The sequence below is a fragment of the Teleopsis dalmanni genome, chromosome X, assembly GCF_002237135.1.
Source record: "Teleopsis dalmanni isolate 2A chromosome X, ASM223713v2, whole genome shotgun sequence".
NCBI classification, from domain to species: Eukaryota; Metazoa; Arthropoda; class Insecta; order Diptera; family Diopsidae; genus Teleopsis; species Teleopsis dalmanni.
In genome coordinates this window covers 40,097,562-40,169,650 of record NC_051848.1, presented here as the reverse complement: position 1 = coordinate 40,169,650, position 72,089 = coordinate 40,097,562, and the positions used below count along the sequence as shown (strand labels likewise).

Here is a 72,089-nt window from a genome sequence, read left to right as displayed (position 1 = left end):
AAAGGCTTTGTACCACTCATAAACTTGAGTTTTCGATAAAACTGATTTCCCATAAGCCTTTTGTAGCATTCGCAACGATTCTGCACACGAAATTTCGTTCGAAACACAAAATTTGATGCAAACTCTTTGTTCAATATTTTTTTCCATTGTTTTTTTCGCAACGCACTACTGAGGTGAACTGGTTTCAACAGCTGCCGTAAACGAACTGTCTGACAGATCGCGCTCATTTTTGGCATAGTAATTGTCCTTAATTGCTGCCAAACTACATAAACTTAAAATATCGAAAAATATACAGCGCGCGAATTTTAAATGAGAATTTCCGAAAACTTTTCGGTCTTAATGTACATTACCTTAATTCAGTAGTTGAATGGAGTTTACTATATTCAGACTACGACTGGTACTATTAAATAAAAGAATATGAAACAGGGATATGAACAATATCCTTTCGATTTAGCTTGGAATACATTACCTTGATGCAGCAATCGGATGGAGTTAACTATATTCAGACTACGACTGTTACTATTAAATAAAAGAATATGAACTAGAGATACAATATCCTTTCGCTTTAGCTTGGAATACATCACCATGACGCAGCAGTCGGATGGAGTTTACTATATTAAGGCTACGACTGCTCCTATTAAATACAGAATATGAAACAGGGATATGAATAATAATGTGGAAATCTGTTTTAAGAATATTTTTTTTAAGTTAACTGCAAACAGAGACGAGGCCTACCCACCTTCCGCCTTTTTTTTCACTTTAATATACGTTTTGAATATTGTGATTATACTACTTCTGTGCCGCACAGTCAATGAAATAGTTTTTGGGAACAAAGTTTGTCAGTTAACTAATAGGCCTATATGAGGTCACAACATTTTCTAGTCCATTTTGTTTAGTTATAAGAATTAATTGTAAACCGTTGTGAATAAACTAATAAACTTATATGAGGTCACATCATTGTCTCTTTTATTTGACTTAGGCATAAGAATTAAATATTTAATAAACACAACTGACAATTATTCAAGTGACCCAAGTCGGGGGAGCTTAGCCTACTTCAGCAAGGATAATAACCACCCTAGGGTATGTTGTTAAAATGTAAAATGAAGGCCTGAAATTTTGAGGACTTTTAACTCATTAAACTTTGCGATTTAAACTCTTATACTCATTCCATATACATTTCACAAAAGTACGGGTACACTCCACTACAATGAAGTAAACTTTGGAAAACTTTTATGTCCTTCCCATTTTGTTCCTTATCGTAATTTTTTCTAATTCACCTAACTTCTACACATTTATGGAGATAAGTGAATCCCCGCTCTATATTTATTAGTGAAATCTGCAGCATTGGCAAGGCTTGTAGCCAAATTTTTATGCGAATTTCTGCTGATATAATATTTCATAGCTCTTTTTACACGAGTTGTCGGAGTTGATTAGAGCCGGAGTATGTGCATATAATGCTTCGTGGATTGTATTTAAAATTTCGTGTGAATTGTTAACATAACTTTACGACTAATAAAAATGGCATTAAGTTAAAATGTGTCAAGAGATACGCCAACAAATTCCATTGCCCAAATTTTATTTCATGTTTTTTGTGTTTTTTTTTTTTTAATAAAGGATTTCAGTGGCACACGCACAAAAGTACAATGTTTGTCAGTCTAAACGTAGCCGAAGTTCCGGCTTGTAACAACAGCACAGGTAGCTATCACCCACTGTCTGTCTGTCCATCAGTCGATCCGTAAGTGTTGATTTTGCCCGACGTAAGTTCACGTTGCGTGAAGTTCCACGCAGCATGGAAGCGTGTGCTCCATGTTAGGAGGACATGAAGCAGTGTTGATAGGAGCCATTTTAGCTGCGTTTAGTGGAGGAGAGTAATTTCATTAGGAGAGGTGATGAAATCAAAAACGCTGACAGCATTTCTGTTCCTAAGCTTTTATTGTCAGTTGTATGCCACATGCTGCACTCTGCGTGCTGTCAAATGTTGCAAGCGTACGCAATATATCGCAGCTAGCAGTTTCTGTAAATATCTGCTATCTGCCTGTCTGTCTCTCTGTCTGTCTGTCTCTGTCTGTCTGTCTGTCTGTCTGTCTGTCTTTTTGTCGGTTTGGTTGTCTATCTGTCTGTATTTTTGTCTAAGTTGTTTAAATTCAAAACATTTTTATATGTGATTACATTTTTCGCCAAAAGCTGATAGAAGTTGCTTGGCATCTGGCACTGATTTTTCAGCGGATTGGGTGCTTCGCTTATGGGAGTCTTGTGGGAGTCCTGTGCATTTAAGTGGCAGGAGTAATTTTGTGCGTTTGTTATGCGTATGCCCCCAAGAGAGCTGTTAACTTATTTCGTCCCTGTTACCGTCCCTGTTACTGCCGTTGGATTTTATGCTGTTTTTGCACTTTTAATGTGTTACCGCTTCGTTCTTTTTTTTTTTTAATTTTGCGATAAGGCAACTTTTGGGTTAACATGCGTGATAAGGCACAATAAATATAAAACATAAATACCCAGAGAAAATTTTTAACGAAACACTTGGTATTATGAACCGATTTAAGGGAATTTGATAAATTGAAAATGAAAACATAATATCCAAAAAAAAATGTTAAATAAAAAAGTTATGTTGAAAATTGAGAGATACGACAACAACAATGCCAGCCAAATGAGTCCTTTGGGAAGTCAATTAGTCTCAATGCTGTGCCGATTTATTAATTGAAGCGTAAATAACTTTACATTAAGGAAATTGAAAATAAATTTAATACTAATCCCAATGCGAACTTACTCAAATTTCGGAAGACTCATCATTGACGAAAACAAAAGACATATTTGGGAAAACAGCTTCAGTCTTTCACACCTCTATGATCAGGAAGAGTTAGAAGTTATAAAGAGTTAGAAGTGCAATAAAAATTATACTGAGATGTAATGCTTAGTAAGTACAAACTATGTAAATTCGAATGGCAAACAAACCTAAAATCATTTTACCCGCGTAAGTTTGGGTATTAACCACAACCACTACGAGTTCGACCTCAACTGGTCAGCACAGCCTAAGCTACGGGCCGCTAACACCCGTAGTACCAGATTTATGCCTCTGGTCGAGTGTCACAAGTGTCGGCGTGACACTGGGATTTTAGTCGCCTCTTACGACAGGCATACCTACTGCGGGAATATTCTAATCCCTTCACAGCAGGAAGAGACATATGAGGCAATGTTATTACCCCTAATGTTGGCAGAAAAGGAAGAGGTAATGGTATTACCCCGTTCAGTATATAATCTGATTTCTTCAGATTTATTCACCTGCTATTATTTTCTGTTTCAGAACCTAAAGAATTGGTTGTTCTGTAAAGAAGTTAGGTAATATGAAGAGGTCTTCACTGAAACAAAAGCCTATTACCTTGAATACCTTGAGGAAATCAAGAATTTCTTTTATAAGTCAGGAATAAAAAAATTGAAAAACACAAGACTTGATTTATCAATCTAAAAGAAGATTGTTTTCAAAAAATAACATGTTATTATATCTCAAAAAAATAGCTCTTATATAGAAAATCAAACAGATATGAATACAATGTCAGTTATTTCGTTCGTTGATAAGTTGAAATGTTATCAGAAATTATATAAATGTTAACTTGCAATTGTTACAAAACCATGACAGAAGCCATACAAATGAGAAAATCTAATTTCAATAATTCCTCCATGTTTACCAATTAAAAAACTAAATACATTGAGCAGGATTGACCCGAATAGAAGAACACCGGCATGGATGGCAGCAACATAAAATGTCATCCACAAAAATACAGCACTAGGGGCTGTTGGCTTATTTAACCAAATGAAAATTTTGCCATGAAAAAGAAAAACAACACGTTCAACTAAAAACATGCCCGACGTCCTGACCATGGCCGACTTAGTACTCGCATGAAAATTTAAAATTTATAAATGCAATGGCACCCACTTCACCACAGAAATTCATACTCCGGTTATGTTCACATTTAAGGATATGTTTATGCAGGTGACCATTTTACATTGGTGCTTGGGAAAATTTTATCAAATTCTAATTATGCAAATAGAGCAAAAAGCAATTAAGTAACATGTCCTGTTGTATCACAAATTGGAATCAGAGACGTAGTGCCAGACACGAGCAACCAGAGAGAGCGAGCCGTGCTAGAAAGCAACCAATGTGGTGATTCTCCCACATCCAAAAAAGTACGGATTTTTTTTTGGATGTGTTCCGATATAAAATTTGAAATAAATTTAAAATTTAGCGCAGATATGCAGAAGCATACGAAAGTGAGTTAGTGAGTTAGTGAGAATTGCGCGAATTGCATGTACCGAAAAGTCAATTATTTCGGTGTCATAACTCACAAACTAACGCAACTATTTCCGAGTTATTTTTCGAACGCGTGGCAACATTCTTTCGGAAAATGGCAATTTTAATATTTGTGAATACATTTAATATAGCGAAATGAAATCGTTGAAATTAAATGATTAGTATTTATTGTTCCAATAGCTTCTCATCTCTAGATGAATTTGGTCATTTTATTTTCAAAGCATTTAATTAAAATTAATTTAATTAAATTTCAAATTTAAATACCTTATAGTATGAAATCTTAAATGACTACCCGCTGATGTATATATTGCACACAATATATTGTACATAAAATAAAAGAAAAAGAGAGTCCGCTATATTTGTCAGTATGTTTGCAACAAGATTGATATAAGCTTCTTAAAGTATATAAACAAAAATAAATTTATTTATTTTTAAAATAAATATTAATATTTTTAAAATGAAAATTTAATATAATTTAAAAATTTTATATTTTTTCAAAAAAATATTTTTTTTATAATTAATAAATATTATTATAAAAAAAATCATTAGTTTTAAAAATATATTTATATTTTATAAAATTTATTTTAAAAAATTAATTTTTTCCTATATATATAATAATATATTAAATTATTATATTTTTATAAATAATTTATTTATATATTATTATAAATTTCATAATTTAAAATATATATTTCTAATAAGTTTGACTAACTTTAAATAATAATAATTTGAGTTCAAATGATCTATCTCGGAAATATTTGCCCAACTTCTGGCTGTAGTAATCTTACTGCATAACACTCTATTTGGTATTAATAGGACACCTGTCTGGAGATGACGGGATCACTAAACATTAAAAATATGACATTTCATTTAAAAATGGCAGGCAACGCAAAGACGCCCGATGACAATGAGTAAAACATCATTTTTAAACCGAATAATCACAGTAGGATGAAAAATCGATTAAATAAGGAAATATATAATGTAAGAATTCATAATCAAAGGCCAGCAAACAAGATTATAATAATTGGTTGGTAGGATTGAAAAAGGATTGTTTATTATGAGCTTCTTCAACCTAATGTAGTGATAAACTTGATTCTCCACTACTCACAACTCGACCTATTAAATAAAACAATCAAGAAAAAGTAACCAGAAATGATCAACAGAAAGAAAAGAATCTATATAATTGTGATTATAAACTTTTTTTAACTACAGTGTTATCTACAGTGATATCTTTTTTGTGTGAAATTATTTTTTATATATTCAAATCACCAAAAATTTGTGGAAATAATCAAAATAACAGAATCCATACACTCTAGTATTTTGATCAATTCCTAAACAATAGCTTTCTTCAGCGCATCTACATTGGCATATTTTTTAGTCCTCACCTTGCTCTCCAAAATGGTCCAGATAGAATAGTTCAACGGATTTGCATTTGGTGGAACGTGATTGTATAACCATTCTTGATTCACACAAGACGTTGCTTTATGAGACGGTGCCGAGTCTTGTTGGAACGTCCATGGTCTACGACCGAAATGTTTACATGCTCAAGGCTCAAAAGCAACTTTCAAAACATTTTCCCGATAATAAGTCACATTGATTTTGACGCCATGCTTGATGAGAATACTTGAGAGCATTCATTGGCGGTCACAGGTACCCACACCATTACTTGAGATGAAAAATTGGTTCGGGTGGTCATTCGTTGTCTGACTAGTTGTGATTTATCAGCCAAATATAACACAATCACACTATTAGGTGTGAATTTCATTGAATAACTCATCAATAACTTTTGTTCTATAAAACTTAGACGCAAATGCTTGTGATGGCTTGTAAACAATATAAACAGATGTCCTTCGTATAAATATCATGTAGTTAGTAATATCAGTTTGTTATATATACCTGTGTCTAGATGGCAACACTTCAATCGCCTAACCCGGTGCCAAATTCATTGCTTTTTACTACCTTCTGCTCAAAAAGTACACGGATTTTGTAAATGAAACACACAAATTTAAATTTTATTCCTAATGTATTTTATCTCCTTCAAAATATGCTCCTTATGAAACGATACACATATGCCAACGCTTAATCCAATCTTCCATACACTTTTCGTAGGCCCGTGCAGGTATGGCTTTTAGTTCCTTCAGCGAATTCTATTTTACCGATTCAATCGACTTCGGGAACAGAAAAAAGTCGCACAGCACCAGATCTGGCGAATATGGTGCCTGAGCTATGACAGTGGTGCCGTGTTTGGTCAAAAAATCGCGTACAACAAGAATTTTCCATAGTAAAAATCGCTAAATGCACTTGAGGTAGTCTCACATTAACAGCTGCTGTAAACAAACTAATTGACAGATGGCGCTCAAATTTGTACGATATGTCAAGAAAGGGTGTACCAACATAATAAAAAAAAATGTTTGAAAAAGGTTTATTACTTAAGGAGTAGTTAACGAACAACAAAATCCGGGTACTTTTTGAGCAGTGTTTCATCCAAGTGAAAGTGTTTTCTATACTCGTAAATAATTGTAAAAGTATTTCACATCACTTAGCGTAAGAATCATTTTTTTGAAATTCAATTCCAAATAAATTTTTGTGGAAACTCTCCGAGTGACTGTGTGCTGCACAGTGGAATTTTTAATTATTAACATTCATTAATTTGTATGCAATACCGCTTAAGAGGACACAAAGAGTAATTCGATGGATGCATATAGGCATGTGCAAGGATGCGTTCACAAATGTGCATGTTGCATGCGCACATTTTTGGCCAAAAACTCGTTCGCTTGTGCATAAATCTGGGCAAAATGTGACAAATGCCGAATGACAGAACGCTAGAACGCAGAATTCCAATGCAGCGGTTTTGTCAGAATTCACATAAAAAATTTTGCTTCAACCAAAACTCAAATAGAAAAAGAAAAAGAAAAAAACAACAAAACCATTAAATAGAAAAAACATGAATGATATCAACAACGTATTGCCAATATCAACCAACAGTTGCTGAGAGCGAGCTAATGACAACGTTCAAACCAGCGACATTCGTTCGCATGCTGCAACCGCTGCCTCAAAGCTGAATTTGTTGCTGTTTCCATTTCCATCTCAATTTTTTTTTGTTTTTTTTAATATTTCTTACTACAAATCAAATGTAAGCAGGGTACGCCATATATTTCACATTACATCTGTCAGGCGGTTGTAGGAAGGATATCTGCGGAAACCTTCTACATATATCAGAAATGGCGATGCAGTGAAGCAACAATGGGAAAATTACCAACATTGTTGAAAATTCAAAAATAATTTCCAATTGAAAATCGAATCAGCGTTGACAACGACATCGCAACAGCATTTTCAGTACAGCAACAGCAACAGCAACAACAACAGCAATAGCAACAACGGGAGCAACAGCAACAAGAACTTTGATGGCATTAAAAACGCAAAGTTACAAGCTCCAATGTGGCTAAAAATATCTGAGCTGGGTTAACCCGTCGCACATATTGTTGGCTCATGTTAACAGGCAGTTTGCATAACTCTTGCAACTTGTATAGGCAATGCATTATAGATGCACATACCCAATAGTTGTTATTGGGGAATGGTAGTGTCAGCTGCCGTATGCAAATTGAAGCAAATAAAAATAAGTTTTTACACTTCCAGTTATGAGTAGTAGTACTGTATGGCAATATATAGAGTACTCGTAAAGGAACTGTTTCAATTTCCAAAAAAAATTACATGCTGTACTCTATTATGTGTATAATTAGTCTATCGACTAATTAGTCTATTAGTCGATCATTAGTCTATATCTATTAGTCTATATCATTAGTCTAGATCTATTGTGCACACTAATCGGATGAGAGTGTTTCTTTTAGAGCCTATATTTTCTTCCAAGTGTTTATTCAGTGCCGAGCATTCCCCTAGCACATAGCTTACGGTTTCTCTCTCTCTCTCTCTTCCCTACAATATCTGCAGTACGAGTTGGTTTGGATTCATAACTTTCTTAGGTGATTATACAATCTGCAATGACCGGGGTTAGTATTCCAATAATAATGCATAAATTATTCTTTATTAATTATGTGCAATCCTTGAGGCGTCTTACATTGTAAGTCCCTATAAGCATTTTAGATTGTGATAGTCTTAGTCGGCAAATGATGTTTTTAATATCAAAATTCCTCAAAATAATTCCGCTATTTATTTATCAGTCAGAAACTACTTCCGACTTCGACTTATAACTTGTATTTTAATACATATAGTACACATTATGGGTATTTCTTGTTCAGCGCAGGTGTTTTCTGTCATAGATTGCAGTTAAATATAAATCTATATATAAAATTTAAATCAAAGCAATGGTATACTGAAACTCAATAATACGAGTACTAATGTAGCAAAGTAACCCCGAGCATTATTTTAATAAGACAATTTATTGAATTATTTTAATGAATATAAAAAAGTAATTACTTTCTTAACTAGTCTACTTTCAATCACTGACAGACCAAAAGCGGGAATTCACGCCCTGAACACATGATAAATCCGATGAACATTGATAAACGCGAGTGTTCTGTCAACGCTAATGCTAGAAATATTGCTGAATGTGTTAAAGAAAAGGGCACTCAAAAGCTTAAACCTAGTTCTGGACAAGCCTGGACATAGATAGAACAGTTGTACTGGTGTCTATATTTATTATATTCGCCAGTCATATAAACACTAATTAAGTTCGACGACCATATACAAATAAAATAGTTGAGTAATAGTAATGAGCAGAATCTATTTACGACGAGTAATAGTAACGTATTCAGATAATAATTTCGGCTTTTTTTAAAATCAATAAACGGGATCAATTGTTATAGGATCAAATATGTGAGAGCCACAGTACCACAAAATCCATTAAATCCTGTACTCATAAGCTCACTTTAAATAGCTCAAGACATATATATACAAAAAATACCTTAGCTCCATATATTAGACATATTACATGTAGCTATGATAATTATCAATATATAAGAGTACTTTTATTAATATTTAATTGGTATATACGGAAAAGAACAGCAGCTTTCAGATAGGATTATCATAGTATATTGCTCCTAGAACTATTGGCCCATCCTATAACATTAAAACTTGAAACTAATCTTTCAGATTACTTTATAGAATTTATTTTGACTTATATTAGTCTATTTTTGTTTTTTTTTTTTGTCAGAACTTATATTTGGCATTAAAACAAGAATATAGTTAAACTATAAGCAATGGATTAGTTGCAGTTTATACTTAATTGAGCTACAGGGTTAAGGGCTTTTAAATTATTAAATTTAAAAATTTTTCTAAGTTTTATAAACGTTATCTGAGATTTCTTTGTATTATTCCTATACAGACAATCAACTTTTTACATATTTCTTCCATAAGCCCCCAGATTCATTAAAATTCTCAAATTCTCAACGTACAACCCTGTTGCTTTCTAAAACAAAACTGAATCAGATACTCGTATTTCTTTGCAAAATGGATTAAAACATCCCTCACCATATTTTGTTCGAACCGATTACAATGAATTTATTCGAATGTCTTCAGTCTTCACTACTTTTCATTAGTTGACTCTTTTCTAAAAGGAAGGTTGCATTCACTGTACTAAGTAGATTTTTAAAATTATATCTCGTAGCTACGATATACGATTTGTCAACCACTTAGATCGGTTTTAAAACTTGAAATCTTAAGACCGGATGTATGGTAACAATATACGCATTTGCACTACTTAGACGCTGTTGCATTAAAGTGCAGAGAATACAACTTAAAATAAAACGACCTGTTCCTGAAGGAAGATTGACAGTATTTGGTTCAGACAAAAAAAGAACCAATAAGTACAACTACTTGGGATGCCAGCTTAATGAGCAATGGTATAATAGTAAATAATACGTGTCCGAATTGAAAAAGCAAGGTCTTCTCTTTATCACGGTGAAAAACTTGCTGTGTACCCAGGAGCTGTCATTACCGTTCAGAATAAGAATACTGCAATGCTGTATATACTCTATACTCCTCTACGGGACAGAGGCCTGAACGCTGTTTGTTGCATCGATGAATAAACTTGAAATGTGGTGCTATTGATGTATGCTGAAGCTGGACAGAAAAAATTACAAATACAGTGGTACTTTGGCGTGTCAACAAAGAGACAGAAATATTAGAGACAGTAAAACCCCGTAAGTTGGAGTTTTTTGGTCATATTCTGAGGCATCCAGAAAAGTATGGACTACTGAAATTAATCATTGAAGGCAGACGTGGCCCTGGGAGACGAAAGCTATCATGGCTGAAGAATTTACGTCAATGGATCAATAAAAGGACAAGATCACTTTTTCGAGAGGCTGTAAATAAAGTCAAAATAGCAATCACATTAGCCAACGTTCGAAGCGGACAAGGCACCTAGAAGAAGAAGACTACTTAGACGGATGACTGAGGCAGACGCCTTAACAAAAACCAACCAAGCAACCAACCAGCTAAAAATCCTACATAAAATCAGAGACTAATAAGTTAAACTTATTATAAAAATTCTTAAAACTTTACTATAATAGATATAAGATAAAAACGAACTATTGCATCGTATAATATTAAAAATATAATAAATTTCATTGAGAAAAGGTTAGCCCAATACTTTTTGCATGCAGTGTACTTGTATTTATGAGATATGGTCACAGAATAAGAAAGAAGCAGTTTATTGGATGCCTGAAATATGGTTATATAAAGTTGAAGGCTAACAAAATGCGTTGATGTTTCCCTATTGCTGTGTTAAGCCAGCTCAAGCTGAGGCTTACTACCATCATACATGCCTTCCTACACGCCTGCCTACATGCTTGCGTGCCTGCTTGTCCGCATGTAAATCAACGCAACATACATCTATATAAATCGCTGATGGGCTGACATGCCAAATTGACAGTTCGGTGAAATGGATCAAGCAAATTGTCAACAATTTTTAAGCGTCAGCAATCGTTGTTGCTCTTCCGTATTGTTGTTGCCATTGATGATGCAGCCTTCGGTGATGCGACAGTAAAATTTTCAATGTAAAGGCGTTTATAATGAAATTTCGATATTCCATCATGTGAACACCGATTTAATGACAATTTTTAATCTTAAATTTATATATAAAATATTTTTTTTTTATACGATTACCGTTAAGTTATGTAAACGATTTTAAATATTAATGAAAAATATAATGTGGTCTTATTTGAAAATTTATAAAAAGGAAACCAAACAGTTAATATTTTTTACCCAATATATGCAAGCATATATTTGAAAAAAAAATTATAATAGTCTTATATTCTTATAACTCATACTTAGTTAGCCAGAAAAAAACACTTAATTGGACGGTTTACGGTTCAATATATAGACGGTTCAATATAGGTTCAATATTAAAATTTACATAAACATAACCTCTAAACGATTTGGGACGCTTCCTGACCTCATCATCTGCGCAACTTTTATATTATAAGAGAAGTTCGAAAAAAGAATTTCAGCTACATTGGTAGTGAAAAGTCAAAAGACGTTCCATTTGTGAAAGACTGGCCTATTTACATGTACTTACACATACGCAAATATTTACTTACAAAAATATTGGTCACTCTATATTCCTATATATCTCTGTCTATACATGTCTTTAACAAATGATAACTAACCATGCCCAGATATAATTTTTCTTCAGAAGGAGTGGCTCTTTGATGTGCAACTAATATATATAAATTTTTTTGCAGTAGGTGGAAAGCATCAACAGCCATAGTGACGGACTATAATCTTCTAAAACCACCTCTTAGAAATGAATGAAGCAGATTTCCACCCCAATGTAAAAACTTCATACCAACAATTAGTAGATAGGGATATGAGCGAGAGGCTTTATACCTAGTACACTAGGTTTATCTAAGTCAAAAAGCAAGGACATAGCGTTAGTCGTTGGAGAGTAGGTTAAGGGAATGAGGTTTTTGTGCAAGCACAGTAGGTGAACTAATGTTAGACTCTGTGACTCTGGACATGGACTTCCTTTTAAATAGTATTACTTTAAATTTTATAGTATAAGGACAGAACACTTCGAATGAATCTAACATAAATCATAGCATATAAATAATTTCCAATTCTAGTCTTTTTAGGTTTAGACTGCAAAAGAATGAACAATGTTGCATTCAAATTGGAAATGGCTTCTGCTTACGGCAACCTTACACCATCGTTAATAACAATAAAATATTGGAATGCTGAATTTAAACGTGGTCGTACAAGTGCTTTGGACATCCAGGTCATCGAAAAGAGGTCACAACTACAAAAGTCATTGAAAAAATTCACGACATTGTGTTGAATGATCCAAAAAATAAATTGCATGAGATAGCAAAGATGACAAACATACCATATAAACGTGTATTGAATATTGAAACATAAATGTTTGGGTATGAAAAAGCTTTCGGTAAGATGGGTATGGGTGCCACGTTTGCTCACAATTGATCAAAAACGATAACAACTTCGTCATTCAAAACATTGCTTGCAAATGTTTCTAGCTGATTGTGAGCGTCAGTTGTCGAGTACTGACAATTGATGAAAAATGGATTACAACAAACCTGAGAGAAAACAACAAGCCCAGGATAGAGGGTAGAGCCCGGGGGTAGTGCTCCCAAACGACAAGGAATAACAATAACATCAGACTACTATTGCAACAAGAAAGAAACATAATTGTCAATGTACGTCAATGTAAAAACCAAGCCAAATTGCTTCCTCACCCAATGTATTATCCAGATTTGACTTCCAGTGACTATTTCCTGTTTCCAAACTTGAAAAAATGGCTCCAGGGAAAGAAATTTGCATCAAATGATAAGTCGAATGAGAAACTGAGGTTTACTTTGGAGAACTTAATATAAAGTGTGTTATTTAAAAGGACACAGACTCGGTGTGTCAAGCCAAAAGGGGACTACTACATTGAAGCATAAAATATAATTATCAAAAAACAATGCGTTTTCATTACTTGGATCAGGTATTTATCAATCCATCTAGTATCTCTTGCTCGTTTACTTTCAAAATCAAACCAAAAGCTCTTGGCTAACAAATTATTTATTAAGTCGCCAACTTATTTTATATACTTACATTCAATAAATTGTATGATTTACTATACTTATTGGTACCTATAACATTGAGAGACCAGGATTGTATGAACCTATCAAACGAAAAACTTACAAACATCACAGGAATTCTAACAGGGCACTGTAGACTAAAACAGCACCTTACAAGACATGGTATACTTACGGATGCAAACTGTAGATTCTGTGAAGAGAAAGAGGAATCGGCCACACATGTGCTATTAGAATACACTGCGCTAATGCACATACGGAGTTGGATCCTGAGAGTGTATGTACTTACAGAAGAGGCAATAAAACTTTGTAAGGTAGGTTCTATACTACTTTTTATTGACGCACTAAGGCTCAGAGACCTACTTTAAACTCAGAAACAGGCACAATAGACCCGAGGGTCGCAGTACCACATCAATAATAATAATGAATACTGTACATAAATTTATGAGTAATAAGTGCATTAATATATTTTGAATGAGTGAATGCTTAAGCCTAAAAACGCGTGTTAAGAGTGTGTTGAATATCTTAAACGAATAATTGAACAAATCCTGAATGAAGTGACTTGTATACTCCATAACTTGCCTGATTAAAATGGATAATAGTCACTTCAGTTAACCATACTTCAGTGGAAAGCCTCATTAGCATTTCATATTATTTACGATTAAGTTTAATATTAATTTTTGATTTAATAATTTTCTCATATTTACACACTTCCTCACACTTCCACGTCCCAGCTCCCATCACGGGAGAACTAAATAACCCTGATTTAATTTATGTTCACCATAGTTTTTTATCAGTTCTGCATACTTCAACTTTAACATTTGCACATCCGTTGCAGTGCGTGGGTTGTAGGTTGATTTCTGAATACCCGATAATTTTGCATTGCGCCTTATTCAATAAATTAAAATGATTTACGATAGATGCAGAATGCGTTATATCAAATCAATTAAACAAAGAATCGCACCACTCAAAACAACAATTGTTGAAAGTTCTGCATACATTCATGCGATTATTTATTTAAAATTTTTATAACATTTTTTCATAATTCCGGATGATTTATGCTTCCTGCGGGCTATTTATTTCATAATCTCCTCTTTTTTTTCTAATGAAGACTTCAGCCATGAAAATTGAAAGCTCACTTCTACTAATACACATGACACATCAGTATATATCAGTATGTATCAGTATATATCAGTATGTATCAGTATATATCAGTATGTATCAGTATATATCAGTACGTATCAGTATGTATCAGTATCTATGCATATACGGCTTTGCGTTGGTGTTTTATATTAAAATTTGTTGATTTTTATATATTTTATTACAGTTTCAATTGCAATACTAATTAATTAAATTTATGCTAATAGAATTAATTTAAAATGCATTCCACCCAATTGTATGCAGCGCAGCCATTGCATTGCGGCAAAACCAGTAATTGCCAAACATTTGGTCAAATTATCTCTATTAATGCCAATAATGCAGCCATTGTTATTAATTTGGGCTTCATTTGGAGACGCAAATATTCCAGCGAAACACCACACAATTCTGGTAATTAGCAATAAATGAGCTAGCATTCCATACACGCATTCATGTTTATTTTATTTTTTACTATCCAATTTATTTTCATAAATTAATTAGAGCGAAAGTATTTGCGAAAATTTATCGATAAATAAAGTATCGATAAAAACAAAATGGAAGGATTTCAACAGGCACGTAGTCATGTGGGATTTCAAGGGTATAAAGTTCAGCTAAATGTATAATTACAGTAAAAATCTTCTCTAGGTGGCAGCGTAAAATCTTTCAATCCACTAAAACCACCTCTTACGAATGAATAGAGAAGATTTCCGCAGCAATGTGAAAACCTCATTTCGATAATCAAGGGAGATAAATGAGAGCAAATAAGCTTAATACCTAGTGGTCCAGGTTTATCTAAACTAGAAAGCAAGGACATAATTTAGATTGGGTGATTATGAAGTGATTGGGATTATAGCTTGAGCCCGAGAGTGAGATTAGCGATAAACTTTGTGACCAGGGTTACGAAATCCACGATTATAAAGGGGGCTGACTTAGAGATTTCGGTCCCACTCATATAAGTAAAGAGACAGGTACTGAGAAAGTTTAAAGCACAAGACTTGAACAAGATCTTCGAGAAGAGTATTGGGAATGGCGACGTCAGGGGAATGGACGTGGTTTGTTTGATTCTAAATCTTAACATCAATAAAATTAAAATCATCAAACTAAATAAATTGACTATATAACAGAATTACTTTAAAAAATAGATCAAAAACTGCACATATTAAAATTAAATAATTAAATATTAAATTAATTTTTAACGTCCGCTTTGATAAAAAAAAGAGGTTTTTGAACCATAGTAAATTGCAACAACAAAATTTTATTTGAAATTTTTTTTGTCGAATATGACGAAAAGCAACTATTTATAAGTTAGAAGTGTTCGAACAGTAACCTAAAAACAACAACAAAAATTTTAATTAATTTATTGAAATTTGGTTGACCATACAACGCTGTTTCGATTACTGCCAAGTTGTTGTTATTGTTGTTGTAACCCACCGGGATTTAAAAGTATATAATATGTAAGAATTATAAGAGGAATACATGGTTTGGGATGTGAATATGGATGGAGGAAAAAAGGAGAGAGGAGAAATCAAACGATGTATGGATTTGCAATTGAAATCAATCCAAGTCCAGACAAAGAAACCTAACCACTTCAAGAGTGTGAGTCGAAAGATCAATTGGAGTAAGATTGGCGTGCGAAGAATATAGTAGGGGTCGTTAGAAGAATTAAATCACTTTCCATGTCTTTAAAACGAGATCGAGCTTATATAAGTTAATACCCGCATATTCCTAATCCAGCTCTGTACTTAGTTTCATTAACGGAGTAAACATGCGATATTATTCGAACGCATGGGTGCTACCAAACGGAACATCATTTTGTTTGTCTGAGAAGCCCCGTTTGGGTTCAGTAGCTTCAAACTCCACAAAAGTGTGCTCGTTCCCTTCTACTTGGGCTATAAAACGAATCAGACGTTCGAGTCTGTATTTCTGTCCGAGTTTAGTTCAAACACGTGGAACCACATTTAAAATATTAAATGTAAAATTAAACTAAATTAAATAAAAATTATTAATAAAGAAAAATACAACAAAATCAAAACAATCATTAACTTATATAAAATATTATTATTTTTAATTAATTGAATTTTTGGCTGAACATACAGCTGTTGTCATATACTCAACATCAGTAGTCTTGGAATTATTTTTTATATTTAATTATTCGTAAATAAATTTTTGAGACGGCAAGTACTAAGGATTGAACACGTGCCCTGCCAGATTTAAAACTCAGAGTCAGTGTTCATTAGCCAACTGATCCAAAGCCATACACTTCACTTGCTGTGTTATATTAGAACGAAATCATGAACCGGCTGTAGAATAATTGAATTAATTAATTATATTTTTATTTTTAGTTGTTTATTTTCAATAATACTCTTTTGTCGAGGTATTACTTATTTTATAATATTATTACTCATTCTTTATGTATAGAACCCAAACTAGGTTCGGGTTATGTTAGGACTAACAGATTTAAAATTGTAAAAATACATTTAAATTGTAATAAATATCAAGTTTTTATAATATATTATATTTAAAAAAAAAAATTATTACTTAATCTAAGTGTTAAGCTGTTTAAGTGTTTAATTTATTTATATTTTTATAAATTTTTTTTAAACTTAAATTATTTACTCTTCATGTACGTATGTATATGAATATGATGGGTAATTAGTTCTTAACTAAAGTTACTCTCTCAGTGCCATTAATTAAGCATAAATTATGTAAATTTTTGTCATACATTTTAATAAATATTGTCAGATATTCCATTTTAATTTATATGAAAAAACAGCATTATTGTGTATTTGCCCAGATTGCACTAATTGTTTCCGTTTCCGTAATATTTATTTTGAAAATTCTCTATGCGTAGTTTTAATTTTAATTAAAAAGAAAGTAAATCACTAGAAAAATACAATATTAAGCATTATTGTAAATTTAATGTAATGTAATGAAATGTAAATAAATACCAGTATATTTTTCACGCAGGAATAATATTAATTTCGCACAATATGAAATTTCAGAAGTGCCAAAACTTGAAAACCCATTTAATTTTCTACTCTACAGCCGTGGCTATCGTGACTTCGGTCACAGAGTCTACCACTAGCCCATCCTCGTGTCCGCACCCTTGCTTTCTGGCTTAGATAAACATAGTCCGTGATGTATTAAGTCTCTTGCTCATATCTCTCTCTACTAATTACTTGAATAAAGTTTCCACATTACTGTGGATATCTTCTCCGTTCATTCCTAAGAGATGGGTTTAGTAGGTTCAAGTCTCACACTGTGGATTTCGACGCTTTCTTCTTACTGCACTAAAAAATTAAAAAATTTCATTTAATTAAAAAAAAGCATTTAGACATTTAAACGAAAAAAAATTATAATGACAAACTATTCTCATACTTCATTTTATATATGGGTAACAAAACGCTTTAGTGAATAAGAAATATAAGAGCTGCCTAATGTTTGAGAAGCACAAATACATATACTGGAACTTAATCATTTTGGTCGAACACTTGGATCATTTAGATAAAGCATTTGGATCATTTGGATAAAGCATTTGGATCATTTAGATAAAGCATTTGGATCATTTAGATAAAGCATGTGGATCATTTAGATCGAACAACTACAAACTATTTGCGCTTCATATAAAATATCGTTTTGCGTTATGACTGATTGGAATGATGTAAACGTGATAAGTGTAGATAACGTAAACAGCACAACGCAGAGTAAGTGAGAGAAGTATGATATAGAACATACAACAAAAAGCAATATAAAAACCCAAACAACATAAGTTTAATCTGATCACATAAACTAATTACTCAGCTATTACTTATATCAGCTGATAATTAGTATTTCTGTCATGTTTATGTCGAAAACCAAAAAGTATTTGATGCTTAAGTTTTTCCTTCATCCTACTTTAGTACGAATAATCGTTTTCTTTAAGGCAGAATGGGTTGACTGTTTACCTACTGAACAACTAATTCATCCTTTATATAAATACTCATATCACCCAATGCTTATACACCATAATATGTTTTAACATATTTCTATAGCTTGCTTTGCTCGATCCTTAAGCTCAACGGCAACTATTTTGAAAGTTCAAAAAACAGAAGTTTTCTCAGTCAAACTTCATTTTACTAACAGATTATATCATAATCTCTTTGAAAAGCTCAAATTTAGTGACAGTTTTATAAACTTGGCTAAATCCTTAACATTACAGGATGACAGCTCAGTCAAATCGGTGAGAAAAGGGTTTACGAAAGTTTTGGATCTTCTTCTAGCTTAAAAGGAGTACTGACACATGAGATGGACCACGGTCTCCTACTCATCCTCGCGAAAACTCTACATCATTATAGAGTAGACCCTGTCTCATAGCATGCCCGTCGGCACAGATACTTCTTTATGGTACTGAATAAGTTCCGGTTTGATGAACCTAGTTCATTAGGTAGTAAGTCTATCTACTTTCTCTCGCCCCCGACTACTGGTATAAAGTTTCCACATTACTGTGGAAATCTTCTACGTTTATTCCTAAGAGATGGTTTTAGTGGGTCAAAAAAAAACAAAAAGTGCGTACTTTTATAATATTTATTAAAATATATATATATACAATACAATACAATAAGTGTATATATTTATTATTATTTTATTTTCATATTTTTTATTTATTTTTTTGCAATATTTTTTTTAAGGCAAACAAATAATTCAAACATAATGACTTGAATTTTTATATTTCTTTCTGGGTCAAAGGCTCTTTAACTTATTGTCCTTATATATATAGATATATTTTCATAGATATAAGTATATGTTTATGTATATGTATATATACATAGTAATACTTTAAATGTGAAAGCAATTCAATCCATAAAATTATAAATATTTTCCGCTTGTTTATTGCATGTAAATTAGCTCAACGAACGTTTATCAGCAACAGAGTAGCCATTCATCGATGAAAATGATAAAAAATACTTTAATAAATGATTGAGGAAATTTATTATTTATGAGTAGTAAGCCCTCTTTTAAAAGGTCATCGCTATAAATATTCATACCCAAATGTTTATTATATTTAATATAATTATGCACAGCTATTGACACAACTCAACACATTGTCAACACATTTGTTTCGATTGGTTGACACATATTCTTCCATATATCAAAAGATTTTTAAATTAAAAATATAAATTTAAAATAAATTATTAAATATTTTAGTTAATATGTAAACAAGTTGCACATTAAATTAAATTTTCCCTAAAATCAATAAATAAGTTTTCGACTGGTTTATTCACTCTTCATCCCACAGAAATTTTTAATAACTTGGTTGGACTAGATTAGGCTGCATAGTTGGACTAGATTAGGCTGCATAGTCGTACCCGCTCATTGTTCTCCTTAGACCCCTTCAATAACAAATGGTACTTAATCTTAACAGCCAATTCTCACTCAGTCTGGAGCTCAAAGTTCTCATACACAAATGCGTTATTAAAGTTAACACCCAATTCTGCAGCAGTATCACTGATATATACCAAAGTAATAAAAGTCAAGTAAAAATAGGAGTGGTATACACTTAGTAATATCCGAATAATGTACTCCTAGAGCAAGACAACATTATCACAAACGACTGCTACCGAATGTAATATAATTGTTTAAAGCCAGGTCTAATGTTCAAACGGGGGATATGGGAAAATAAACAGTATTAAATAATTCATATACTAATTTTTAAAAATGTATTAAGTTTGAAACCTATATAATTTAGGAGAAAACAATCAAATAACATGACAATATCAGAACACATATGCTACAAGGTTAAAAATTATTTCAACTTAAAGATTTAAGAGATATTGTTTGAATAGATCACCACTTGATTAATATGCTAAACGAGCAACTGTTCAATAACTTAGAGAAAATAAAGAAATAGATATTTCTAGAAATGATACAATCTTTGGATGTGAAACCCATATCCTGGATGAATGATTTTTAAAAGTAGCTATTGTTGTGTAACTTAAACACATATCCATTATTATTATTTGACCATTATAACTCGTCATCGGGTTTCGATCTGTTGCAGCACTCCTCTCTAGACGTTTCTGTTACAAGCGCGGTTGGTGCTCCCTCAACTTGATCTCTTCACCGGAGACACAAACTTCTCTTACGTTTTCATAGTGCAACAAACGCTTCATACACCTTTTTCCTTGAAATATCAACATACTTTCACACGACATGAACAAATCAACGAAGTCGCTCGTTGCCATTATGCAATAGTTCTATGACATAGTCTATCGGTTCTTTTGAATGGGATAATCATAGCAAATTCATAGAATACTAAAGATCGCACATAAAATATCTTTTCCAAGCGTAGACAATCCAGCTTCATCGTTTTGTGGTAGGGTTTATTACAAATATAATACTTATTTATAATACTTCTTTATAATAGTTATTTATAATAGTTCTTTATAATACTTCTTTATAATACTTCTTATAATACTTCTTTATAATACTTCTGTATAATACTTCTTTATAATACTTCTTAATAATACGTCTTATAATACTTCTTTATAATACTTCTTCATAATACTTCTTTCTCTCTTAATTCTTCTTCATAATACTTCTTTATAATACTTCTTTATAATACTTCTTTATAATACTTCTTTATAATACTTCTTTATAATACTTCTTCATAATACTTCCTATAATACTTCTTTATAATACTTCTTAATAATACGTGTTATAATACTTCTTTATAATACTTCTTTATAATACTTCTTTATAATACTTCTTTGTAATACTTCTTTATAATACTTCTTTATAATACTTCTTTATAATACTTCTTATAATACTTCTTTATAACACTTCTTTATAACACTTCTTTATAATACTTCTTTATAATACTTCTTTATATTATAATACACTTCTTTATAATACTTCTTTCTCTCTTAATTCTTCTTTATAAAACTTCTTTATAATACTTCTTAATAATACTTCTTAATAATACTTCTTTATAATACTTCTTATAATACTTCTTTATAATACTTCTTCTTTGTATAGTATTTAATAATTTATAGGTCTTAATAGTACTAAGAAATAACATTGAGGTATATTCAACTTTCAAGATTTTCTAGATTTTCAAGATTTTCTAGATTAACACTCAATTTCTATGCAACTAAATAAACTTATAATTTTAGACAGTACTCTCATAAACTTTTTTTCCTATAAGATTATCGTTTAATCTACTCAAAGATTTAGAAAGAATAATAAACTTCGTTATATGCAAGCTCCCTACAATATACACTTCAATCAAAATTCCAATATGCGTGTAAGTATAGTATAGGTCAATACTACTCTGAAGGAACAAACTCTGTCAGCTTTTCTCGAAGTGCTTCAAAGAAGATACAGAATTAATCATAATGAGTCAAAACAATCTTAATTGTTGAGTAAGTAATGTGGACATGGACATTAATTTATCATGCTCTATGGAATGCACAACCTTTTTAGAAATCGCTTATATATTTTATATATATATAATCAATAGCTACCGCCTGATTATTGGATTGACTCTTATTCCTAAGACAACTAATTTTGTTGTCGCAAAAAGTTGAATCCATTTTTACATAAATATTCATTTTGTTTAAGTTTCATTTATATGATTATACCTTCAATGAGTTTAAATATTTAATAAAATTATGTCAGTCAAATCCATAAGTTAGCCACGCACTAGCTGCTCTTAAAGCGATTCATGGTCTGTAGCACAAATGGAACACGTAAGTTTCAAGACTCCGACGCGGAAATTGTTGGTTTAGAGTCGCGGTATAAAGTGCATATAAAGTGTAAAACCATAGGTTGAATATGCAGTAAGGTATTTCAATATTTGGTTTATAAATGTTGCTGCTTTGACTGGTCCGTTTTGGGGCCACTGTACCAACACCAAGCACAAGTAAGCAATAGTATGGAGTACACGTTAAATAAAAAAAAAAGGAATTCTCTTTGACAAGAGCACAGATTGAACACAGATTTCTAGATTAATGTATATAATTTTTTTAATATATCATAAATAAACTAATATCGAAATCCAATATATACGGGGTTCATCAAAGCAGATGACTGTTCCAATTCCGAATATCATAAGTTATCATCCCCGTCTTAATAAAGAACTGTGAAAATAGCCAGCATCGAGTTTTTTAAATATATAATGCAAGTTGTTAAATAAAAGTATAATAAGTTTCATCTGAAAAATGACATAATGAAATATATTTTTTAATTAAATTAATTTGATTTAAGAATCAACGATATGTAGGCATCTGTAGGCAATCTGCTCATGTTCTGATAAAAGGAAATCACAAAATTCTCATTAAGATATCCCATAGAGATATCCCATAGAGATATCGGTCTTTTGGTAGGTTTACTTACAGGTCACTGTATACTAGGGAACCATGCTAAAATATTAAGTCTCCCTTTCAATCAAACCTGACGCAGCTGTAGGGAAGACGATGAGAGTGTTTCTCATCTACTATGTTTTTGCCCAGCTCATACACGGCTGTGAGTCAACACTTTAGAAGCCTGACACTAAACAGCATTTTAGGCTTCCCCAAAGATTCTAGGTGGTTTTGAATTCTGACTTTTTCCTACACATACGGTAACATAATGGGCCAATAGGCCTAAGTGGATCTACCAGGGATCGTCCGTATAACCTAACCTAATCTAAGTATATTTTTTGGAATGACTTTTACATTTTTACATTACAGTTAAAAATATTCCAAATATTTAAACTTGTAGAACCTTTATATGTCTTCTTTATAATTTCAAAATATTTATTAACATTAATAAATAAAAACTTTGATTCTTGCACTTTACTTCCAATAACCCAAAAATCTGTGATATCCTCTATAACGAATCTTCATTTGTTCTTTTACAAATATTTTTCATAATAAAAAAATTCAGTCAAAATAAATTGAAAGAGATATACCAGTTTTTTGGATGTAAGATATTTCTAAACCTTTGAAGCCTATGGGTTTAAAGAAAAAGTTCCTTTCAACATTTCTAAACAAAATTTCCGGGAGGTAAATTGTTGAACATGTGATAATATATTATATGAAACCCCACCTAGTAAGGGAAATCATACCTTTTAAGATTCTATTTAAAGAATTTCTCCAAATTATTTAGTTCCAAGCGGGAGATGCCATAGTAAAATATTTATATTTAGCTTCCAAAAAAAAAAACTAAAATAAAAAAAAAATAAGGCGAATCTAGTCCGAAAGGCGGAAAAAATTTGATCTTGAATGCTATATGGGTAACCAGCTTCACCCACGGACAGACGGTACTTGTTTTTATTGCAATATATGATAGAAAGTAGGTGCTTATATACAGTACCGATATATCTGTTAACATGAATGGATCAATCTTACTACATCAGAACCTATTATATATGAAGATCTTATACATTATTCAATATCTTCTTTAATTCCACTATAATTGAGGAACCTTATATATAGTAGTTTTCAAAAAGGTATTTCCAGCAGTAGTTGGAAGAAAAAGGCGTAGAGGTGTTTCCGGTGGAGTGATCAAGTTGTGGGAGTTGTGAGAGCATTCAGACTTGAAGTACGAGACTGGAGAATGCGCGACTGTATAGGCAGAGGCGCCTAGAGAAACATGCAGTGTCAGGCAGAAACCCGGTAACGTGTTGTTATGGCCAAATAAGTTGTTTATATATGCCAAAATTGCACACAATGTTACATTAGGACGAATGACATCCTTAGGGATCTCAAGATAGATCCGATTAAAAAATACATAAAGAACAGAGCCCTGAAATTATTTGCGAAAACTGACAGACTTACCAACATCGCGTTATCGAATCTCAGAATGGTTACATGCTCCTCGTGGAGGTATGCAGATCTGAGGTCAATTATTGCTTAGTCTGAGTAAAGCGAGGTTTTGAAGATACCTCGAGTTAATAAAGAGTAAAAGTGCTCAAGTGCACTTGCTCAATTAGCTTCAACATAAATGAAATTACAATAAGCAAAGACGATTGAAGTTAAGGTACCACATATATTACCAATAAGAAATTTAGTTGACCGAAATATCATCAGAGAAACGCTGTTAATGATAATTCATCAACAATGAAAACAGAAAGAAATCTCACTTTTTTTGAAGCGAAGTTTTACTGGCGATAAAAAAAATCAAATAAATACTATAAAATCCTACGTTAGCGATCATAATCCAAAGCTATTAATCCTTTCTAAACGACTTCAAATCCTGGATTGACGAAAAACAAAATTATGTTGAGTGTTAGGTAGGATAGGAAGAGAACTATCTATTATGAGCTGCTCTAACCTACAATTGGATCCAGTACAACGATTCATTTGATCATATACTACTCATAACTTAACCGCTTGAAGGAAACAATCAAGAAAAACCGACCAGAATTGGACAATAGAAAAGAAACCGTATTCCAACATGACAATACCAGGCCATATATCTTTGATGTCTCGAAACAAATTGACGGAACTTTATTGGGAAGTTTTTATGCATTCACCTTATAGTTTAAACCTTGCATCATCTGACTACCATTTGTAGGAGCAAACCACCGAAATGTGGCAACAAGGATGGAACAATAGCACTCAAGGATAATGAACAGCTCGATTGATACCAAATATATGGTAATCACCTGACTCACCAAACCGAAATCAGAAATAAATATCCATTTCCTGCACCGCATGGGAAAGGCGAATCTGCACAATTCCTACAATTTCTTATCTACAATTTTATTTTTATAATTGTTTCACATTTAGAGAACAGATAATAACCTAGATTAGTGCAATAAATCTCGAAAATATAATGGCAAAGATGAGAGCAAACCCAGTGAACTGGCGTAAGATAGAGTCATAAGTGATTCAAATCCTCAAAGCGAAAAAATTAGACCTAGAAAGGAGAATCAGAAACTAGGCTAATAAATAGTGCAGAGACTAAGAAAATGCAGTGAGAAATTGGACCTCTGAACGCAGATCGATCATCAGAAGAGCATGGCTTGAAATGTCAACATAAAAGACACCCTTCTCGAAGTAATACAAAAGCAATCCCGATGGAAAAAAGCCTCTCCGCAGAGAGTGTGTTTTAGTCCGTATACTACATATTAATATCGAGCACACTATTACGACGATGGTCTTTCTAACGATGCATAAAGCATTTCATCTCTTCACCACAAAAAAAAAATATAGGTGAGAATAGGAAGGTGATATATAACCAAATAATTCGTCCGTCACTTCTATATGGATGCGTAGCGTTTAGCAAAACCACAAGCACTACTATTCGTCAGCTAGAAATTGCACAAAGCCAGAGAGACTTTTTAAGGTACCACGATACATTAGCACGAATGACATCCTCAGGGACCTCAAGATTGATCCGATTGACAGATTGACAGACTTACCTTCGACATCGCGTTATCGAATATATATTACATATATTATTAATAAATTATATTAATAATATAAATTTAATGTTAATATTGCAATATAATTTGGTCGTAGACAAATAATCCAATAATCCAACGTCAAAATTTAATTAATTTGAGAAAATTTGTTAATTTTTTTAATTAAATTTCTTTAAAAAAAAAATTAATATTTTTAATTATGAATTTTTAATTCAAATAAATTCTTTTTAAATATTTTTGCAGTTTGACACAAAAACTTAAAACAATTATTTTCTAAAACAATATAATTTCAAAACATTACCTTACTTTTAATTAAATATAATAATAATATTGCAATATAATTTTATTTATTTTAATTATTTTAAGAATCAAATATCAAAATTTTTTTACTATTTATTATTGTTTTTATGTTTATTTCAAAAAATTAATATATTAAATCATGAAATTTCTATTTAAATAAATTTATTTATTTTTTTTTTAAATATATTTTAGCAATTTTACACAAAATCGTAAAAAAAATGTTTTAGTCTAGACAACCACCTTTTTTTGGCGCCATCACATTTTGTTTTTATTTCTTGCCATTGGCAAATAATTATTATTTAAAATTGTTATAATTTATATAATAAATAAATGCGTGCACATATCAGCTAACAAAATAATCACATAAATTATTTAAAAAGAAATATTTAGTAAATATTAAAACTTACTTTATATCATAATCCATCTGCTAAACTTTTTCCTTTTAAGCATTAATAGATTTTCTTCATTATTAAAGTTTTTTTTTAACTTATTAGACTTTCACACTTCGATGTATGCATTTGTTTTACTTTTATTTACATTTGATAATGATTTTTATAATTTTTATATTAAATAATTTAAACGCCAATCACCGCAGCAAAAGAAATAATGAAGAATGGCGCAAGAATTGTGGTTAAAAGAAATGTAAGCAAATTGCCAACCTCAAAATTTATACCAATTTTCACTTATTATACCAAATGCACATTGAACCAATGCTTTTAAAACTGTAATAGAGGTTGTTCACATTTAACTTTTTAAACTTCGAAATTATTGAGAAAAAATCAATAATATTTTAATTATTTAACTAATTACTTAATAATTGCTTATTTTATAAATAATTTGCTGAATATATCAATTTATATATTTACTTTCTATGTTAATACAAATACAAATGCAAACTAATTTACTCTAAATATACACAAAAGAATATTTATAAGAGCTATATATAACTTTTTTCTATCTAAAATTCTTAAAAATATTTTAAAATTAAAATTAAAAAACTTTTTAGCTAACATAAAACTTAACATAAAAACAGAATTTCAACTGTTTATATTTAGTGAAAGAGCAATAAAGCAACAATAAAGGTTTTACTTTCTATATCTATGTAACTACCTACATATATAGATTATAGCCTAGAGTTTATGGACTTTATAGCCTAGATTGGATAAAAATAAAACGAAAAGCCTTTTGGACTTCAGCAAACCTATAGTTCGTGTACTCATTGAAGTACTAACTGGGCACTGTGCCATTGTGTCTATGCTTCAACGCTGACGAGTTCCAACAAGTGTATTATGCAGAAGTTGCCAAGATGAGGAAGAGGTGGAATCCATCAACCACTTCCTATGTCTCTTTCCAGGGCTGCAGACAAGTCAACTTTAGAATCTTTATATCTTTTAATGTATATATATATATATAATATATATATATATATATATTATATATTATATATATATTATATATTATATATATATATATAATATATTATAATATATATATATATATATATATATATTCTTAAATCTATATTCTTTATATATGAGGAATATCTAAATTCTTCAGAGCTTTTGATTTACCGTTGTGTCCCACTGTGGTGGACTAGATGTTTTGCTTTCACACTTTAGTTATAGTATATTCTTACGCACCCTGCGTATTTCATATCATTTTATTAAAAATTCGCGGAAATTTCTGATATTGAATTTTATTTAGTTTAGACTTAAACCAAATTTTTGCGTGCCATCTGCAGTTAAATTTAATAAAGGTAGTTGAGTGACAATGACGCATGTATAGAAAGTATTAAAATAATCAATTTTGTTATTTTATTTAAAATATTAATTCTAAAATATTATTTTTATACGTTTTTATTTATATTTCTTTAATTTTAGGGTATTTGAATTAAAATATAAGTATATTTAAAAATATTTATTTTTATTATATAAAATATATATAAGTATTGATAAAGAAGCGGACAGACAATTTGCAAAACGTTGAGCAATAAAATTTATTACAAAAATAAATGCTTTTTATATTTATAAATATAAAAATAAAAATATATTTGATCAAAATACATATTAAAAAATAAATTTATACGGAAATATATTTATATATTACTATTTTAACTATATGTAATAATTTTTTTATCAATAAGCGTTTGAATAAAATATATATATAAATAAATATGTACGGAAATATGCTTATATTTCACTATTTTAAATATATATAATGTATATATATATACTCGCACACGACCTAAGTAAGTTACTGTTTGTAGTTGGGTTTTTACATCACGCTAGATGGTGTTGCGCTGGTTAATGTTACAGTAGTAACTATACTATATATACATATGTATATTGTCAAATAAACTGCACAATGCTTTTTATGAAAAGCATATGTTTTAGTTTTACTTCTTTATTTCTTAATTAAAACAACAATAATAATACAGTTACAGAAACGTTAAGTGTTTCTTTTTGCTTTTTAATTTCTTCTGCTATCGGCAGTTTGCCTTTTGCCAACAGATGGCCATGCGAACGCAACAAATTATAAATGACACTCACATAATGTGTTCGCCACAAGCCTTTGAATAAATTATATGTATATATAAATAAATCTATGTAAAAATTTACGTACTGTAGGCATTTAATAAAATATTTATTTGAATAAATCTATACGTAAATATGTTTATGTTTTACAATTTTAAATGTCAATAATAATTTTCATATCAATAAATCTTAGAAATAATTTTTATTTTAAATTTATAATATATAATACAACATACATAATATATTATAACATATATTATATATATAATATATAATAATATGTTTATTATGTGAACAATTTCATACTAATACGGCTTTGCAATAAAAGTTTTTTTTTTTTATTAAAAAATGTATTTATTTAACACTTGATTTCTTAGTGCCAGAGAAACATAAACTGAACAGCCTCTTTTATGCTGAGTACGGCCTCAACATCTGTGCGCGCACCAAAGTCAGCTGCTTACTGTCAAGTGCATAATTTTTTCTCGCTTGTTTTTTATGTTTATGATCGCCGTTTGCTTTAGCATGCGGTACAGTACAAGCAGCAGAAACAGAGGGAATTTGAAGAGAATTTGCTACGTGCTTTTATCAGCGCAGCAAACATAGTTTGTACATGAAATTTCGGTACTCGACACAAAAAAAGTGTTTGGAATTGGGTCGTCGCACTTGCGGTGTACGTGCATTAAAGGACGTCGGCATCTACTGCTTCTGCTTCTGCCACCGCACATCAAACACTAAACATAACAAAAAGTGCAAAACAGTTTGTTTTTGTTTTTGTTTTTTTATTTGCGAGTCAACAGCAAAGCAAAGCAAAGCGCGTCTCATATTCACCTTTGTTGGTTTATGCTGTTTGTTGTTGTTGTCGCGTTGTTGTTGTTGTGTTGATTGTTTTGCTTCAACTCGGATCTGTTTCGTTTGTTTAGCTACTCGCAGAGTATTTAAGCGAAAGCACAGTGTCGGCTAGCCAACATTCAACTCAAAGTCATAAACAAGTGAAGACGTCAGAAGTAGAAGTAAATTAAAACAACAACAAAAAGCCAAGTTGTGTAATTTATTTTGTGAAAAATAGCAAATAGAAAAAAAACGTTAAGCTAATTTTTAAAAGAATTATATTTGCATTATATTTGAATTCGATTTAAATCAATTAAATTTAAATTAGTGCGAAATGAGTGCTTTAACAAATCTCATCAAACAGAACAATTGCCGTGCTTGGCCACAAGCAGCTCAGCAAGGTAAACATGCCGGGAATTTGCAGCATTTAAATTTAAAAAAAAAATCCATAAATTATTTGCACTGTGAAGCACACAAAAATAATTAAATCATTTCTTTTACTTTCATCTACAAACGAATATTAATAATAGCAATTAAACTAATTAATTATTTATTGTATTGTTTTTTTTTAGTTGCGGGCTTTTGGAGTAGCTCAAGCAAGGCGAATTCAAATTCAAATTCCGTTTCGAAAGGCGAACGAAAGACGACCACTGAACGTGTAGTTGAATTCAAGAACAAGTTACGTGCTAAGACACCACTTGGCAAACTGGATGAGCTGTCACGTCATCCCTTCCAAGAACAGGAACCACTCAAGCCATGGCCAAACAATGTTAATCCATACACAGGCGAAATTGGTGGACCTGCCGGACCAGAACCCACACGTTATGGGGACTGGGAGCGTAAAGGGCGCGTATCCGATTTCTAGTCACAGCATGCTCTAGCTACTGCATCCTGCTACTTAAGTACATAAGTTCCACATATGTTAGATAAGCCATAAGTCGGTCGCATAGATAGGCGTTAATTAGGATAATTTGTGCGCTAGATTGATAAGCAGCCAACACCAGAGAACCCAGATCCAAGCAACGATCGTATACAGTGATTAAGTAAATTATAATATATTTATATATAAGTTAAAAATATATTAAATGAATAGTGATAAATGTTATTGAAATAAGTTAAGTGAATTCGAGAACGCGTTTTTAGTAAAGAAGAAGAAAGAAGAAACTGAATTATATTTTTCGACTGTTTATTGGAAAGATAAAACAACAAAAAAAAATTAATATTTTACAATACAAAAATATTATTACAGTAACAAAAATATTATTAAAATTGCAAAAATATTATAAAAATTGCAAAAATGTTATTAAAATTGTAAAAATATTATCATAACAATTGCAAAATTATTATTAAAATTGCAAAAAAAAACACTTATATTAAAAACAAGAAATAATACTTCGATAGATCTACCCATACATAAAAATTAAAAAAAAAAATAAACAAAAACTATAAAAAAATAATTATTTAGATTTTTTCTTCATATTTATTTAAAGGATTTTGTAATATTTTTTGAACCATTTGTTCACTGAGTTCCCACAGCTTCAGACGCAGTGTCGCCTTCTTCGACGATGTACTTGGCTCACAGAAATAACAATTGTTGAAATAGTAACCAGTTAATCCAGTCAGTTCATTGGCAGTGGCACAATAGATAGTTGTGGCGGCGCCTTGTTGCTTTAATATTTAAAAAAAAAATATATATATATATATAAGTGATTAAAAATATAACTGGAAAATTGAATTTACCAATGACTTTGTAAATGGACGTGCTAATGCGAAGAGCAAACGATAAAACCACCAGTTACGTTGTATTTTCGTTGAGATCATATTACCCGGATGCACTGAGAATACTGATATGCCGCGTGCTTTCCAACGCTGCAATAATATAAAAAAATATGTATATGTATAGGAAAAAAATAAATATATATGTTTAGGAAAAAATAAATATATACACAAAAAAATAAATATATATAAAAAAAAATTTATATAAAAAAAATATAAATTTATATATAAAAAAAATTATAAAAAAATAAATAAATATTTATAAAAAAAATAACTATGTATACATTGAAAATTAAATATATATAAAAAAAAATAAATATTTATAAAAAAAAATAAATATTTATAAAAAAAATAAATATATATACATAGAAAATTAAATATATATCAAAAAAAAATGCATATAAAAAAAAAAAAATAAATATACATAAAAAAATAAATATATAAAAAAAAAATTATAAAAAATAATAAATATTTATAAAAAATAACTATGTATACATTGAAATTAAATATATATAAAAAAATAAATATTTATAAAAAAAAATAAATATTTATAAAAAAAATAAATATATATACATTGAAAATTAAATATATATAAAAAAAATAAATATATAATACATATAAAAATTAAATATATATAAAAAAATAAATAATATATAAAAATAATATTAAATATATATATATAAAAAAATAATATATATATAAAAAAATAAATAAATATATATATAAAAAATAAAATATATGTATAAAAAACAAAAAAAATATCCACAAAAAAATAAATGTATATAAAAAAATATATATAAATAAAAAAAAATAAATATAAATAAAAATAAATATAAATAAAAATAAATATAAATAAAAATATATATAAATAAAAATAAATAAATATATAAAAAAACTTTATATAAATGTTTCTTTATTATAAAAATAAATTATCTTAGAAATGTCTTTAACATAAATTAAGGAAACTTGATTCAATATTTTTTAAATAGACACAATCGTTTGTCAAAACTTTTAATTTATTTTTTATTATTTTTATTTAATATTATTATTAATGAAAATAAAAAATTATAAATTAAATTAAAAGAAATAAAATTTGAAATATATAAACACGAAAGATAACGCCTCAATTATATTTTGATCCAACCAAATGGTAGCCTACTTAACACACTTTCCTTTTCATGGAAGTTTATGACGCTTTTCATCTATATATGTATGTCATGAATACAGGCAGTGCTATTATAAAACAAATAGGAAATCCACAGTTAAAAAAAATCTAGAAAATCTGCTCTATTTCTTATTAGAAATAGATTAAAATTTTTTGAAGTCACACTAGTTTTAGGAAACGGATCTTCGTCTCTTATGTTGTGTTGAACTATCTAACCCAAAATTCAAACTAAAGTTATTTGGAGTCTATATACTATATATACTATAGTTATAGTCTACTCATTTTTTTTGGATTTATGGTACTTAGTTTTAAGAGGCGGATTTTTATTCTTAATTTGTGTGTTAAGCTAACTATCAATAACTGTTCTATTATGAGGAGATATCTATTAAAACCTTGATTAAAGTTTTTTAGACAAATTAGTTTTAGGAGACGGGTTTTCGTCTTATATATTGTTTTGAACTATCTATCAAAACTTCGACTGAAATTTTTTAGAGTCACTAGTTTTAAGAGGCAAAATATTGTCTTTGGTAGTGTTCAATTTATTAAAGATTCCAAAACAATTTATTAAAAATTATTTTGGAGTCAGTAAATTTGAGAGAAGGAATTTCATTACTGATTTGCATGGATTATATCGACATAGTGACATAGAGTAGTTGTAAAAATCGCTAAGATTGGGCGACTTTACTGAAATACATGGTTAAATCGGTGTGCCTCAGAAATAGAAATCGTACATCTTATAGAAATCGTATAGAAATCTTATATCTTTAAAATATAAGCGGTGCATTTGTTTGAAAATAGAATATTTGGTAGAATTCAAGTTTAATTAGTCAAAGTGTTAAAAGTTAAAATGCATAAATAGTGAATTAAATTGATAATGAGCGCTTAATTTTATTTCTCTATGGTAAGTCTAGAGCTTGGAGCCTTTTAGGTCTTTTAATAATATCAATTTCTCTAAGTAAACTCACTATAAGTATTTAGTTTCTTATTGAATCGAGTTGGTGTCAATTAACACCTTTACTTAATTTTGTAGGTGGACCTGTTAGTGGGTCACTGGAAGTGTTAGCACATTTTAATATTTATGTGTGTTCCTGCCAAATATATAATTAAATTTATGGTATGTAAGTATATCGTCTATAATTACTATAAGAAAGTTGCATGCATTTATAAATAGAAGTAATTGTCACCGGTTATATGTTAGATAATAGATATTCGGTTAACTTTTTAATATGTACATAATATAGAGTTTTTAATATTGCATCAAAAAATCCTTACATTTGCCAATTCCTGGGCAAACAAAACATTGCACAACTTCGCATTATTATATGCCATCATGCTCCAATATTTTTCTGGCGGCGGCGATAAATGCTGTTCGGCGAGTTTGTCAGCCGGTAAATTTGCCATTCTGTAAATAGAAAGCCACAATTTGTGTTTGAGTCAAAGTCCACTTGCGAATATAATAAAAATAATAACAAATATACATAAATAGCAAAACAGAAAAACAAAACAAAATCATAGCACAAATTAAAAGAAAAAAATTATTAATCTAAATAAATTTGCATAAAACGTGAGCGTCAGCGTTTAATAGGTGATGGTGATAGTGCTGTTGTACAGCACATTGACAAATTCAAGTTCGATGGTAAGGCGACTTATAATAATAATAATGAAATTTTGGTTTTTAATTTTAATTGATCTCGGTACCAAACAATTTTTATATTAATGTTATGTTTGTTTATTTATATAAAACCATTCTACACATATATTTTAGGATTAAGAATTTTAGAATTGTCTTACCTCAAAGAAGTGCTTCATGTACTAATTTAGCAATATGTGAGAAAACAAAACACAACAACAAATTTTCAAGAGAAATTCTATTGTCTGATATATTATAGGTATTTACTCAGTGACAAATTCTATAGCCAAATTGTGGTTAACTCTTGGTTAATCTGCTTGCATCGTCTTAACTAATTGGCCAATGCAAATGTTAGTTAAACTGTCAGCTGTCACAACAACTCAACCTTTTGCTGGGCTCTTACTATTCCGAAAACAGATATATATCATTAAATGAAACAGCAGACAAAGTCATAAGAACCGGTTCTAATACGGTACCTTATAGACCACAACCATTTTTTTTGGTTTAATCTATTGTGAAACTTAATGTTGACGATTGAATCTAAAATAATAACTACAAACACATTAAATTGGTTTTACCCGAAATCAGTAGAATTATTATAGGTTTTTTGTGATCTTATGTCTTAAAGACTTCATACTATTAATTCATATGTTTTTGGGAGGGATTGAGTCAGTAGAATGATTGTAAATTTTCTTGTAATCCTATGTCTTAAAGATTTCATACGGTTTTGGGACGGATTGAGTCAGTAGAATGATTATAGGTTTCTTTTGATCCTATGTCTTAAAGACTTCAAACTACTAATTCATACTTTTTAGGGAGGGTTTGAGTTTTAGAGTTCTACGATGCCTTAATTAGCGTAATTCCTCTTAGACTTCCCGACAAAAGCTAGTATCGCTTTGTTTTGAGGACAACGGTATTTATAAGAATTTTCTTTGTTTCTTTTGCGCGTCCTCTAGACTCAAGACCAAACAGCTGTGAGATGAGCCTAAGAATTTAAATATAATTTTTTTCACTAAGACCCCATCTTTATAGCAATAATTCTTCAAAATAAAAAAATATATATTAATTAGTAGATAACAAAATAGGTCACCTAATTATTATTAATATTTATGGAAATAGATTTTTAAAATTAATATTATTTCCATTTTATCTTGTTAATATAATATTTTTCAAATTTATAATTTTATTATATGTATATTATATTCATACTAACTAAACTTATTTATTATAGAAATGTATGATAAGAAAAATTTATTATATATTTATTCTTAATCTCTTAATTCTCTTATTAATTATATGTATATAATCATAGCTATTATACTTTCTTGAACATTATTTCATAAATATTGATTGAACCATGGGTGGACACTCATTGTTTATGTATTTCTTATATCGCGAACAGGTGTTGAACCCCCAGCTCTTATGTACACACGAGAATATTTCTAAACACGAGCATGAGTCGATAAAAAGTATATCATTCAAAAACAAATACCGTGTCTATTATCTGCCTACGTACTAAGAAAAGTCAATATTATATAAACAATATATAATCTTTCTTTACAGTTATTGGGAAAAAAATTTCTTTATTTTATTAAACAATTAAACAAAAAATATAATCTTTACTTAAATACTTTCAAACAAGACAAATATTTTCTTTTCTAGACAGTGCCTGAAGTGCCTGATCTTTAGATATTTAATTTATTCTGTATCAGAATAAGTAAGATTACGGATTGATAAGAATGACAGTAAATATAACCAACGTAATTAGTAGACAAACATGCCAGTGTTAGTACACGTCGTTTACCTATAAATTTATCTATTCTATATAACATAGCCCGGTCAACGTAATCATTCTTCTTTAATCTATTTTATATAATAGCTTAAGGATATGAAATCAATTTGACAAGTTTTTTAATAAATGATAGATTACGACGATTATAAGCTAGTTCGAGAAATCGTTGTTTAGCTCAAATCAATCCAAGTTTTTTTAACTTTTCAAAACCTTAGATTAAAAGTAATTCAGAACTCTACTAATAATAATGAGTGATATCGATATAAGTAAACACCTTTATTTTTTCTACTAGATTTTGAGAATTGTTTATTTAAAGGCCACCTTCCACCTTCCAAATTCCTTTTTGAGAATTTCATTTTATTGCATCTTCACAACCTGACTCTATTTACTGCAATTAAATACGTCTGAAGAGCCTTATAATTGTGTAAACTATTAGTGGTGCTATACGCGGTACATTTCAGGACACCAGTGTCCAAGAACAAACAATTCACTGATTTGCATATCCAATGTCTGAAGTTCATCCAATATATTGAAACTTAAAAGAGAACTTAAAGTTTACCAGAACACAGATCTTAACAAATTACTACCAGTATATATATAGTAAGTGTTATCTATGGAAACATTACAAAGCCGATATTATAAACCAGCAGTTTTTTTATACTTCAATACGTATAGTTAATTAGAATTCCAATCTGGAATCCATACAATGTAAAAAGAATTGAACAAACATTATAATAGATTATATATTTGTTCCAATAAAGAATATAAAAGCAAATAATAATGAAACCGAATTATCTAAAAGCATCGATCGCTTATTTAATGACTATAAGTTTTAAGTAACTAGAACTAATAAAGTTCTTAAAGCTAGAAGAAACATAGTTTTAATTTTTTTTGATAGCAGCTCACGTTAGACCAAAGCTTAGTTGGTCTAAATTGCTCCCAAAATTCACACACAATCAACATCGTTCTGTTAGGTTAGATTGGAGTGGCGGCCTTATGCCGAAAGCTCACTTGAGCTCAAATAATGGTCCTTTGTAGTATTATAAGATACTAGTTAGTACGTACGCAGACTAAAGATCAGCGTATGACCAATGCAAAAAGTCACGACTACGCCATTAGGTAAAAATGAACCAACCTGACAATTCTATAAGCTAGACTAAGTCCCTCATTTTGCCGAATGACAGTTCTGTCAGATCGGTAAGATTTAAGATCTTCTCCTAGCTTAAGATGAATACTGACACATAATGTAGAGTACAGTTTTCGCTTTATTCGCCACAACCACAACCTTGACAAAATTATTATAGCGTAGACCCAGTTTCATAACATAACTTCCTATTACGTAGTGACCTGTCAGAAGCGATATCGTAGTGCTGAGCAGTTTTTAGATGACTGTTGCGTTTTTCGTTCAATTTATATCAGGTCAATTTAGAGATCTAACAGTTGTATTTCTAATCATTTCTACTGTATATTAACATTGTTTCCTATGCAAGTTATTCTCAGTATCAACAGCAGTCAGTGTTAATTGACTGGTGACTAGAGCACCCTGGCCATCACACCAGCATGCCAAATAAAGTATTGAACGTATAAATGCAGTATAGGCAGATTCAGAGAAAAACAATATGTGGTAGTTTCGTATGTATGTTATTATGAAATTGGTAGGTTTTATTTTTTTTTACTTATTTCTATTGTTAGACATTTATAGATATATCTCACTCTTCCTATGGTCGGTATATATTCCTTTGAATCAATTGATGTGACGGTTACTTTGTACCAGCCAGTGTACTCTGTCTGGTACAAAGTATACTCTTACTAAACGAGGGTTTCGAACTCATTAGAGTTCATTCTCATTCGAACAGCTTCTGGTAGGTTCTCAATGTAATGCTGGTTTGAGAGAAAATTAGGAAATAATCCAACACACATTTTCTTTTCGGAACACCTTCGGAGAGGTTCTCAACATAATGTTGGTTGAAAAGAAAGTTAGGTAATAAGTCAACATACATTTTTATGGGAACGTTAAAGGTAGTAGATGAATTACCGTAGATTACCAGAGATTTAGTCTTAATAGACTTTTAGGGTGACTTACTTACTGATACTAAATTCCTTTTAGCGCCTATATTTTAACGATTATTGCATTGTAAATAAAAATGCGCTACTGAGCTTAGCCTTTGATGGTACTGAATTATTGGAATGTACACAAGTGCACATACAATCACGCATTTACATATGTACTTACATGTAACTAGAAAAAATGTAACCCAACCGCATAGGCCAGGCCACGCGGACGCACCAAAACAATACAACAACAACACTAACAAAACATTGCTTATCACGCTGCAAATGAATGCTTGTGGAGGAATGGAGTTTATTTTAAGACGCATTTCTAAAGTATACCAGCAAACAAGCTAGTGAAAAACAGCACTGTTATTCATGCCAAATGCTGGGACGGCCGGTCGTCGGTTGTCGGTCGTCGGTTCCACTGAACTCAAATTTGGACTTTGTACTCGCAACAAGATAGGCAGGCACTGCGATACGCTGCGCTGCTATATATGCTGTGCTGTGTTTTGCTGCGTCAGTTAGTTTTATATTGAAATTTTAATAGAAAAAAAAAATAAACAAGACAAGACAACACCAACACCAACAATAAACATAAACAATAAATATAAACAAATCAATTGTACATGACAAAAAAAAAAAAGATACTCTGCTTCTTATTAAGCCACACTTTTTGTTTTGTTCAGTGCTCAGTACCCGTTGTACAGTAGCAATTAGCAATTAGCAATTCTGCAGCAGTTAAGCTTAAGCTTTTTCTAAGACCCCATATACTATATATCTAGGTATGTATGTAGGCATGCATAAGTATGAACAGCGCTGGCGTCATTAGAAATTTTAAACACATATATGGTGACTTTTTTTGCTGGGAAGAATTTTTTTAAACCAATATTACCAGCAATCAGAATCAGACTTTTTTTCTGGTTTTTGGATATTTACATATAAATATTATTCTATTTTTATTTAAAATATATTATCTGAGCGGACATTTATAAAATATGTTAATAATTATGGTTTAAGTAAACAAACTGCGTTGTGATTTTATTACTGAAAGTCTGTTTATTTTTTGTTATTGTTGTTATTGGGTTTTCGTCGTTGTTGTTGTTGTTGTTTTTGTAATAAATATTAATTAATAATCATAGTAGAAAAAAAAAGTTTAAACAACAAACACACAAAAGCCAAAACAGGCATTTAAGTTAACATTTAAATAAAATTAAAGCAATTGTAATGAAAACCCGGCATGTGGTTTTGGGGGTCTTGAAGTACAAAGACGAAGGTTAAGTACATGTTTTCATTCCGTTTGCACTATTTACAGTGAATGGTATATTAAGTTTGTTAAAATGTTTGTAACACAGCAAAGATATTATGTTCCATTATGTTCTATGTTGATAGATTATTCTGAAGTGTATTATTTTAAAGTCACCGATATGAATAAAGTAATTTTCTCAGATAATCCGATTATATTGGGCTTCTCTCAAAGAGTTGTTTTTTGCCAACCTATAAGAATACTTGAACAGTAAGACAACTCCAGTAATTGTAAAACAGACAAACTTGCCAAAGCAGACCAACTTGTTACAGGTGACAGGAGACTAATGCCTCGGTTTCACTATGTCATTTTCAATGTGATGTCATATTCGCATTCTTGTCATGTAATGAAAACACATCTGACACACCAGTCAATTATAGTTGTCATTCAAAATGACATAGTGAAAACAAGGCATAACTGTTCTACGATACACACTTATCGAATATTGGTATACAACTAGCAACTGATAAACAGAGGACTAAACATGAATACTTAGGGTAGGCAATAAAACAATAAAAGTTACTTATGGTAGAATAGGACTCTATTCAAAACTCAAGACACAACTGGTTTATATTGAACAAAATTCTGACTAGAGAGCGGCAACAAGTCAGGCCCTAACAAGTCACAGCCTATTAGGAAGATCACATCAAGACTTAATCTACACACTGATAAATCTTGTTAGACTGATAAGAAAACTTTAGTCCACTAGATATGTCAATGCGCATACTTGACTAGAAGATATAATATCTTAAGGATCAAATCATAAGACACACTTGTTCCATAGTGGACAAAATTCTCACTAGTGAGCTGTTATAAGTTAAACGGAAAAAATTCATTACCTGACAGGTTTTTGCCTATTAGAAAGGCACGCATTTAGACTTAGTCTACACTTTAATGAATTTTATTAAGGTAAGAAAAAAAACTGTGCTCCACCTAGATCCAACTATGTGGCTAAAAGATGAAATAACTTAAGGGTCCTTTTCGTAACCTGAGAGTACTACCATAAAATTAAGAACATAGCCATTTTTACTGATTTATCATGTTGGTTCCCTTTTTTTTTGAATGGAGCAGTCACACCTTCTCAAGAGAACACAGTTCATGCACTAAATGCTTCGGAATCATAACTTAAAGTGAATTCCTCTTATTTGTGTTTAGGTGAATTTTGGTGCATAAGGCTATCACTCCAAACTAACCGAACTAAATTATTCTAAGTATTCTAGGTATCTCATGATATCATGAATTAAGTTTGTTTACTTTCAGCACTAAATGCATATAGTAGACACTAGTTTACAACCTTAAAACATAATCTCTTGAGAATCAAAGTAAAGCAACTTATAGTCTATTGGCAAAACTTGCTCAAAGTGTGTAATTTCACAAAAATCTGTTATTAAATTTTGCTTTTGATGGGCGTGACTAGGCAAATCGATTGACCGATATTCGTCTGTCATTTTCTCAAATATTGATTAAGTATTTAAAAAAATTTTGGACTATTCGTGTAAGTCTTTGTGAGAAGATTTTGTGAATCCAAATAGATCAAATCATCAACGGAAAGAAACTAGTTAACTATTTGAAATAGTGCTTCGACGGACTTCACGTAGGCTGTCTATAGATCCATTGAGTGACGCCCTCTCCTCTTCTAATGATATGTTTTTAGAGGGTTTTATCAAAAGATATCTATATCACTACAATCAACTTACTATCTTCAAAAAGTAAGAGGCTCCCGAAGTGTAGCCCTGTTCCCTGGCATCTGCACAAAAGATAATCGTTTGATAGTTCTTTCTCATCTTCTTCTTCAGTTAGAACTCCAAGTCCTTGTGCATGCCTGCCTATTAAGCAATGACCAGTTACAAGGGATATAATGTTGTCTATAATGTTTCGGTCCTAGTGCTTACATAGGAAAATATAGCGAAAGTAGACTAATTTGTAAGTATAGTAGCAGATAAATAATATGTAAATATTTTTGAAATATATTATCGGGGTGTGAAGGGTATCTAAGTTTTGGTGAAGCCAAAGCTAACACACATTTTCCTCATATTGTTGTGTTAGAGATTGAATAATAAAGATTAAAAAAAAAATCTAAATGTTATTACAAAATCGTTATGATGTAATGTTTTTTTTTTATTTTTTTCTTGAATCAGAACTTTTATCGTATTTTTGTTTCCCAAATTGGAATGAATCTTGAGCTGATAATAAAATCACTGAAGGTCTGTTAATAAAAATGTTATTTGTACTTATCAGTAATTGCAACGACGTCATTTAGTTGTCAGTCAATCAAACATTTTGCTTATTAAAAATGCTAGAATTTGTAAAACTTTGTTGATATGCATTTATAATAGATGTCAAAACACCAGCACAGAACATTGAAAGGTTTGCAATTAGAAGTTAATTAAAAAAAGTTGCCATTATAACAAAATATTCAAATCAATTCTGTACTCAAAAAGAAAATAAACCTATTGTTTCAAGAAACTCATTAATATTTTTTCTAAATGATTATTTAAACAAATAGGACAAACTTCTTCGCCAAATACTTTGTCTTACTCTTGTACTGTCTCTTCTCTTGTTCGGAAGATTTACGATTCTAAACGCATTGGTACGGATGCTCTTGTTCGGAAGATCTACGATTCTAAACGCATTGGTAAGAATGCACTTGTTTGAAAGATCTACGATTCTAAACGCATTCATAACGAGTATCGAGTTACATAAAACTATGAGCTGTATAAGCTACTCCCCGACATCAACATAGGTAAGCGTATAAAAATTCAGCATCTCTGCTGCTTCATTCATATATTATAGTATGAATGAATAAAAATACCCCGGCTAGAAAGATGTTTAATTAGGTGCCTGCTGATGGAAAATGCGATAAAGGACATTTATATCTTTAGTGTTATTCGGCACTATCAGCTAATGACAGCAAACCACTGTTCGGCTGGCTAGAGGACGTTAATGAATCACTAGTAAGCAGATAGTAGTAAGCGAACAGTACCAAAATTTCTAGTCTCATTGCAATCAAAACCAAACCTTAATCGTTATTTAAAAAAAAATAGAACTAACTAAGCTTTAAACACCAAGAAAGTTAATCACAAAAAAAAGAAAATAAATGGAACTGTCAGGGAAATAAAAGTAGATTGACGCGCCGTGTGCCATGGTTTTCCAGCTTTTAAGCCCGATTTCCTAGCGCTGCCATTATAGAATTGAAAACGGATAAACATTGAATAGACCATGGCCCAAACGTTTCATTGTAACATATATGTATTAACCGAAATTGGATTAAGAAGAACCGGCTATCTCTATGTGATCAGTAAACCGATTAAAAATAAATATGCCAAGAACGTCATTCCATTAAATAATTTTCACTATTGCAAACGTTAAAACATAATAAAAAATATTTACTTAATTATATTAGGTTTTATGAATAATTGAGTTCATTTTAGTTCAAAACTGTTTTAATTAAGCCTTTAACGTCATCAATTCTCATTACTCTACATATGGCACAAATCTCAGTGCACAAAAGTTCAACTAATAAAAAATAAATGCTTTAATGTGAATATACTAATTTAAAATCATAAAAGAATAGTTGCACCCGAAGGTCAGCAAAATACGGGTCAGACCCCTAATGGCATGGCTATGCAAAACTCAATACATTTGCTTTATAGCAACTTTCTATGTAATCACTTAAACTGTAATTAAATTAATTAAATTAATAATTTACATCATATAAATTTACTTGCATTTCAATTAATCTTAAGAGCATATGCAAATCACGTTTCTATATTTTTATAAAAGATTTCATTTGCATTTTATATTAATTAAATAGACATACACATTCCAATAAAAATAGAACAGATTATCAAGAAATAAATAAAAATATCACAATACCGGACAGCATTCATTACTAAATCATTTTAATAGAGGAAAAATTATTCATTTAAAGAGATAAGAACGATTTCAAAATGTAGATTAATTCCATATATAATATGAAGCAAAAAAATCCATTTTAAAAAATTATTTTAAGAGATGTGGTCTAGCTGCTTTTGATTTATAAAACTGTAAACCAAATATATATTATTTCTACTTTATTGTATTGCAATTACCAATTCTTTTTTATGATGTCTAAGCCATAAATGTTTCAACATTTTCTACGTCACTAATACCATGTTCTCACTGCAGCTTAATCAATTTACATTAATCAAATTAAGACTTAATCATTTCCATTGACATAAGTTGATTTATGCACGTGAAAGAGCTTTTATGTGTCAGAAAGTTTAGCGAAAGTTCTAAGAGAGCTTTTGTTTTTGTTTACATTTCAGTTAATATCCAACTGAAATAAATATTTTTTATTAAATAATATATGATATTCTATAATGATATTAAATGTATATTTAATATATAAACTCATTTATTTATTTTTATATATTATTTATATATATATATATATTATATTTTATATATATTATTTATATTTTATAATGTTTTTTTGACTAATTTGTTGTTTGTTTATTTACATTTTGTTTCAAGTGTCAAATATGTCAAATTTCTAGCGTTTCCCTTTTGGGAAGTATATTTTGCAATGTTACATTGTTGTTGTTGTAACACATCGGGATCGTGCAGTCCCTTTGAGGGATTGGTGAACGGCACTTGTTCGTCGAAATTGACGAGTGGTACCCGGGACGTAGACCCGGCCGTTCTAGAACCTTCCTTCACTAGCAACACCTAAATCAAATAAACTGCTTTAACGAAAGCAATGGGAACATGCTATAATTCGACATATATAGAACTGGCCTAAGTTATAGGCACAATATTCTTCAACTTGTTGTTAAGTTGATTTATTGTTATTCCAATAAATTACTAGTATTCATCACAAATGATTGTTCATTGCAGATATATTCTTACACAAGAAGTTAACTGGAAAATTGATTCGAAAATAGACACTGAACGTATTTTGTATAAAGATCACTATGGCGGTTCCTATCTCCTATTGAAACCCACGTAAAAAAAGAACTAGAAAAAACAATGCTAAAGAACTAAAAAAGGAATGAAATTACAAAATAATACTGAATTAACAAATTTAATATATCAGCGTCGCTGATATATGTACATAACATAAGTATATAATACATCTCCTAATTTAGTATCTTACTCTTTAAGTACAGAAAAGGTCTTCGAGGTCTTTCAACTACTCATTAGTTTAATAGAATTATTGTTAGGGGATGTTAGGAGAATTCGTGTTAGTTTAATAGAATAGTTTAATAGAAATATCTAATAAAAATCATATGGATCCAGATTTTAAAAATACCGTATATATGGTAGCACTTCACAGCTCCATGCAAACAAATTGGATATAGATCTAATTATTTGAAAAAAAAAGAAATCATCTTACAATAACATAAATGAAAGCAACTAAAAAATGTAAAAGAAAGCGGCAATTACGATTTTTATAGAAAATATTTTATGCTAATATACAGCTCCTAAACGATTTTCCATCTATACATTCTTATTCACAAAATTTCGAGGTAGTTCAGGTACCTCGATCTGAACTAATCAATACCGGACCTACAGTGGCTAATTTCTTCAACTTAACTTCTACATATTTCTTCAACGTTTTATTTCTTTCTATCACTTCCGAAGAATGGCAAAAAATCCTTCTACTGAACCCTCCACGAGGGTGCCGTCCGGTAATAGGTCACACAGTTCTCGTCCTGTACGTTGTCAGGACGGTGCCCAGCTAAGATCAGGAGGAATTGAGTGAATGTCCATAGCTCCTTAATAGCTGCAGATTTATGTTCTTATGGCTCCGATATCGGTTAAAACAACAACAACATTATAATTTTCTATATTAAGATCTTTTCTTTATTACAAATCTATTTTTAGAAAGCAACTCTATTAATCTAATAAGTATAAAAATAAAATTTTTTTTATTACGATTCTGTTTTTTTTAAGGTATTAATTTTTTTGATATAATTAAAAAATGCCGAGTTCTTGCCTTCCCAACATAATCGTTTTGTTACAGTCAGTGGGTAAGGTCAGAATACAGAATTTAACAAATATTTAAGAATAAATGGAAAAAACAAACATCTTCATTGCAAAGAGTTTAAGCTTTTTGAAATTTACATAATATATAGAATAAGAATATAACTTGGAAAGTATTGGCGCGATTTAGATTACCTGGTCAGCTATTTTGAACAACTTTTTCATTAGGCTATATATTGATATAGCATACTTCTCGAGATATCGAGATATTTTATTGTTAATTTCAACAATAAAAAAATATACACACCATCTGGTGGTAATGGATATGCATTAATTCGTTACTTAATTTTACATTGCTTGTACCAGCAAAAAGACGCCAGGTGGCGTATCTACTTATTGTTAGGGATATTCATGTAAAAATTTCCAACTCTAAACAGCGACATCTCGAAAACCAGGCTTTATTGAAATATAGCGCACAAACTATATATATTGTTAATTTTTTTCTTAATATATTATATATATTTAAATTTTTTATAGTTAAATAAAACATGGGTAATTTAGCAAATTATAGAACTAAATTAATAATAACTAAGTCTGACACTTAATGTATAAAACCATAATTTTGGATATTAATAACCTTTTTAGTATTAAAAATCAAAATAGTTGTTTTTACTTAAAACTCTTGTTAGTTGGATCTGTCGGAGATTTGTCGGAAATATATTCAATAAGGGCATATAAGAATGAGGCAATAAAATTATGCACAAAGAGAGTGTTTTATATTAAGGTGGGTATTTCTAATATAAATCGATCAACAGAATCTGCAGATTCTGCTGTGATGAGGAAGAGTCTATGAAGCATCTGATCACCAACTGTGATGCACTAGGTCACAGAAGAAACAAAATTTTAGGTACATATCAACTAGAGGATGAAGACCTTCGAAAACTCCCTCCGAAAGAGCTGGTTCGATTCCTCGAGACACTAAATATCTAAATACAAAGGAATGCACAATAGATCAAACTGGTCGCAGTGCATAGGGGTCTTAGCCTAACCCGAAAACCCCCAAATACCATGACCATTACCATTACCAACAAAAATCAAAATGAAAAATAGAGCACGATTCTAGTGGCAAGCCGATTTGACAATGAGTTTTAGTAGGGTTAACTATTTTGAACGAATATTTCTACTACGCTATATTTCGTCAACTTTTAACTTTAATGACACTAACAAGACCTAAACACACTACCTAGTGTGAACTAGTATAGACAATTTTTATATTGATTTCACAAACGTGTCAACCGCAATAGTTTTCCAGCTTTTAAACCCGATTTCCCGGCACTTCCATAATAGAATTGAAAATGGATAAACATTAAATCGTTGTAGCATAGTATATGTATTAACCGAAATTGGATTAAGAAGAACCGGCTATCTCTATGTGATCAGTAAACCGATTAAAAATAAATATGCCAAGAACGTGATTCCATTAAATAATTTTTACTATTGCAAACGTTAATACATAATAAAAAATATTTACTTAATTATATTAGGTTTTATGAATAATTGAGTTCATTTTAGTTCAAAGCTGTTTTAATTAAGCCTTTAACGTGATCAATTCTCATTACTCTACATATGGCACAAATCTCAGTGCAAAAAGTTCAACTAATAAAAAATAAATGCTTTAATGTTAATAAACTAATTTAAAATCATAAAAGAATAGTTGCACCCGAAGGTCAGCAAAATACGGGTCAGTCCCCAAATGGCATGGCTATGTAAAACTCAATGCATTTGCTTTATAGCAACTTTCTATGTAATCAGTTAAACTGTAATTAAATTAATTAAATTGATAATTTACATCATATACTTGCATTAATCTTAACAACATATGCAAATCACGTTTTTATATTTTTATAAAAGATTTCATTTGCATTTTATATTAATTAAATAGACATACACATTCCAATAAAAATAGAACAGATTGTCAAGAAATAAATAATTTAGATAATCAAGATCATAGAGTTCTAACCAAACAAGTGATTATACAGGTGTATCGAATATTGATATCATCAATCAATATTATCATCAGAGGTCTTTAAAAATAACTCATTAGTTTATTATTCTGTATAACAATTTTTTTCAAAACTATGCCAGGAATTTATAGTATAAAACTTTGGTTATAGGTATTAATAACCTTTTTGCTATAAAAAATAAATAAATAAATATAACAAATTTGATAACTAAGTTTTGAAAGATATTACTTTGTTAATTTTAGAGTAACAAATTAGCAATTATGCTCTTTCAATAAATACATTTCTTCACAGTCTATAGCAATGCTTAGTATAGTAAAATTGCCATTTCTTCTCCTTTCATACTACCATTACCTATACACATCCTAACCTATGTATACATATTTGTAATTACTTTCATGTAATCTGCTATATAGTCCACCGGGGATCACAACAGCAAGAACATCATAGAATTCCTAAGAATTCTAATTTAAAATCTTTTTTTTAATACTTTTCAAATATATTAATGAAAATTTAAAACTAATTCTATTAAAAAGTTATTAAGTCGTCTAAACATAAACCATAAGTAACGAAAACAACAAGAGCTTCAAAGTTGGTCTCCGCCTGTTATTTCACAGAAAACAAGCACTGTCCTACCTCAATTAAGATCAGAGTATACCCATATGCTAACAGTTACTTGTCACGCATCAGCACGTCCATTCCTAATGTATGCCCAAACTGCAGCACTATCCCCTCCCCCCCATAACGTCGGCCATCTGTGCTCTTGTCTCTCTGCACACAATAATTTTACTTCAATCAACCTTTGAACTGACCCCCTTGAGATAAATAAGTTTCTACGGCTGAACCCAGGTTGATTTCAATTAATTCATCCCTTTCCTTTGCAATTACTCCTTACCCTAAACTCCTTCTATCCACTTCCCTACCCATATATTCGTTTTGTAATCCTTACATGTGGGCTTCAGATCCCGGTGGGCTACAACAACAATAACATGCCTATTCATGCTTAACTTCATTTAATACAAAATTTAACACAAATTCTATTTAAAATTTATTAAGTCGAGTAATAATAAACCAAAAATAACCAAAAGACTCTACATCTTGCACCTATTCAACGATACTCCTGATCTAAGCTGCCACCCTATCATTGAGAGCAGGTTGAGAACAAGTCTACTCTTAAAAATAATATATATAATTAACATTAAATAAATAATTTTATTTTATTTTACTTTAATTATATCAAACTATGTAGAAAAGCGTAATGAATAGCTAAAGTTCATTTTCATTTTGATTATTTTTAGTTTAATTTTTAAACTACTTAAAATACTAACTTTGAACAGATAATTAAACTATGAATGCTAAAATGTTTATTTACGTACATTTCAGTGATCTCTGACTTTTGTTTCTATAGCAATTGTTTATGGCATAGGCCATAACCTGACAAACCCAAAAGGGCAATTCATTTAAGAAAATAATAAAATAATCATTTTTTGTTAATTGTTAACTTTTTATGAACAGTAATCTATAATCGCAGAACCAAAAATATTTATGCTTATTATCAAAAATAATATACATAATCTAATCATGTTAGTTTATAAATAATTTTCAGTCCTTATCAGTGAAATGTTATTAGTAACTTGAACATACCTGTGACTCTCTGATGAAAGGACAACTATCCGTGATTTGTGATCAAACAACTTCTCGAGTTCGTTGGTTAGATAAAAATTGGATAAGTGGCTTACTTGGAATGTAGTTTCAACACCATCAGCAGTTAAGGAATAAGGCAAACCGAATAGGCCGGCATTCAATATTAAATAGTCGATATGTCTAAGCATGAAATTTATTTGGAAAAAAAATTAAAATTAAATAAATATTACAAAAAATAATGAATAAAAAATATATATACATACTGTACAGTCTCCTTTATGTGTGTCACAAAATTACGTACAGACTTAAAGCAACCCAAATCAAGTTCAGCTACACGACAGCGGCTACGTGCTGTAGGCCTTTCCACCAAAATTTTCTCAATTGCTTCTTGTGTTGCAGTCACATTTCGGCACGCAAATATTACCTCACAGCCGTGCAGAATAAGTGATCGCGCTGTCTCATATCCAATGCCACAATTAGCACCAGTTATAACTGCTAAGCGGCCATTTAAATCTTTTCCGTGTAGAACTTGTAAAGCTGTACTACTTGCATCGAAACGTTGACGCACTTTTGTCTTATTAAATTAAGTTATTATAGAATTAAATTAATATATATATTTTTTTTTTTAAACTTACCACATCTAATGGAGCTTCTTCAACAGCGAATGCAAGACGAGGATCTACATAAGTTGATTGATTCGTCTCTTTGTTAAAGAAAACAGTTCGTTTGGTATCCGGTTCAGTGGACTTCTCCCAACCAATGGGTAGTTCACCGGTTATACGCTTCGTACGTCCAGTACGTGGATGTGTCCATTGTGTGACTTTTGTTTGTCGACTTGTAATAAATAATATAACCGGTTTTTTTATTAACTTATATACAATGCTATTTTAACTGCAATGCTTACTTCGCATAACACACAAGACCGTCATCCGTTGCCTGTTCTACCCAACCCGGTGGAAGCTCATCTTCGCTATCAGACTCTGGCATATAAGCTGTAACACATATGTAGGAACAACTTTTTTAATTTTATCATCCTTATTATTTAATAGCATTAATATATAATTACATTGCTTCATGTTTAGTTTCTTACACCTTCGACACTTGCCGAATTCAATTTTAATACAACAAGAATCTGAACATCTGTTTTGTTTTTATATGCTTTTTCTTGCACATAAAAACGTTCACAATAAAAAAAAGCAAAAGCACCAAAGACCAAAGAACAATTCAAAGAACGGAAACTCCGCCCATTGTGAGCATTGCGAAGAGAAATTGCTTATGAAAATATACTTATTTTACTTTTTTATATTGAATAAATTATAATTGCTTTTTTTATATAATTGTATAATATTTTAACATAAAAACGATATAAAAACGTAATATTATTTCTTAAAAAACAAAAAATAATTTATATATAAATTATATCAATATTTATTGTTTCCTGAACATTTTTAGTATTATTTTTATAAGAACTTTGAATTAATTTAAATTGCTTCCTTAAAATCGCTTAGTAACATATTGGCATCATTACGTGTATTTGGCAGCTCTGAAATGTGACAAAAACAATCAGTTGCTTACTAAAGTCGCTAAAACCGCGTTTGAGTTAAAGTAAATTGATGGTTAATTGAAGGAAATAGTTAACTATGTCGTTTTGGTAGCGATTGTTAGTATTTACCAGAATTCTTTTAACCAAAAATAATAAGTGAGTGCAATTAATAAAAATTTAAATAAGTGCAGTGTAAAAAATCCCTAAAAAATTTCAATTTATTTTATCTAAATTTACTCAAACTCGCACATGGCCTAAATAACATATTATCAGCACAACAGTGCTGATGTCACGTTATATGTCATGTTTTTGCAAAGGACAAATCTCATATATGTGTACATAATGTAAGGAAACTACATTTTGTATAAAAATAAATAATTAATATGAAATTGAAAATTAAAATGAATAATACACTAAAAGCAATGTTAAGATGGCAGGAAATTTTAAAGTTTCCTTTTATGCCCGAATAAATATTAACTTGTTATAGCACATTTACACTAGCGGTAATTTTTTCTTTCAGAATAGCAAAAAAATACTCGCAACGTACGAAAGAAAACATATGAAGCAACAACAATGCTCTTAAAATTTTCAGAGTTAGGTTTTACTCGCAAAAAATTTTACGTCTTAACTTTCAATGCAGCCAAATTCAAAAATCGGTCTATTGTGAATGTTCATTGGAAATATGTTTCAAATTCCAGTCGTCCGTTAAAATTGTATGAGAGTTTCATTTACTAAGTTCAAATACATAAATAAATAAATTAATTTAAATATATTCACAAAATAATAATGCTTACCATTGTCATTTTAATATTTATTTTGTTTTAATCTATTTAAATTAATTAATTTTTAATGTTTTCATATTGTACACAACACAACAAACAACATATGCTTGTCAAAATCAATCATTTGAAATATTTTAAAAGTGATGCCAATTTATTTCAACCAGACTTAATGTTGTTTTTTACAACGCTGCAGAAAAAAAATTATGGTTACTGTTTCAATTAGTCGATTTTGCTCAGTATAGCCACCAATGATGATGATTTACCATACAAAAATCTTTATTGCAAAATGTCAGTGATTTCAGCTGAAGTTAGTGCATTTTTCATTAACCCCTCAAGAGCACTATTGCAAACTGTTGTTGTTCGGAAAAACAAAATTTAGTTAATAATAAAGTTGCCGTTCCTGTTGGGTATTCTTTGCAATTTAATTTTATTCACCATGCAGTGGCGTGTTTGTTTATTACATACACAGTCCAATTTTTATTAAAATTCATACAAGTATTCTGTAATCTGTATTATTTATCATATACATAAGTCACTTAAATGAATTTTTTTTCAATGTGACACATGCTGTTTTTTCTAAACACTAATCTATAGAAATAATTAACAAGACTTATATATGTATATCATAATTGTGACTGAGGTGAAATCAGTGACTGTTGCTACAACAGAATAGATCTTGTAGCAACCTCAGTCGAAACTTAAGGTTGTTTCTGCATACAATGAATCTGTTCCACAAGCTACTCGTAGTAAAACTCAAATAAAACACAAGTAAAGTACAAACTGAGAGCGTAACACACATAAAGTACCAAGTACCTCTTTACACAAATTTTCATGGAACAGCTTTGTGTAAAGTCTGGGGAGAACACCAGTGCTGCGCAAACAAACTATAAAAAAATTTGAATTCAAAGCAAAACAGCTGATTCACACATCAACACAAATTTTACTTGAAATAATATGTACGCGTAAAGTCTGTGTAGCATTTTCAAATTTCGACAGGGATGTTACGCTCTTTTTGGGTAGACTTGTCAACACTTAATACCATGTTTACATTTGTCTCATTTTGGCATTTTTGCTCATTAAGGCCGCTAATGAGGATTATTTACAATACAATGAGCATTTATATAAATGAGCTCATTATAAATAAAACTAATTTAAAACGACAAATGTTGAATGCAACACTTAAAAATAAATTTTCCATAACGGAAATTATCAAAATTGGAAATATTTGTCATATGTTTTATGTTTATAAAATGTAAATATATAATATATAAATATATATATATATATATATATATATATATATATATATATATATATTTAAATATGTAAAATATAATCGAACAACATTTTTCACATGCATAAACCAGCTTAAGCCAATGGAAACGACCAAATCTTGATTTCATTAACATAAGTAATTTTAGCTCTAATGGAAACTTGATTTAACTATGTTACTCGGTTACAAGCTTTTCACAAGAGATCGTGAACACACCTTTTATTTTTTATTTCCATATAAGTCAAATATATTGTCAAATTAGTATTTAATAGTGCAGTTACAGATCTAATTAGCCTCTACCCTATTTTTATTTTTTAATTAATATAATATTATGTCTTATCTGGTATGAATAAATTAATATTTGAAGTTTTGAATGAGAAGTGATGTAATGGTACTGATGTCTTCTCACACAGAATTTTATCAATGTTTGTGATTGAAAAAATATGTATTTATGTACAACAATGATCTGGTAACGTATAATGTGTTTCACACTAATTATAAACTTATGGTAATCTCTTCACCATATAAATTAATACCTCTCTCCAAAACTATTAAGCCGGTTTCATAATCATAACTTGCGTCTCAATACACATTGAAATCATACTTAAGTCATGAGTATGATTCTGACTAACTTTATACTGAACTCAGTTTTGAAGCTCAAGGTATGACAGTGAATTCGGACATTCGGTCATCTTTCAATATACTCATCGAATCTATGCTAATGTAGAGACTATCAGACGTTACCTTGGGACTTCTGATGTGTTTCCCTAATTAAACAGAATTACTGTTTACGCTTCAGTCTTATATTCATTTAATCAAAAATTTACTAGAAATGATACAATCGATCTATGGAGGCTTTCTGACTTAAAGGTCGTTACCCTATCTCATTGAAACTACACACATATTGTATGTACGTGTTAATAATATTAAATAAATAAAACAATCAAAGAAAATACATAATATTTTAGTTTATTATTTTAGAGTTTCTAAAATTCGAGACTTGCAGTTGAAAGTATTATACGATTATATACCTACATATTTAAAGTCATAGTACATACTTATATATGTATATTTAAATATTTGTCATGCTTTGCTTAACAAAATATTACATTATTAACGAGCTAATAATCGCGAAAAATATATTTAAATAAAAGTTATATAAATAAAAACTTAACAAAATTTGTTCGATAAATTAACACAGTGAATTTCTATTGGGAAAGAGTTAAATGCAGTTTAAAGCACATAAGCACCAACATGTCAATTATGTTGCTGGTATATAATTAAATACTAAGCTAGGCTGTTTAAGATTCCGGCTCGTTTATGATAGCATAGAATAGTGGTAATTTTGTTGGATCATGCCGTATAAGCAGTAAGAACGGTGCATCTGCGCGGAAGTGTACATCAGTACCGGAACGTCTTAGGTATGTTAAAGTGGCTGCAGCAGCTTCTGTGCCATACTCGTTCACATCGAAATCTACCTTGTGTACTATATCTTCTACGAATAGATTTGATTTGGTGCTTCTCTGTGTATTGCGTTCAGTCTCTAAATTAACGAAACTACGCTTAATTTTAGGATCGGCAACATCTCTCTTAGGTCTGGAGTTTTGTTTCGCATTACGAATCAAACCGGAATTTCCATTTCCATTATCTACAGTTGGGCTAAATACAAACGTATTTCGATTATTATCCCTTACTGGTTGTGGTTGTGGTACACTGGATTGTACATGACTTTGTACTTGACTGGTTGGAGTCTGTTGTTGTGATACAGAATATGTAATCTGATCATTACTGATCAATGAGAGATCACTTTGACCACTCACAAATATATCATTTACATTCATGCGATAAAGCATATCCTTAATATTTAGACTACGTGAAAAATGCATTTTTGGTAAGGCAAGAACTGCTGTCTTCAATGTCATTCTTGAGATCATATCTTCAATTTTTTGTGCATCTAATGTTGATAGGAATTGTCTCAATTTAAGACGTGTCGAATAGTTCGGTTGTATCACATACATAGTTGTCACATTACCAACGTATGGTAAACCAATAATTCTGCAGTCGTATTCAACAGCATCATAAAATGGCAGAACACCACCAGTACCCATCATTGGTACTTTAACACTGGGGCCATCTGGACCGTCTGGATAAAAATCGTCAGAAACTGTTACTGCAGCAAAGAACGGTGTCTCCCAGAAGCCTTTGAAGTAAAGCGTACTTGCAATAATAACATTTGTATCTTTCGGCAAATCACCATGTACGATATTACGAATTTTTCCAAAAGTTCTGCTATTGACCCATGCATTAATGAAGTTACGTGCTTCTCCTGATCTACCATTGAAATCTAAGGGTTCTAATTCCGAATGGTAAACTGATTTTACAATATTGCTGAAAGAAAAGAAGAAAAAAAATGTTACATATATTTTTTTTGATGAAACCTAAGACTAGAGTAGCCCCGTATATGAATTTAATATTTATATTATCTAAAAAAATATACTAGAATATAATTATATTTGATAATAACCTATAAATTTAACTATATAAATTCTATAATACTATATTTACACTTAGACCTCTTTAGCATATTTCTGTATGGATTTTGCATGAAAAAAGGGACATATCGCTGCACTTTTGGCGTATACAGTAGTACAGTACAGTAGTCGAAACATAGCATAAGATCTGAAGTTTTTAGTACAATTAATAGTATGATATATTGTATATATTATATATTATGATATATTGGCTAAATCTAAGAAACAGTTGGTGAATTGATATGTGATCATCTCTATATCTAGACAAAATAAATATTATTAAACAGTTCCGTATCCAGTAGAGAGAGGACGTTGTTAGAGGATTTACTTCACACATATAATTATAAAAAATAAAAACTATAAATTGATTTAGCGAATTGCAAATCATCTCCTTGGCACAATATTGGGTACGCCACTACCGGTAAGGAAAAGAAATGTGGAACAACAGTAAAGAATGAAAAATCGTTGTTACTTTTTATCAAATTTAAAAAGCCAATATTTTTAGGGGTTAACCCGAAGTAGCACTTACGTACTCTCGTGCTAGGACAAGGTCTCCAGAAATGAAGGGAAATAGTTTTAGTCCGTGAGAGTCGGGCACTCACTATCCGGGGCGTCGGATTGTAATCAGTGCGTAGATATTACATTCCTTCTTGCTTAAATTTTACGTCATGACACTCGAAGATATATGACACTAGCATAAATCGGAAATTGTCTGATTGTTCTTGCATTCCCACTCATCTTGTTATTTTCATGATCTGGAAATGGGTATAGAATTCTGAATTGTTGTCATTTTTCTTGTAATTGTGGAAAAAACGATTAATTCCAAAAAAAAAACCTACCCAAAACTTCTAGTGAATGGAATTATGTATATATAACATACAGTATTAATATTCCCAGTAGATTATTTATTTTTCAGACATCTAACGTACGTTGCAAACGTTTGGTTATAACAACTATTATTAAAGTCATGTTGTCATTATAGTGGGTACTGTCTAAATGACATAACCAGTATATGATGAGAGCTTTAGTTTCTCTAACCAAATTTAATTTATAATTGTATCTTTCAACTTCGTCCAATTTCAAACCAAGAGTAAAATAAAGAATAAAATCACTACTTCCAAAGCTATATTTTAAGCTGTACAGGTTCTCTAACTTAAACAGCACAGATTGATGGCTTAGTTATCCGTGTACAGTAATTGTAGAATAACTTCTATTGACTTTAGGTACTTCTTTTCATCAATTTCAAGTATTTAATGTTTAAATCCGAAGAGAACAATAGATAATAGGTTTGCCATTCTTTGTTTTTAATATGATCTATTGACTTTGTTTAGTATTATTATCGTTATGTAGTTTATTATTATTATTTGAAGTTTATATAATAATCAGTGGAACTATATATAGCGTTAGAAAAATATAAACTCTGTATGTGAAAATATTTTTGCTTTTACACTAAACATGATATTCAGACGATATCAGAAGATAGTGAAGCTATATATAGAGATAACACGATCTAAACTTTTTATTGAAAATATGTTGGCTAAATATGGGTATTAGATATTAAAAGATACTTCGATTTTAGGAGTACTTTCATGATTTTTTTTAAGCTCACATAATGAATGGGAATCCATTTTCAAAAATGATCGATGTACGATCTAAATTTTCTGGATGTAGCGATTTGAGAATGGATTTGGGGATATTGGGCTTTAAAGTTGAAAATTTTTACATGATATCAAACATTCTTGTTATATAATTGTTATATATAAACATTTGTGCAATCAATGTCAAAATTTCATATACTAATTCGCAATAGATGGCGTATATAGTTTTTGTTAATGCAATCAACACAAAAAGTTAATTACTTTAAGCACCGATTTCTCTAGGCATAAACTATATTGTATGGTAATGTACTTACATGATGGGTAAGTTGTTTAAAATAACTGACGCTATTAAAATCTGTTCTCGGGAAATCGTGAAAATTATTACCTTGAGAAGCTAATTTTACTAAGAATTCGTGGTACTGAATGTCAAAGGATTATCTATCGGAAAAAGACTTCCAGTCAAAACGAAACCCTTTAAGCTAATATATATATATGTAATATATATTATATATAGATATTATAATATATAAATATATTATAAATATATTATAATATATGGTATATATAAAAAATATTGGAAACTAATTTCTTAGTATATTTGTCCCGTAAAAAGAGTATAGAGTATAATTAAAAACACTTGATTATTACATTGGGTTTTCCCAATGTTTTCTTTATACGGTTCTTTTGTTTTTGTATGAATCTCAGATATAATAAATCATTATTTATTGTTATTTAAAGTATGAGTAAGCAAATGGTTCTACTTAATATATTGTAGTGATACTACTTAATATATTGTAATTGACCATAACTCATTTTAATAACTATAAACTCTGAAGAAGATTTACTAGTATACATATACATATATATGTAGAAATATATATGTATGTATATATGAATTGAAAAGAACTCAACATGACAATTTGCAGTGTATAACTAATTTAAAACCAATTTGCATATACGAGTAGTATATATGTAGACATATGTATATAAAAATTAATACTAACCTATAATCTGGATTTAAGCTATATCCGCTTTGTGTGAATAAACCATTTGCAACTCGAATTATATGTTCCGTGGGCCGGTTTGCCTTATTGTTGTTTGATTGCTTTTTACGTGAATTTGAACCCGTACTCTTCCAAGCGGCGTTAAGGCGATCGCGAAGTGAGTACTGATCTGGCCATTGAAGGTCTTCAAGCATTTGCGCGAACTCGTCATGAAATTTGCTAGTATCGCGAGCAAATTCGGCGTCATAGTAAATACCAAACAGAGCTGCCAGTTCTTGATAACTTTTGCCCTTAGCGCCAAGCATCAATAATGCGAGCGCCGACATTATGCTCAACGGAGAGAACACCTCACACTTGCTACTGTACGCATTATTGTTTAGCTGTTGTCCAATGTCATTTGCGAATCCGAGGATGTTCAAAGCTATTTTATCTGATAATGTTAGCTCGTACGGTTTTGATGGTATACTGTGAGGATAAGCTGATGGTTGCGGTGAGATCGCAGGCGGTGGGGGTACAGGCGGTGAGACTGGTTTTGAGTTTTGTACTACATTTGTTGTAATTGCTGGATCAGTATAATACGTTAATGCTGGAGAACCTTTCTGTGTTAGTGCTGGACGACCATTATGATTTAATTGTGGTCGAACATTATGTGTTGGAGGTGCTGGAGGACCATTTAGTGTAGTACCTTGTATTAATGTTGAAGGAACATTTTGCGTGTTTTGCGCTAAAGCTGATTGATCATCTCCAGTATTTTGTAATTGTTGGGTAACATGCTTATTGAACGGTGTATCTCTGATGATTTGTGACAAATTTATTTGCGTTTCAGCTATACAAAATGCTACCAGAGCCACGCAAACCAAAAGCTGCAATTGATAAATCCCAAAATATGCCATTGCATACAGGCAATTCTCTTCCACTTCAATATGACGACTGTTTCGCGCTATCACTGCTAAATACACAAGCGACTAACGACAAACTAAATTAATATTATATTTGTGAAACTACACAATGAATAAATAATAAAACAAGAAATAACAAAAACAATTATAATCTTTTTATTTTCGCTGTTTTACACACTCGTCGTATTTAATTCTAGTTTTCAGTTTTCAGTCAATTCATTCAATCTGTTCGCGAATCACGAATCACAATCAGAGCTTTATTTCTGTATTTCTCGTATAGATTTTGTACGCGCTCTACCCAACCGAAACCCTTCGACTGATCTAGTTAACTGATCGGACTACTCATCATGCTCTGCAATTTAATGTTCTTTTCTAAATCGGCTTTGTTGTGCACATTCTTAAATTAGTGTGACAACTTGTTTTTGTTGTTGTTTTTGTTTTTGTGGTTATCACTCACTCAATTTCAGTGGATTTGTAGAATTAGAGGAAGATCTACAGTCACATCCAGAGAATTTCTGAAGCTGCCATTGAAACCAGTTTTCGTTTGTACAGCGGCTGCTTTTCCAATTATTGTTATTAGTATTATTAATAAATATTTTATTTTCAATTGCACATTAAATGAAATTGTGGGTGTTTACGCTATCACGATTCGTGAGTTTTACATTCCGGAAAGGCATGCTTAATTTTACTATAACTCCGTTTATATTACCAATTATTAATTATTAAGTCGTTATGTGGTATACAAATAAAAAAGCGTAGAGAAGAGAAAGAACAGAGAGGAATTAAAAATGTGATCTCTCTCTCTCTCTCAGAGCGTCTCAATTATTTCGAGTCAACTTGGTTTCAGCAAGGCAATCAATTTTGTAGTAGAAGATACTCATGCTAACTAACTCTGTATTCGTAAAGTCATATACCCGACCATGATGAAGCAGTTGCTACATCGTCAAAAGTCTTTTTCCATTTGAGAGGTACTGCTTTGGAATGCAATCCTGAAAATAACAAAAACATTTTTCTAAACTCTATTTTTAATGACCAAATTTATATACATATGTATTTATATTTAAACGTGAACATATTTATATTAATAAAATAGTTTTTATTGATAAAACAGCTTCTATTAAGAAAATAGTTTCTATTAAGAAAATAGTCTCTTTTAAGAAAATAGTTTCTATTAAAACAGTAGTGTCTATTAATAAATGTTTCTATCTATTTTCTTTTAAGAAAATAGCTTCTTTTAAGAAAAAAGTTTCTTTTAAAAAAAGTTTCTTTTAAGAAAATAGTTTCTTTTAAGAAATTAGTTTCTTTTAAGAAAATAGTTTCTATTAAGAAAACAGTTTCTATTAAGAAAACAGTTTCTATTAAGAAAATAGCTTCTATTAGAAAAATAGTTTTTATCAAGAAAAAAGTTTCTATCGAAAATAGTTTGTATTAATAAAATAGTTTCTATTAAAACAATAGTTTCTTTTAAGAAAATAGTCTCTTTCAAGAAAGTAGTTTCTGTTAAGAAAGTAGTTTATTTTAAGAAATTAGTTTCTTTTAAGAAAATATTTTCTATTAAGAAAATTGTTTCATACAAGAAAGAAGTTTCTTTTAAGAAATTAGTTTCTTCTAAAAAAGTAGCTTATATTAAAAATAGTTTCTTTTAAGAAAATAGCTTCTATTAGGAAAATAATTTCTAACAAGAAAATAGTTTTTTTTAAGAAATTAGTTTCTATCAAGAAAATAGTTTCAATTAAAACAATAATTTCTTTTAAGAAAATAATTTCTATCACGATAATAGTTTCTATTAAAAAAATAGTTTCTATCATCATAACTAATATTTAAAAATTAAATTTAATATAAAATTATGACAGAAAAATTGAATGAAGATATTGAAGATAATTTTCCATTTACGCCTAAGCGAATCGTAGAGTAATGACAATTTTGATTAGTAAATCAGAGGTAACGTATTTAATCGAGATTCACTACAACATTTTCACTATGTTCTATGCCATTATCGCTTACTTCTCAAGATATCGAGGTTTAATGTTATTAACATTTAGTTTTAATGTTAAAATTTCCTACTTTATAAATCGATATATAGTCTAGTGTAAGAAATTTTCAGAATAGCTGACTCTATCAAAATTCGTAGACCCCGAAAAATCACAGCTTTTAAAACCCTAAAAGACGTGATAGTAAACCATTTATTAAGAAATTGAAAAATCAATGAGTGAATTAAGAATAATAGCGCGATATAGAAATAATCTGAATCTTTTTACCGATTTCTTTTCCTATTTTTGCAAGAATGAATGTACCGTATTGGATGTTAGAAAAAACTAACTGATTCTTTATATTCCAATTTCTCGTGTACACTCCAAGATTCTTCCAATTTTTTATACATTATAACTACTATTGTAACTATGAAATGTGGTAAGTCGAAATGACCGTTTGTAGATTTCTGAGTAAATAGCATTTAATATATGCAGAAAAAGTGAGTATTTTTATTTAATTATTTTATTTTGATTTATTTTTTTATATTTAATCATAACTCAGGTAGTATTCAGTATTCGTAGGTGGTAGTTTACCGGAAAAACACATTTACAGCACATGAGCTGCACTCTTGGGTTGTTGATAAATATAATTTATTTTTTTTTAAATGCCAGTAAGTGTGTTTATAATTATTTTTTTCTTTCAGTGTGACGACTAAATAATTATAATTTAAACATTTTTTTATTAAGTTATTAAATTATTAAAAAATTATTTTATTTCCAAAAATATAGAAAAAAAAGGAAATATCCAGTAATTTTTAATTGATTTAACGAGTATTAAGTGCCAGTATTTTAATATCTTGAATAGTTGAAGATATTAAAATTAATTTTAAAAAATAATTAACATTTGAAATTAAAAACGAATAACATATTAATTTAATTGAGCTATAGTTTAAACTATAAATTTTTTATATAGGAATATTTATGGGTGACAGATAAAGATTAAACTGCAGTTTCACAACTGGTAAATAAGTTGTTATTTCCAAAGAAGCGTTGTATGTACTATAATCTTACATATAAGATCAACTCAGATGTATCCGGTACTAAAAAAAAAAAATGTTTTAGTATATTTCGATGAGATTAGTTTCTTATTAATAAAAATTGTCGCCTTTCTGATTTCTCGGGCATATATCACTACGCTATATGCCTGCGCTATAATTCTAGAGATATAGAGGTTTAAAGTTGTTAACTTTTTACATTGGTTAAACTAACAAAAACTGCAATCTTTCCAATTTTTACACTGATTTCAGAAACAACGAGTAACAAATAATTGGAAATTAAATTCGTCCCATAAAATTTATTTATAATGAAGTAAAAATATATTAAAGTTTGTAGCACTCAGACCTTTTGCTACTCAAGCAATTTGCTGTTTAGATCGTTTGATACTCAGGCCTTTTGGTACTCCAGATTTCTATTACTCAGACCTTTTGCTACTGAGGTATTCTACTACTCAGGCCTACTGCTACTCCAGCCTACTGCTACTCCAGCCTACTGCTACTGCTAGTGTTTTGCTACTCTAGCTTTCTAATACTCAGGCCTTTTGCTACACATACCTTTTGCTACTCAGAGCTTCTGGTACACATACCTTTTACTACTCAAACTTTCTGTTACCGAAGTCTTCTGCTACTCAGATCTTCTGCTACTCAAGTCTTCTACTATTCAGGACTTCTACTACTCAAACCTTTTGCTAGTCAGATATTTTACAACTCAAACCTCATGAAGCTAAGGCGATTGGGTTAATAACTTTGTGAACTCTGCCTACAAAAGAAAATAGTTCAAAATAGAATCTTACAAGGTAGCATAACGAACTTTATAGCGGACTGACGACATTTTTGAAGCAGTTGAGAAGAAAGGATTTCAGAATACTGATCTTGGAGCTAACACAGGACACAACATAGGTGAACATCACATAGCCGCTATGGGAACACTCACGGGGCTAATATGTCATCCATGTCTCAAGAACGTGGACAACACATTGAGTGATGATGCTCTGAGCATGAATGATATTTCTGCTCTCCCTCTTTCTCTCTGCCGGATTTGCTTAGATTTATTAAAGAAACTTAAAAATTCAAGTTAGAGAAACCTTATATGTTCAAGGTACTTAACTTTTCTTCTGTGTTCGATCACAAAGTTCAACTGACTAAGTGATTGGGTTTTATTGTGATGTACACTTTAGAAAGAAAAAGTATTGTATTAAACTCATAACAGCTTAGTTTAAATCTTACTTACTTACTTACTGCTTTCCTTCACTACTAAGTGAAGCAGAGGGCATTTCACACAGTTGAAATTAAATGGAATGTTTTTTTTAAAAAAAATTTCACCAACAAGAGAATAACCCAAACACTATTAAATATATGTAGAGAGACTCGTAAATCCACCATGCTCTACGATAAAGAATAATCAAAATAAGTATATTCATATATTTGAAGAGAATTGAAGTAATTCCCATTAACCTTTTAGTATTATTAAAAAAAATATTCTCATATTTAATATAAATATATATACATAAAAAGAGAAAATTAATTAGGAGCCCACAAGTAGTGAGTTTTGATGAACTCTATCAAAAAGTTGTTCCATTCAATATCAGGGGATTAATGACCACAATATTAATAACCTATTCAAGCTCGACCAATAATTTTATTTCATGGCGATAAGTGGAATAAGAATGGTAATATGGTAAATACCATGCAATTGCTGGAATGGACTATAAGTCGGAGTTCCAAACTTGTTTCAACCAAATTATAATATTACCCTCTTGGAAAAATCCTGCCTACACTACTGGCTCTAGTATTCTTCACTATGTATGCCAATTTTTTTCATCAATTTTATATTTATTTAATGCAGAAATTGTAAAAACCCGTTTTGTTGATAAAAATAATATCGGTTGGTTTAAATTTATATACATATTTGTACGCTAGTGGATAATAATAATAAATAAAGAAAAATATTGTGGTGTCTCTGATATGTATGGCATTGACTTTGTATAATTTCTTGGACTAGCAAAAGAGGACTTCTCACCATATGGTTCGAATTACGCTATGAAAGACTAAATAATAATAATAAATGATAATATTTACATACGACATCTGAACTATATACATAGGATCAAGATATATGATAATGATGATGATATATTTATTTCTATTTAATATTTTTATTTTTATTTTATATTATATTTAGTAAATAATATTTATTAAAGTCAAAGTCAATTGTGATGAAAGAATAAAACTGAACTTTGCAACAAAAAGAATTCGGAAGGCTTGCCTGATATACAGACGGCTCCCTCACCAGTGAACTGCAGCTGGTCTATATAGACCAGGCAAAAGATACTGGGAAGAACTGGGAAATAATGTGTCCATCTTTCAAGCGAAAATATACGCGATTGATAGATGCGCTAGTTTTAAACTTGAACGTAACTACCGGATCCTTGAAATCGCAATACCCGGCTGACAGTCAGGCAACTATAATGGCACTCATATAGTACCAGGTAACATCTAAACTGATATGCAAGTACATTGATAAATTGAACATACTCTGCTAGAACAATCAGGTGCACCTAATATGAATTCTGGGACATGCTGACATCCAAGACAATGAAATGGCAGACAAACTTGCAAGAAGAGGTGCGAGAGGCCTATCAAGAATGATAAGCCCAAAACCATTCTGTGGCCTAGGAATTCAATCCAACTCAGACTGCAGATACTGTAGAGAAGAGAAAGAAGCTGCATACCATGTGCTTAGGGTGTGCCCGGCATTGATAGGCAAGCGGAAGAAACACGTAGGAGGGTATTTAATGGATCATAAGGATTCAAGACTAGGAAAGATAAGTTCTATACTGTCCTTCATTAAATAATTCGATCTTGGAGAAACACTCTAATCCGACTAAGGGGCACAATAGATCTTTTAGGTCGCAGTGCACGATCCCTTCTTTTCAATAATTTGTATGATCGAAGAAATCTGTAGCAGAAATAAGGTTTTTAGTTTTTTTTTGTAGCACACAAAGCGCACTTTTATTATTCCCCTCGTACATAAAGAACGATTGCATTATGATTCATCGATTTATTACTAGGGGTTTTTCTTTGTGCATTATTTATAAACAAGTTATTAAGCAACGTCATACATACAAAGAAATTCTTAAAAGAATATTTGTGGAGAGTTATTATTTCTTCAATAATTATTAAATTGTAATAAAATCTATTCATGGATTTATATGTCTACATATGTATATATTCTCGTATATTTATATATTGGAGAAAAAGCACTATCTATTCAATAAGCATCTTTATGGGAGGCGTCTTATTTCTAACCACAGTTTTCCCAATTCCAGTTCCGAACTATATACATATACACCAATATATACGAAGACAGGTATATAGTCATACATATGTATACTTCTATTAAAAGAATGCGTTAAGTGATGCCCATAACACTTTCTTTGACAAATATTATTAAATTATTAAGCAATTTTCCCAATCACGTTTACTAGGAATGAGTTTAATGTTTACCGGCTAAAACTGCTAGTCTGAATTGGTTTGGGTTTTTACTTCGGGCGCGTCATCTTGCAGCTGGTAAATTCGTGACGTATGCCTTGAAGAATTCTCTCCCGTTGAGAACATACTAAGTAATTTTTATTTGAAAGAATTGCTGTGTTTATTTCACGCATGTGTTGGCGATAAAATTTAAAATAAATTGTAAAAACATTTAATAATCTTCATTACTCATTCAAAGTTACCCGACAAGCTTCAATGAAAAATATTACTGATTCGAGTAGTTCAATAAGTTCAGGTTCTCTCGACTCTCGACTACGTCAACATAAACAAGAAACTGATATGAAGATTAGGTGTTATTTTTTCTTTAAATAAAAAATTTTAAATGTAAAATTTTAATTTTTTAAAAATTTTATAATAATAGAAACGCTAAATGCTTAGTATTCCCCTCTCAAAAATGTCCACAATAACATTAGTAATTATTAAAAGACAACTGTATATTAGAATTTTAAAATATTAAAGGACAAATTTCACAATCCTAACTTAAGTCTCAATACTAACGCAAGCCAAACTTAAGTCCTCCATCAACTTTGCTGGATTAATTCATACTTAAATCAGTTTTGACCCTAAGACATTTAGACCAAATACATAAGTCTAAGTATACAGAGTATACTTGGTTACTTACTTAGTTGACCATCATAGACGTAAGTCATCCGTGGCTGCGTCCAGTTGACTTTGCCTGACAGACCGATCAGTGACATGCTGTCGGTAGTCGATAGAACTGAAACCCCCAAATCGTTGATCACCTAATCTCCCTTAAAGAATCAATACAGTGTCCATGATCACTGACACCTGGATCCCGTGGTATTAAATTCCACTTCTTATAGGTTATCTCAAATGAAAACCCACTTACTATCAATTCCACTCCTAAATAGCGCAGGGTGGTACCTAACAAAATTTAGCCAACCACAATCATCACAACACTCCCTTAAAAAGCCAATCCACTGTCTAGAACAAGCAAAGTTGGAGAAAACTTAATCCCGTAGTACTAGATTTTATGTTTGTTGTGGAGTCACAAGTACCACCTTTTCACCTTTTTAGTCATCTTTCAATCCAGTGATTCCTTGATTTGGAAATGTTTTAATCTCTATCCCGAAAAGTGATAATAAATCGGATAGAGGCAGAATAGTTTTTCCACATTCAAACAAATAACAAAAAGAAATTAAAATTTGACAGAAAGCACCAATAAGACTTCAACCCGTATTTTTAGTGGGTTTTAGAAATGATTTGTAATGTCACAGCACATTCACATCCATTGCGCTATAAATGCTTTAACGATATTTTAAAAAAATTTTGACTCAGCGAAAGACATTTGGAAAAGATAAGAAACTACTTATAACGTCGGACTTGTTAAAAGTCTAAGTCTTGAGAGAGTGTGTAAATGCACATAAATTCTTCCATGGTGTTGTCTTTCTCAAAACCTAAAACAATAAAGATATTGCGTAAAAGTGGGATGATCAATTGATAATCTATAGTCCAACATAAAGTCATATGAAAACCCATAACTGTTTTACTGATTTCAAGAAATACCAATTTCGACTGCTTGCAGCCATTGTTGTTTGGTTATGGTTTACAAGGTAACGTATTAGAACCGATTCTTCCAGTCTTACGTCATTTCCTAATTAACCAAAATGACTACAAACCCAAAATAACTAAAGGGCAAATCGTTGTAAATGTTGCCAGCCCAATTAGGAAATTATATTTGCTTGCATGATTTTGAAACCTATAGAAAACCCCCTTAAAACTTATATTGTATTACTACTTGTTTCATTTAGGAAGTTTTGCGCATTAACGGCGCTAACAAAGAGCTTTCATATAAATGAGTTTATTATATATAAATCAACTGATTTAAGGCGAAAAATGTCGAACCCTAAAATTACATTTCTTACTTGGGAAATCATTAAAATTTGAAATATTAGTCATATATTTTATATATAAAATTTAAACAAACAAGTTATTTCAAATGCATAAATCTATTAAATCTATAAATAAGATAAATCTATCTTATCATTACCATAAGTAATTTTAGCTTCAGTGGAAACATGATATTAACATTAAAATCAAAAATTTTAGTAACCATTGCACTCAATTTTAAGATATCTTTTGGACTCCATATTAACCTGAAGTTTTGTTATTCTCTCATATTAATGCTTAGTCTGCCAAGCAGTGAATGAGACTATATGTTGAGTTAGATGTTTAGTTCCGAAATTTGTTTTTGTATTAGTATATCAAGTTATATATAATCATAACTTAGTGACATCAGCTTAATAATATGGATTTATATTTGATCGAATTCGCTATTGGCGCGACACTTTGTGTAATCACCAGACGAGGTTAATTTTTCGTTCTTAAAACTACGAAAATACACACCTCCTAACTAGAACAGTTATGACGTAAATAGCAGGTTATCTGACTAGTTACCATATCAACAAAATGTGTTCGTTTGTGAAGACAGAATGTCTGTTCTGCTTGGACGCAAATAATTTGTGAAGTCAAATTCATTGTAACTGTCTTAGCTAAGTATGGGCTTATACCAAAATGTTGGGTAAGGAGGCATGTCATATCCCTGTTTTATATTTTGAAAATTTACAACCGATTTATTGATTTCCATTTGAAAGGTTGAATGTGATCGGTTCAATTAGTGTTCCATTTCATTGAAAAGTGAGTACTCTATTTTCTTCAATTCCACTTAATAATTTGGAGGATATAAACAAATATATTGATTAAAATTGCTTGTACGGTAACGTCTCATGTCTGCAGTATAAGACTGTATATTGGGAAAGTTTAGCAAACTAAATTAATTACATATCAGAAATATAGATTTCACTATATTTATGTAGTGCTAGTAATAACTTTTGTCTTAATTGTCAATTAGTTTGTACGTACAAGTTTAAGTTTAATTTTTATAAAATAATTTGGAATAATTATGTTACTTGATTTCCTGTTCGTATATATTACTAATGGGGTTTCTCCATTCTATGGAACATGTGTTCTAACAGTAAACCACTGTTAGAGAAAAAAATATTATGAGGTTGTTTTCAGATTTTAATAATACAAAAGACAGCCAGCGTTGGTGAAGGACAGACAGCATAAGTAAATTTAAAGAAAAAATTAGTATAAATGTATTCATCCGATGACTGATGATAATTTAATATGCTCATTATCAGTATTTTGTATTTATTTAAAAATAAAAAAAAAAGCTATAACTTGATTTCATTTAATAAAATCACTTTTAGCAATCACACTGTTTCATTTAGGTGGTTTTGCTCATTATAACCACAAATGAGGATGAGTAAAAATCTTTCATTTAAATGAGTTCAATATAAATAAATCAGATCATTTAAGGTGGAAAATGTCGAATGCAACCCTTAAAAATATATAAGATGAGTATAAATGATTTAATAAATCAATTATATATTTAATTTTTTTATGTGATATATTTAGTATTAAATAAAGTATATTATAGTTTATAAAAATTCTATCAGCTGCATAAATGAGCTCATTATAATGTGAACGTTTTCTCATTAATATAAAAGAGAAAGTGCCAAAATGAGATGGACAGTGTGAATATATTTTTATGGCAGTATGCGGGTTCGTGTAAATTGAGGGATATATGTCGGTATGACCGCGAATGTTGGTATTTATCACAATTTTGAGTAGAGTAAATTAGATAAAAATTAGGTAAATTATGCATTACCATTGTAAACATTTTATAAGATGTTTAATAAATAAATAAATAAATTTGAAAACTTTTAACCAAAAATCAAAAATTAGTGGAATAAATAAATATTTACATTAGTGCCTTGCAAAAAATCTCTAGGAAATTTTAATTTAGTCTCAATTTACTCGAACTCGCACACGACCATCGTAGACAATTTTTAAATATTTTAGTGTAGATACTTTGTGCTTTTAACGTAACGTTTTTCAACACTGAAATTAAAACGAATGAATAGACAGCGACAAGGAATATAGTTAAGCAAACAAAGAGGTTTGTTTTTATTTTTGTACTTAATTTTAATTTTCGTAGTATAAGTTAATTGAGCGTATTTCGAAAAAAAAGAAGAGTTAGATTTAATATAAATGTAAATAAAAAAACTCTTCACACATGATACATTAAATGGCAACAGCGGAGTTGCTTCAACTGCTACCGGTTGCCAGCTGTCAAAAAAACGATAATAGCAAAATAAAAACAATTCCCAGACATGCTGAAGCACAAATAAATTACAATGATTTCTACTGGAATTACATGGATGCAAACTGTCCGGTGGTGTTAACTGGTGTTTCAGAAAATTGGGAATGCCGAAAAAAATGGACCTTTAGTTCGAACAAGAATAGCGCTCCGACAAGTAACGAAAACAACACCACATATACTGCTATAAATTTTGACTACCTCAAAGATAAACTTTCTGACTGCCGTGTTCCAGTAGCTGACTGTTCCAGAGAATACTTTAATAGTCATGTCAAAAAAGAAATGCAATTTTGTGAATTTCTCGATTATTGGCAGGCCCAAGTCAATGCATACTCTTCAACTGTAAACAAAATTAATGACAACCCCTCCAATTTAAAAACCACCGATAATCTCTACCTCAAAGATTGGCACTTAAAAGCCCAGCTGGCAGACTACAACTTTTATACAGTTCCTAAACACTTTGCATCTGATTGGTTAAACGAATATCTAATAATAAATGGAAAAGATGATTACCGATTTGTGTACATGGGACCGAAAGGTTCATGGTAAATATAATATATGTCATATTTAAAATGTTAAAAAATAAAATAAAATTTTTTATATCTTTATAGGACTCCCTTTCATGCTGACGTCTTTGGTTCGTATAGTTGGTCGACGAATATAGCTGGCTGTAAAAAATGGTTAATGTTACCGCCAAATGAAGAACTGAAACTTGCTGATCGGTTTGGAAATTTGCCCTTTTGCATTGATGAGCAAATACTAAAAGAAAATAATGTAGTTTTCTACACAGTAATGCAGGAAGAAAACGAAGCATTATTTGTGCCAAGCGGTTGGTATCATCAGGTTTGCAACCTTACCGATACTATCTCAATCAATCATAACTGGTTTAACGCTTGTAATGTGCAACGCATTTGGCGTAATTTAACAACAAATATGAAGCAAGTCATACAAGAAATTGCGGATTGTCGACAAATGGACAATTTTGACGAACACTGCCAAACAATGTTGCGTGCCAGTTTTGGTATCAACTACCTCGATTTTTTAGATATAATAGAATTCATTGCTGAACGTCGATTGAGCTCGAACTCAAATGGTAATAATTGCAATGTTGCGACTGAAAAGTCTTCCAATTTTGTAATTTTTGATACATTTACACTAAATGAATTTCATATCCGAAACGATCTGGAATGCTTATGGAAACTTCTTGAGATTATGATACAAGACAAAGTCATATGTGACAGTCGCAATTTATTATATCGTAGATGTTTAAGACTATTGGAACTAATGAAGGGATTTTAAAAACTTTATATGTATTTTAAATTTAATATTTTTGCGAAATGTTTGTGAAATGAAAAGCTATACCAAATATTAATGATATAAACCGTTTTATCAAATAAACACGAAGTGCTATTGTGCTTACTTTAATTTATGCATTGCGAGGAAAAAAGGTTTATTGTGGCATTAAATTGCTACATATTAAAGTTCTAGTCAATAAACGTATTATGAATTTAATTCAGGTATTACTATAGATGTATACTTGTATAAAGGCATTTATAACCTCCATTGCCTTCAACACATTATTCGAACTTGTTTGAACGATTCTCCAATTTATGGATTTATTTTATTTTCTGATTTTTTTGAAGTTCTGAAAAACACCATTACGGAAAAATATTACGGGAGTTATTTCCTCCTCGAGCAATGCAAATGTTTTTCCTGTCAAAATTGCTCGAGATGTAAAAAGAAAGGCGGAAATCGAAAGGCACTAAATCTGTTGAATAGATCAGTAGTTGTAGCAATTCGTACTTTAATTTATGGATTTTAGTTATGGTTTTGTGATATGTGTATGCAGCTGAATTTTCTTGAAAAAGATTGATTATTTTCTATTTTATAATTGGGTTCTCTTTTGTAAGGTATTTTTCTCACTCCATTTGTCTAAATAATTGCAATAATATTCTGAGTTTATTTTAATAATAAACTAATTTAAAGGCAATCAATTAATAAAATTCCATTATTATCTCAAAACACTAACACTGACACTGACCTTCTTGGTCGATTTCTGGAGGCGAAGACATTTCGGTGGCGATGAGTCCGGTTCACAACACACTTTAGATTCTTGTTTTGATTCAGGATCTTGGCGTGCATCTATCTTATATATACTTATATGTTTATTGCGACTTATATTGTCAAAAATTATGTTTAGTTTTATTCCGGATTATTTACACTTGAACGTAATCGGAACCTTACTATATTACCTACAAAAAACAAACAATTTAGTTTTGTTAATTTTACAATTAGATAATCACAATATTAATAAGTATTTTGCTAATTTTCCTTAAATATTACATTGAAATAAATATTCATTTAGATTAAATGTAATTGGGATGTGATAATATTTCTAACTAAATGTTGTATGAAGCCGATTCACATTGCTTATGCCAATCATGAGCCGCTGTACATAAATATATTTGTTATTAATTTATTCTCTTTGTGTGCTCGTACGATAATAATTAAACTTCTTCAAGCTTTTCGAATAGGAATTTGCACCGCCGCTACTTGTTATCATTTAATATTTGTTTTTAAGGAAAGCAATAGAGCAAAGGGCAGAACATATAACTTAATAAGTCACACTAATGGCGTTGAAAGGAATAAGAGTATTGGAATTAACCGGCCTGGCACCAGGACCGTTCTGTGGTAAGGTTTTAGCCGATTTTGGTGCAACTGTAACACGTATTGACAGAGTAAATAGCTTTTAAAATATAACTAAATATTTATATATATGGTTTTTTTTATTATTGCATT

The 72,089-nt window shown here is 30.4% G+C and overlaps 5 protein-coding genes across 6 annotated transcripts in view; 3 read left to right on the top strand and 2 right to left on the bottom strand.

Moving 5' to 3' along the window:
* Positions 1-29,082: 29,082 nt before the first annotated feature.
* Positions 29,083-30,652, top strand: LOC119687985 (succinate dehydrogenase assembly factor 4, mitochondrial). The gene is made up of 2 exons (XM_038102567.1): positions 29,083-29,948; positions 30,120-30,652. Exons 1-2 carry the CDS (start codon positions 29,882-29,884, stop codon positions 30,410-30,412), a joined length of 360 nt encoding a protein of 119 aa, XP_037958495.1. The 5' UTR covers positions 29,083-29,881; the 3' UTR covers positions 30,413-30,652.
* A 347-nt stretch (positions 30,653-30,999) lies between these two features.
* Positions 31,000-50,044, bottom strand: LOC119687984 (WW domain-containing oxidoreductase). The gene is made up of 8 exons (XM_038102566.1): positions 49,964-50,044; positions 49,802-49,889; positions 49,533-49,731; positions 49,161-49,471; positions 48,898-49,077; positions 33,761-33,890; positions 31,288-31,416; positions 31,000-31,215 (listed from the first exon to the last, which is right to left on the bottom strand). The coding sequence occupies exons 1-8, from the start codon at positions 49,971-49,973 to the stop codon at positions 31,009-31,011; spliced, it is 1,254 nt and encodes a 417-aa protein (XP_037958494.1). The 5' UTR covers positions 49,974-50,044; the 3' UTR covers positions 31,000-31,008.
* Positions 50,045-53,455: 3,411 nt separating this feature from the next.
* Positions 53,456-59,053, bottom strand: LOC119687340 (serine protease inhibitor 28Dc). The gene is made up of 2 exons (XM_038101625.1): positions 57,629-59,053; positions 53,456-54,883 (listed from the first exon to the last, which is right to left on the bottom strand). The coding sequence occupies exons 1-2, from the start codon at positions 58,519-58,521 to the stop codon at positions 53,797-53,799; spliced, it is 1,980 nt and encodes a 659-aa protein (XP_037957553.1). The 5' UTR covers positions 58,522-59,053; the 3' UTR covers positions 53,456-53,796.
* A 10,001-nt stretch (positions 59,054-69,054) lies between these two features.
* Positions 69,055-70,702, top strand: LOC119687339 (2-oxoglutarate and iron-dependent oxygenase JMJD4 homolog). Its single transcript, XM_038101624.1, has 2 exons — positions 69,055-69,835; positions 69,902-70,702. The coding sequence occupies exons 1-2, from the start codon at positions 69,219-69,221 to the stop codon at positions 70,587-70,589; spliced, it is 1,305 nt and encodes a 434-aa protein (XP_037957552.1). The 5' UTR covers positions 69,055-69,218; the 3' UTR covers positions 70,590-70,702.
* A 1,089-nt stretch (positions 70,703-71,791) lies between these two features.
* Positions 71,792-72,089, top strand: part of LOC119688069 (alpha-methylacyl-CoA racemase) — a 1,490-nt gene continuing 1,192 nt past the window's right edge. The window contains exon 1 of one of the 2 annotated variants that reach the window (XM_038102702.1): positions 71,792-72,028. In XM_038102702.1, the coding sequence (XP_037958630.1) occupies positions 71,921-72,028 (108 nt within the window). In that variant the 5' untranslated portion in view covers positions 71,792-71,920. The remainder of the gene's footprint in view (positions 72,029-72,089) is intronic. The other variant, XM_038102703.1, reaches the window with a different exon arrangement.

Bases quoted from the DNA above. Each gene is read 5' to 3' on its own strand.
- LOC119687985 (XM_038102567.1), top strand. From the start codon at position 29,882: ATGAGTGCTTTAACAAATCTCATCAAACAGAACAATTGCCGTGCTTGG. The intron at 29,949-30,119 runs GTAAACATGCCG...GTTTTTTTTTAG, and splicing joins GCCACAAGCAGCTCAGCAAG to TTGCGGGCTTTTGGAGTAGC.
- LOC119687984 (XM_038102566.1), bottom strand. The intron at 49,472-49,532 runs GTAAGTTTAAAA...TAATTTAATAAG, and splicing joins AAGAAGCTCCATTAGATGTG to ACAAAAGTGCGTCAACGTTT. The intron at 31,417-33,760 runs GTAAGGATTTTT...ATATTATTGCAG, and splicing joins TTGCCCAGGAATTGGCAAAT to CGTTGGAAAGCACGCGGCAT.
- LOC119687340 (XM_038101625.1), bottom strand. From the start codon at position 58,521: ATGGCATATTTTGGGATTTATCAATTGCAGCTTTTGGTTTGCGTGGCT. The intron at 54,884-57,628 runs GTTAGTATTAAT...CTTTTCTTTCAG, and splicing joins AGCTTAAATCCAGATTATAG to CAATATTGTAAAATCAGTTT.
- LOC119687339 (XM_038101624.1), top strand. From the start codon at position 69,219: ATGGCAACAGCGGAGTTGCTTCAACTGCTACCGGTTGCCAGCTGTCAA. The intron at 69,836-69,901 runs GTAAATATAATA...ATATCTTTATAG, and splicing joins ATGGGACCGAAAGGTTCATG to GACTCCCTTTCATGCTGACG.